At 39.2% G+C, this 64,316-nt stretch overlaps 2 protein-coding genes across 2 annotated transcripts; both read right to left on the bottom strand.

The window, feature by feature from the left end:
- Positions 1-38,399: 38,399 nt before the first annotated feature.
- arl4ab (ADP-ribosylation factor-like 4ab) lies at positions 38,400-43,568 on the bottom strand. The gene is made up of 2 exons (XM_069176545.1): positions 43,462-43,568; positions 38,400-42,280 (listed from the first exon to the last, which is right to left on the bottom strand). Exon 2 carries the CDS (start codon positions 42,201-42,203, stop codon positions 41,598-41,600), a length of 606 nt encoding a protein of 201 aa, XP_069032646.1. The 5' UTR covers positions 42,204-42,280; positions 43,462-43,568; the 3' UTR covers positions 38,400-41,597.
- Positions 43,569-45,567: 1,999 nt separating this feature from the next.
- Positions 45,568-61,602, bottom strand: scin (scinderin). The gene is made up of 16 exons (XM_069176759.1): positions 61,318-61,602; positions 56,522-56,676; positions 55,441-55,602; positions 55,184-55,333; positions 54,388-54,480; positions 52,773-52,905; positions 52,571-52,659; positions 51,622-51,837; positions 50,269-50,390; positions 49,637-49,727; positions 48,514-48,684; positions 48,242-48,419; positions 47,411-47,532; positions 46,815-46,892; positions 46,680-46,740; positions 45,568-46,068 (listed from the first exon to the last, which is right to left on the bottom strand). Exons 1-16 carry the CDS (start codon positions 61,508-61,510, stop codon positions 45,905-45,907), a joined length of 2,178 nt encoding a protein of 725 aa, XP_069032860.1. The 5' UTR covers positions 61,511-61,602; the 3' UTR covers positions 45,568-45,904.
- Positions 61,603-64,316: the final 2,714 nt, after the last annotated feature.

The following is a 64,316-nucleotide window of genomic DNA, read 5'->3' as shown; positions in this document are numbered from 1 at the left end:
GTGATTTGATGAGAGTGATTTGATGAGTGATTTGATGAGAGTGATTTGATGAGTGATTTGATTAGAGTGATTTGATGACTGATTTGATGAGACTGATTTGATGAGAGTGATTTGATGAGTGATTTGATGACTGATTTGATGACTGATTTGATTAGACTGATTTGATGAGTGATTTGATTACTGATTTGATGACTGATTTGATTAGAGTGATTTGACGAGTGATTTGATTACTGATTTGATGAGAGTGATTTGATGAGTGATTTGATTAGAGTGATTTGATGACTGATTTGATGACTGATTTGATGACTGATTTGATTAGACTGATTTGATGAGTGATTTGATTACTGATTTGATGACTGATTTGATTAGAGTGATTTGATGAGTGATTTGATGAGTGATTTGACGAGTGATTTGATTACTGATTTGATGAGAGTGATTTGATGAGTGATTTGATTAGAGTGATTTGATGACTGATTTGATGACTGATTTGAAGAGTGATTTGATGAGAGTGATTTGATGAGTGATTTCATTAGAGTGATTTGATGAGTGATTTGATGAGAGTGATTTGATGAGAGTGATTTGATGAGAGAGATTTGACGAGTGATTTGATGAGAGTGATTTAATGAGTGATTTGATGAGTGATTTGATGAGTGATTTAATGATTGATTTTTTGAGTGATTTGATGAGTGATTTGATTAGAGTGATTTGATGAGTGATTTGATTCGAGTGATTTGATGAGTGATTTGATGAGTGATTTGATGAGAGTGATTTAATGAGTGATTTGATGAGACTGATTTGATGAGAGTGATTTGATGAGTGATTTGATGAGTGATTTGATGACTGATTTGATGAGACTGATTTGATGAGTGATTTGATGAGAGTGATTTGATGAGTGATTTGATTAGAGTGATTTGATGACTGATTTGATGAGACTGATTTGATGAGAGTGATTTGATGAGTGATTTGATTAGAGTGATTTGATGAGTGATTTGATTCGAGTGATTTGATGAGTGATTTGATGAGAGTGATTTGATGAGTGATTTGATGAGAGTGATTTGATGAGTGATTTGATTAGAGTGATGTGATGACTGATTTGATGAGAGTGTTTTGATGAGTGATTTGATGAGTGTGATTTGATGAGTGATTTGATGAGACTGATTTGATGAGTGATTTGATGAGTGATTTGATTAGAGTGATTTGATGAGTGATTTGATGACTGATTTGATGACTGATTTGACGAGTGATTTGATGAGAGTGATTTGATGAGTGATTTGATGTGTGATTTGATGAGTAATTTGATGAGTGTGATTTGATGAGTGATTTGATGACTGATTTGATGACTGATTTGAAGAGTGATTTGATGAGAGTGATTTGATGAGAGTGATTTGATGAGTGATTTGATGAGAGTGATTTGATGAGTGATTTGATGAGTGTGATTTGATGAGTGATTTGATGACTGATTTGATGACTGACTTGATTAGACTGATTTGATGAGTGATTTGATGAGAGTGATTTGATTAGAGTGATTTGATGACTGATTTGATGAGACTGATTTGATGAGTGATTTGATGAGAGTGATTTGATGAGTGATTTGATTAGAGTGATTTGATGAGTGATTTGATTCGAGTGATTTAATGAGTGATTTGATGAGTGATTTGATGAGAGTGATTTAATGAGTGATTTGATAAGAGTGATTTGATGAGTGATTTGATGAGTGTGATTTGATGAGTGATTTGATGACTGATTTGACGACTGATTTGATGAGCCTGATTTGATGAGTGATTTGATTAGAGTGATTTGATGAGTGATTTGATTAGAGTGATTTGATGACTGATTTGATGAGACTGATTTGATGAGTGATTTGATGAGTGATTTGATGAGTGATTTGATGAGTGATTTGATGAGACTGATTTGATGAGTGATTTGATGAGAGTGATTTGATGTGTGATTTGATTAGAGTGATTTGATGACTGATTTGATGAGACTGATTTGATGAGTGATTTGATGAGAGTGATTTGATGAGTGATTTGATTAGAGTGATTTGATGAGACTGATTTGATGAGTGATTTGATAAGAGTGATTTGATGAGTGATTTGATTAGAGTGATTTGATGAGTGATTTGATTCGAGTGATTTGATGAGTGATTTGATTCGAGTGATTTGATGAGTGATTTGATGAGAGTGATTTGATGAGTGATTTGATTAGAGTGATTTGATGAGTGATTTGATGAGAGTGATTTGATGAGAGTGATTTGATGAGAGAGATTTGATGAGTGATTTGATGAGAGTGATTTAATGAGTGATTTGATGAGTGATTTGATGAGTGATTTGATGAGTGTTTTGATGAGAGTGATTTGATGAGCGATTTGATGACTGATTTGATTAGACTGATTTGATGAGAGTGATTTGATTAGAGTGATTTGATGACTGATTTGATGAGACTGATTTGATGAGTGATTTGATGAGAGTGATTTGATGAGTGATTTGATGAGTGATTTGATGAGTGATTTGATTAGAGTGATTTGATGAGTGATTTGATGAGTGTGATTTGATGAGTGATTTGATGAGTGATTTAATGACTGATTTGATGAGACTGATTTGATGAGTGATTTGATTAGAGTGATTTGATGAGTGATTTGATTAGAGTGATTTGATGAGTGATTTGATGAGAGTGATTTGATGAGTGATTTGAGTAGAGTGATTTGATGAGTGATTTGATTCGAGTGATTTGATGAGTGATTTGATGAGAGTGATTTAATGAGTGATTTGATGAGTGATTTGACGAGTGATTTGATGAGAGTGATTTGATGAGTGATTTGATGAGTGATTTGATGAGTGATTTGATGAGAGTGATTTGATGAGTGATTTGATGAGAGTGATTTGATGAGTGATTTGATGAGTGTGATTTGATGAGTGATTTGATGACTGATTTGATGAGACTGATTTGATGAGTGATTTGATTAGAGTGATTTGATGACTGATTTGATGAGACTGATTTGATGAGTGATTTGATGAGTGATTTTATGAGTGATTTGATTCGAGTGATTTGATGAGTGATTTGATGAGAGTGATTTGATGAGTGATTTGATGAGTGTGATTTGATGAGTGATTTGATGACTGATTTGCTGAGTGATTTGATGAGAGTGATTTGATGAGTGATTTGATGAGAGTGATTTGATGAGTGATTTGATGAGTGTGATTTGATGAGTGATTTGATGACTGATTTGAAGACTGATTTGATTAGACTGATTTGATGAGTGATTTGATGAGAGTGATTTGATGACTGATTTGATGAGACTGATTTGATGAGTGATTTGATGAGAGTGATTTGATGAGTGATTTGATTAGAGTGATTTGATGAGTGATTTGATGAGAGTGATTTGATGAGTGATTTGATGAGAGTGATTTGATGAGTGATTTGATTAGAGTGATTTGATGAGTGATTTGATGAGAGTGATTTGATGAGAGTGATTTGATGAGAGAGATTTGATGAGTGATTTGATGAGAGTGATTTAATGAGTGATATGATGAGTGATTTGATAAGTGATTTGATGAGAGTGATTTGATGAGTGATTTGATGAGTGATTTGAAGAGTGATTTGATGAGTGTGATTTGATGAGACTGATTTGATGACTGATTTGATGACTGATTTGATGAGTGATTTGATTAGAGTGATTTGATGAGTGATTTGATGAGAGTGATTTGATGAGTGATTTGATGAGAGTGATTTGATGAGTGATTTGATTAGAGTGATTTGATGAGTGATTTGATGAGAGTGATTTGATGAGTGATTTGATGAGACTGATTTGATGAGTGATTTGATGAGTGATTTGATTAGAGTGATTTGATTAGAGTGATTTGATGACTGATTTGATGACTGATTTGACGAGTGATTTGATTAGAGTGATTTGATGAGTGATTTGATGACTGATTTGATGACTGATTTGATGAGTGATTTGATGAGAGTGATTTGATGAGTGATTTGATGAGTGATTTGATGAGAGTGATTTGATGAGTGATTTGATGAGTGATTTGATGAGAGTGATTTGATGAGTGATTTGATGTGTGATTTGATGAGTAATTTGATGAGTGTGATTTGATGAGTGATTTGATGAGTGATTTGATGAGACTGATTTGATGAGTGATTTGATAAGAGTGATTTGATGAGTGATTTGATTAGAGTGATTTGATGAGTGATTTGATTCGAGTGATTTGATGAGTGATTTGATGAGAGTGATTTGATGAGTGATTTGATGAGAGTGATTTGATGAGTGATTTGATTAGAGTGATTTGATGAGTGATTTGATGAGAGTGATTTGATGAGAGTGATTTGATGAGAGAGATTTGATGAGTGATTTGATGAGAGTGATTTAATGAGTGATTTGATGAGTGATTTGATGAGACTGATTTGATGAGTGATTTGATGAGAGTGATTTGATGAGTGATTTGATTAGAGTGATTTGATGACTGATTTGATGAGACTGATTTGATGAGTGATTTGATAAGAGTGATTTGATGAGTGATTTGATTAGAGTGATTTGATGAGTGATTTGATTCGAGTGATTTGATGAGTGATTTGATGAGAGTGATTTGATGAGTGATTTGATGAGAGTGATTTGATGAGTGATTTGATTAGAGTGATTTGATGACTGATTTGATGAGACTGATTTGATGAGAGTGATTTGATGAGTGATTTGATGACTGATTTGATGACTGATTTGATTAGACTGATTTGATGAGTGATTTGATTACTGATTTGATGCCTGATTTGATTAGAGTGATTTCATGAGTGATTTGATGAGTGATTTGACGAGTGCTTTGATTACTGATTTGATGAGAGTGATTTGATGAGTGATTTGATTAGAGTGACTTGATGACTGATTTGATGACTGATTTGAAGAGTGATTTGATGAGAGTGATTTGATGAGTGATTTGATGAGTGATTTGATGAGTGATTTAATGAGTGATTTGATGAGTGATTTGATGAGTGATTTGATGAGTGATTTGATGAGTGATTTGATGAGAGTGATTTGATGAGCGATTTGATGACTGATTTTATTAGACTGATTTGATGAGAGTGATTTGATTAGAGTGATTTGATGACTGATTTGATGACACTGATTTGATGAGTGATTTGATGAGATTGATTTGATGAGTGATTTGATTAGAGTGATTTGATGAGTGATTTGATGAGTGATTTGATGAGTGATTTGATGAGAGTGATTTAATGAGTGATTTGATGAGACTGATTTGATGAGAGTGATTTGATGAGTGATTTGATGAGTGATTTGATGACTGATTTGATGAGACTGATTTGATGAGTGATTTGATGAGAGTGATTTGATGAGTGATTTGATTAGAGTGATTTGATGACTGATTTGATGAGACTGATTTGATGAGAGTGATTTGATAAGAGTGATTTGATGAGTGATTTGATTCGAGTGATTTGATGAGTGATTTGATTCGAGTGATTTGATGAGTGATTTGATGAGAGTGATTTGATGAGAGTGATTTGATGAGTGATTTGAAGAGTGATTTGATGAGAGTGATTTGATGAGAGTGATTTGATGAGTGATTTGATGAGTGATTTGATGACTGATTTGATGACTGATTTGAAGAGTGATTTGATGAGAGTGATTTGATGAGAGTGATTTGATGAGTGATTTGATGAGTGTGATTTGATGAGTGATTTGATGACTGATTTGATGACTGACTTGATTAGACTGATTTGATGAGTGATTTGATGAGAGTGATTTGATTAGAGTGATTTGATGACTGATTTGATGAGACTGATTTGATGAGTGATTTGATGAGAGTGATTTGATGAGTGATTTGATTAGAGTGATTTGATGAGTGATTTGATTCGAGTGATTTAATGAGTGATTTGATGAGTGATTTGATGAGAGTGATTTAATGAGTGATTTGATTAGAGTGATTTGATGAGTGATTTGATGAGTGTGATTTGATGAGTGATTTGATGACTGATTTGACGACTGATTTGATGAGCCTGATTTGATGAGTGATTTGATTAGAGTGATTTGATGAGTGATTTGATTAGAGTGATTTGATGACTGATTTGATGAGACTGATTTGATGAGTGATTTGATGAGTGATTTGAGGAGTGATTTGATTAGACTGATTTGATGAGTGATTTGATGAGAGTGATTTGATGTGTGATTTGATTAGAGTGATTTGATGACTGATTTGATGAGACTGATTTGATGAGTGATTTGATGAGAGTGATTTGATGAGTGATTTGATTAGAGTGATTTGATGAGACTGATTTGATGAGTGATTTGAGGAGAGTGATTTGATGTGTGATTTGATTAGAGTGATTTGATGACTGATTTGATGAGACTGATTTGATGAGTGATTTGATGAGAGTGATTTGATGAGTGATTTGATTAGAGTGATTTGATGAGACTGATTTGATGAGTGATTTGATAAGAGTGATTTGATGAGTGATTTGATTAGACTGCTTTGATGAGTGATTTGATTACTGATTTGATGACTGATTTGATTAGAGTGATTTGATGACTGATTTGATGACTGATTTGATGAGTGATTTGATGAGAGTGATTTGATGAGTGATTTGATTAGAGTGATTTGATGACTGATTTGATGAGACTGATTTGATGAGTGGTTTGATGAGAGTGATTTGATGAGTGATTTGATTAGAGTGATTTGATGAGACTGATTTGATGAGTGATTTGATAAGAGTGATTTGATGAGTGATTTGATTAGAGTGATTTGATGAGTGATTTGATTCGAGTGATTTGATGAGTGATTTGATGAGAGTGATTTGATGAGTGATTTGATGAGAGTGATTTGATTAGAGTGATTTGATGACTGATTTGATGAGACTGATTTGATGAGAGTGATTTGATGAGTGATTTGATGACTGATTTGAAGACTGATTTGATTAGACTGATTTGATGAGTGATTTGATTACTGATTTGATGACTGATTTGATTAGAGTGATTTGATGAGTGATTTGATGAGTGATTTGACGAGTGATTTGATTACTGATTTGATGAGAGTGATTTGATGAGTGATTTGATTAGAGTGATTTGATGACTGATTTGATGACTGATTTGAAGAGTGATTTGATGAGAGTGATTTGATGAGTGATTTCATTAGAGTGATTTGATGAGTGATTTGATGAGAGTGATTTGATGACTGATTTGATGAGACTGATTTGATGAGTGATTTGATGAGAGTGATTTGATGAGTGATTTGATTAGAGTGATTTGATGAGTGATTTGATTCGAGTGATTTGATGAGTGATTTGATGAGTGATTTGATGAGAGTGATTTAATGAGTGATTTGATGAGACTGATTTGATGAGAGTGATTTGATGAGTGATTTGATGAGTGATTTGATGACTGATTTGATGAGACTGATTTGATGAGTGATTTGATGAGAGTGATTTGATGAGTGATTTGATTAGAGTGATTTGATGACTGATTTGATGAGACTGATTTGATGAGAGTGATTTGATAAGAGTGATTTGATGAGTGATTTGATTAGAGTGATTTGATGAGTGATTTGATTCGAGTGATTTGATGAGTGATTTGATGAGAGTGATTTGATGAGTGATTTGATGAGAGTGATGTGATGACTGATTTGATGAGAGTGTTTTGATGAGTGATTTGATGAGTGTGATTTGATGAGTGATTTGATGAGACTGATTTGATGAGTGATTTGATGAGTGATTTGATTAGAGTGATTTGATGAGTGATTTGATGACTGATTTGATGACTGATTTGACGAGTGATTTGATGAGTGATTTGATGAGTGATTTGATGTGTGATTTGATGAGTAATTTGATGAGTGTGATTTGATGAGTGATTTGATGACTGATTTGATGACTGATTTGAAGAGTGATTTGATGAGAGTGATTTGATGAGAGTGATTTGATGAGTGATTTGATGAGAGTGATTTGATGAGTGATTTGATGAGTGTGATTTGATGAGTGATTTGATGACTGATTTGATGACTGACTTGATTAGACTGATTTGATGAGTGATTTGATGAGAGTGATTTGATTAGAGTGATTTGATGACTGATTTGATGAGACTGATTTGATGAGTGATTTGATGAGAGTGATTTGATGAGTGATTTGATTAGAGTGATTTGATGAGTGATTTGATTCGAGTGATTTAATGAGTGATTTGATGAGTGATTTGATGAGAGTGATTTAATGAGTGATTTGATAAGAGTGATTTGATGAGTGATTTGATGAGTGTGATTTGATGAGTGATTTGATGACTGATTTGACGACTGATTTGATGAGCCTGATTTGATGAGTGATTTGATTAGAGTGATTTGATGAGTGATTTGATTAGAGTGATTTGATGACTGATTTGATGAGACTGATTTGATGAGTGATTTGATGAGTGATTTGATGAGTGATTTGATGAGTGATTTGATGAGACTGATTTGATGAGTGATTTGATGAGAGTGATTTGATGTGTGATTTGATTAGAGTGATTTGATGACTGATTTGATGAGACTGATTTGATGAGTGATTTGATGAGAGTGATTTGATGAGTGATTTGATTAGAGTGATTTGATGAGACTGATTTGATGAGTGATTTGATAAGAGTGATTTGATGAGTGATTTGATTAGAGTGATTTGATGAGTGATTTGATTCGAGTGATTTGATGAGTGATTTGATTCGAGTGATTTGATGAGTGATTTGATGAGTGATTTGATGAGTGATTTGATTAGAGTGATTTGATGAGTGATTTGATGAGAGTGATTTGATGAGAGTGATTTGATGAGAGAGATTTGATGAGTGATTTGATGAGAGTGATTTAATGAGTGATTTGATGAGTGATTTGATGAGTGATTTGAGGAGTGATTTGATGAGAGTGATTTGATGAGTGATTTGATGAGAGTGATTTGAGGAGTGATTTGATGAGACTGATTTGATGAGACTGATTTGATGAGTGATTTGATGAGAGTGATTTGATGAGTGATTTGATTAGAGTGATTTGATGAGACTGATTTGATGAGTGATTTGATAAGAGTGATTTGATGAGTGATTTGATTAGAGTGATTTGATGAGTGATTTGATTCGAGTGATTTGATGAGTGATTTGATGAGTGATTTGATGAGTTATTTGATGAGAGTGATTTGATGAGTGATTTGATTAGAGTGATTTGATGACTGATTTGATGAGACTGATTTGATGAGAGTGATTTGATGAGTGATTTGATGACTGATTTGATGACTGATTTGATTAGACTGATTTGATGAGTGATTTGATTACTGATTTGATGACTGATTTGATGAGTGATTTGATGAGAGTGATTTGACGAGTGATTTGATTACTGATTTGATGACTGATTTGATTAGACTGATTTTATGAGAGTGATTTGATGAGTGATTTGATTAGAGTGATTTGATGACTGATTTGATTAGACTGATTTGATGAGTGATTTGATTACTGATTTGATGACTGATTTGATTAGAATGATTTGACGAGTGATTTGATGAGTGATTTGACGAGTGATTTGATTACTGATTTGATGACTGATTTGATTAGACTGATTTGATTAGACTGATTTGATGAGAGTGATTTTATGAGTGATTTGATTAGAGTGATTTGATGACTGATTTGATGACTGATTTGAAGAGTGATTTGATGAGAGTGATTTGATGAGTGATTTCATTAGAGTGATTTGATGAGTGATTTGATGAGAGTGATTTGATGAGAGTGATTTGATGAGAGAGATTTGACGAGTGATTTGATGAGAGTGATTTAATGAGTGATTTGATGAGTGATTTGATGAGTGATTTGATGAGTGATTTGATGAGAGTGATTTGATGAGCGATTTGATGACTGATTTGATTAGACTGATTTGATGAGAGTGATTTGATTAGAGTGATTTGATGACTGATTTGATGAGACTGATTTGATGAGTGATTTGATGAGAGTGATTTGATGAGTGATTTGATGAGTGATTTGATGAGTGATTTGATTAGAGTGATTTGATGAGTGATTTGATGAGTGTGATTTGATGAGTGATTTGATGAGTGATTTAATGACTGATTTGATGAGACTGATTTGATGAGTGATTTGATTAGAGTGATTTGATGAGTGATTTGATTAGAGTGATTTGATGAGTGATTTGATGAGACTGATTTGATGAGTGATTTGATGAGTGATTTGACGAGTGATTTGATGAGAGTGATTTGATGAGAGTGATTTAATGAGTGATTTGATGAGTGATTTGATGAGTGATTTGATGAGTGATTTGATGACTGATTTGATGAGACTGATTTGATGAGTGATTTGATGAGAGTGATTTGATGAGTGATTTGATTAGAGTGATTTGATGAGTGATTTGATTAGAGTGATTTGATGAGTGATTTGATGAGACTGATTTGATGAGTGATTTGATGAGTGATTTGATGAGTGATTTGATGAGTGATTTGATGAGAGTGATTTAATGAGTGATTTGATGAGTGATTTGACGAGTGATTTGATGAGAGTGATTTGATGAGTGATTTGATTAGAGTGATTTGATGACTGATTTGATGAGTGATTTGATGAGTGATTTGATGAGAGTGATTTGATGAGTGATTTGAGTAGAGTGATTTGATGAGTGATTTGATTCGAGTGATTTGATGAGTGATTTGATGAGAGTGATTTAATGAGTGATTTGATGAGTGATTTGACGAGTGATTTGATGAGAGTGATTTGATGAGTGATTTGATGAGTGATTTGATGAGTGATTTGATGAGAGTGATTTGATGAGTGATTTGATGAGAGTGATTTGATGAGTGATTTGATGAGTGTGATTTGATGAGTGATTTGATGACTGATTTGATGAGACTGATTTGATGAGTGATTTGATTAGAGTGATTTGATGACTGATTTGATGAGACTGATTTGATGAGTGATTTGATGAGTGATTTTATGAGTGATTTGATTCGAGTGATTTGATGAGTGATTTGATGAGAGTGATTTGATGAGTGATTTGATGAGTGTGATTTGATGAGTGATTTGATGACTGATTTGATGACTGATTTGATGAGACTGATTTGATGAGTGATTTGATGAGAGTGATTTGATGAGTGATTTGATGAGAGTGATTTGATGAGTGATTTGATGAGTGTGATTTGATGAGTGATTTGATGACTGATTTGAAGACTGATTTGATTAGACTGATTTGATGAGTGATTTGATGAGAGTGATTTGATGACTGATTTGATGAGACTGATTTGATGAGTGATTTGATGAGAGTGATTTGATGAGTGATTTGATTAGAGTGATTTGATGAGTGATTTGATGAGAGTGATTTGATGAGAGTGATTTGATGAGAGAGATTTGATGAGAGTGATTTGATGAGAGTGATTTGATGAGAGAGATTTGATGAGTGATTTGATGAGAGTGATTTAATGAGTGATTTGATGAGTGATTTGATAAGTGATTTGATGAGAGTGATTTGATGAGTGATTTGATGAGTGATTTGATGAGTGATTTGACGAGTGATTTGATGAGAGTGATTTGATGAGTGATTTGATGAGTGATTTGATGAGTGTGATTTGATGAGTGATTTGATGACTGATTTGATGACTGATTTGATGAGACTGATTTGATGAGTGATTTGATGAGAGTGATTTGATGAGTGATTTGATTAGAGTGATTTGATGACTGATTTGATGAGACTGATTTGATGAGTGATTTGATTAGAGTGATTTGATGAGTGATTTGATGAGAGTGATTTGATGAGTGATTTGATGAGAGTGATTTGATGAGTGATTTGATTAGAGTGATTTGATGAGTGATTTGATGAGAGTGATTTGATGAGTGATTTGATGAGACTGATTTGATGAGTGATTTGATGAGTGATTTGATTAGAGTGATTTGATGAGTGATTTGATGACTGATTTGATGACTGATTTGATGAGTGATTTGATTAGAGTGATTTGATGAGTGATTTGATGACTGATTTGATGAGTGATTTGATGAGAGTGATTTGATGAGTGATTTGATGAGTGATTTGATGAGAGTGATTTGATGAGTGATTTGATGTGTGATTTGATGAGTAATTTGATGAGTGTGATTTGATGAGTGATTTGATGAGTGATTTGATGAGAGTGATTTGATGAGTGATTTGATGAGAGTGATTTGATGAGTGATTTGATGAGAGTGATTTGATGAGAGTGATTTGATGAGTGATTTGATGAGAGTGATTTGATGAGTGATTTGATGAGTGTGATTTGATGAGTGATTTGATGACTGATTTGATGACTGATTTGATGAGACTGATTTGATGAGTGATTTGATGAGAGTGATTTGATGAGTGATTTGATTCAAGTGATTTGATGAGTGATTTGATGAGAGTGATTTAATGAGTGATTTGATAAGTGATTTGATGAGTGATTTGACGAGTTATTTGATGAGAGTGATTTGATGAGTGATTTGATAAGTGATTTGATGAGTGATTTGATGAGTGTGATTTGATGACTGATTTGATGACTGATTTGATGACTGATTTGATGAGACTGATTTGATGAGTGATTTGATGAGAGTGATTTGATGAGTGATTTGATGAGAGTGATTTGATGAGTGATTTGATTAGAGTGATTTGATGAGTGATTTGATGAGTGATTTGACGAGTGATTTGATTCGAGTGATTTGATGAGTGATTTGATGAGAGTGATTTGATGAGTGATTTGATGAGTGTGATTTGATGAGTGATTTGATGACTGATTTGATGACTGATTTGATGAGACTGATTTGATGAGTGATTTGATGAGAGTGATTTGATGAGTGATTTGATGAGAGTGATTTGATGAATGATTTGATGAGTGTGATTTGATGAGTGATTTGATGACTGATTTGAAGACTGATTTGATTAGACTGATTTGATGAGTGATTTGATGAGAGTGATTTGATGAGTGATTTGATTAGAGTGATTTGATGACTGATTTGATGAGACTGATTTGATGAGTGATTTGATGAGAGTGATTTGATGAGTGATTTGATTAGAGTGATTTGATGAGTGATTTGATTCGAGTGATTTGATGAGTGATTTGATGAGAGTGATTTGATGAGTGATTTGATTAGAGTGATTTGATGAGTGATTTGATGAGAGTGATTTGATGAGAGTGATTTGATGAGAGAGATTTGATGAGTGATTTGATGAGAGTGATTTAATGAGTGATTTGATGAGTGATTTGAGAAGTGATTTGATGAGACTGATTTGATGAGAGTGATTTGATGAGTGATTTGATGACTGATTTGATGACTGATTTGATTAGACTGATTTGATGAGTGATTTGATGACTGATTTGATGACTGATTTGATTAGACTGATTTGATGAGTGATTTGATTACTGATTTGATGACTGATTTGATGAGTGATTTGATGAGAGTGATTTGACGAGTGATTTGATTACTGATTTGATGACTGATTTGATTAGACTGATTTTATGAGAGTGATTTGATGAGTGATTTGATTAGAGTGATTTGATGACTGATTTGATTAGACTGATTTGATGAGTGATTTGATTACTGATTTGATGACTGATTTGATTAGAATGATTTGACGAGTGATTTGATGAGTGATTTGACGAGTGATTTGATTACTGATTTGATGACTGATTTGATTAGACTGATTTGATTAGACTGATTTGATGAGAGTGATTTTATGAGTGATTTGATTAGAGTGATTTGATGACTGATTTGATGACTGATTTGAAGAGTGATTTGATGAGAGTGATTTGATGAGTGATTTCATTAGAGTGATTTGATGAGTGATTTGATGAGAGTGATTTGATGAGAGTGATTTGATGAGAGAGATTTGACGAGTGATTTGATGAGAGTGATTTAATGAGTGATTTGATGAGTGATTTGATGAGTGATTTGATGAGTGATTTGATGAGAGTGATTTGATGAGCGATTTGATGACTGATTTGATTAGACTGATTTGATGAGAGTGATTTGATTAGAGTGATTTGATGACTGATTTGATGAGACTGATTTGATGAGTGATTTGATGAGAGTGATTTGATGAGTGATTTGATGAGTGATTTGATGAGTGATTTGATTAGAGTGATTTGATGAGTGATTTGATGAGTGTGATTTGATGAGTGATTTGATGAGTGATTTAATGACTGATTTGATGAGACTGATTTGATGAGTGATTTGATTAGAGTGATTTGATGAGTGATTTGATTAGAGTGATTTGATGAGTGATTTGATGAGACTGATTTGATGAGTGATTTGATGAGTGATTTGACGAGTGATTTGATGAGAGTGATTTGATGAGAGTGATTTAATGAGTGATTTGATGAGTGATTTGATGAGTGATTTGATGAGTGATTTGATGACTGATTTGATGAGACTGATTTGATGAGTGATTTGATGAGAGTGATTTGATGAGTGATTTGATTAGAGTGATTTGATGAGTGATTTGATTAGAGTGATTTGATGAGTGATTTGATGAGACTGATTTGATGAGTGATTTGATGAGTGATTTGATGAGTGATTTGATGAGTGATTTGATGAGAGTGATTTAATGAGTGATTTGATGAGTGATTTGACGAGTGATTTGATGAGAGTGATTTGATGAGTGATTTGATTAGAGTGATTTGATGACTGATTTGATGAGTGATTTGATGAGTGATTTGATGAGAGTGATTTGATGAGTGATTTGAGTAGAGTGATTTGATGAGTGATTTGATTCGAGTGATTTGATGAGTGATTTGATGAGAGTGATTTAATGAGTGATTTGATGAGTGATTTGACGAGTGATTTGATGAGAGTGATTTGATGAGTGATTTGATGAGTGATTTGATGAGTGATTTGATGAGAGTGATTTGATGAGTGATTTGATGAGAGTGATTTGATGAGTGATTTGATGAGTGTGATTTGATGAGTGATTTGATGACTGATTTGATGAGACTGATTTGATGAGTGATTTGATTAGAGTGATTTGATGACTGATTTGATGAGACTGATTTGATGAGTGATTTGATGAGTGATTTTATGAGTGATTTGATTCGAGTGATTTGATGAGTGATTTGATGAGAGTGATTTGATGAGTGATTTGATGAGTGTGATTTGATGAGTGATTTGATGACTGATTTGATGACTGATTTGATGAGACTGATTTGATGAGTGATTTGATGAGAGTGATTTGATGAGTGATTTGATGAGAGTGATTTGATGAGTGATTTGATGAGTGTGATTTGATGAGTGATTTGATGACTGATTTGAAGACTGATTTGATTAGACTGATTTGATGAGTGATTTGATGAGAGTGATTTGATGACTGATTTGATGAGACTGATTTGATGAGTGATTTGATGAGAGTGATTTGATGAGTGATTTGATTAGAGTGATTTGATGAGTGATTTGATGAGAGTGATTTGATGAGAGTGATTTGATGAGAGAGATTTGATGAGAGTGATTTGATGAGAGTGATTTGATGAGAGAGATTTGATGAGTGATTTGATGAGAGTGATTTAATGAGTGATTTGATGAGTGATTTGATAAGTGATTTGATGAGAGTGATTTGATGAGTGATTTGATGAGTGATTTGATGAGTGATTTGACGAGTGATTTGATGAGAGTGATTTGATGAGTGATTTGATGAGTGATTTGATGAGTGTGATTTGATGAGTGATTTGATGACTGATTTGATGACTGATTTGATGAGACTGATTTGATGAGTGATTTGATGAGAGTGATTTGATGAGTGATTTGATTAGAGTGATTTGATGACTGATTTGATGAGACTGATTTGATGAGTGATTTGATTAGAGTGATTTGATGAGTGATTTGATGAGAGTGATTTGATGAGTGATTTGATGAGAGTGATTTGATGAGTGATTTGATTAGAGTGATTTGATGAGTGATTTGATGAGAGTGATTTGATGAGTGATTTGATGAGACTGATTTGATGAGTGATTTGATGAGTGATTTGATTAGAGTGATTTGATGAGTGATTTGATGACTGATTTGATGACTGATTTGATGAGTGATTTGATTAGAGTGATTTGATGAGTGATTTGATGACTGATTTGATGAGTGATTTGATGAGAGTGATTTGATGAGTGATTTGATGAGTGATTTGATGAGAGTGATTTGATGAGTGATTTGATGTGTGATTTGATGAGTAATTTGATGAGTGTGATTTGATGAGTGATTTGATGAGTGATTTGATGAGAGTGATTTGATGAGTGATTTGATGAGAGTGATTTGATGAGTGATTTGATGAGAGTGATTTGATGAGAGTGATTTGATGAGTGATTTGATGAGAGTGATTTGATGAGTGATTTGATGAGTGTGATTTGATGAGTGATTTGATGACTGATTTGATGACTGATTTGATGAGACTGATTTGATGAGTGATTTGATGAGAGTGATTTGATGAGTGATTTGATTCAAGTGATTTGATGAGTGATTTGATGAGAGTGATTTAATGAGTGATTTGATAAGTGATTTGATGAGTGATTTGACGAGTTATTTGATGAGAGTGATTTGATGAGTGATTTGATAAGTGATTTGATGAGTGATTTGATGAGTGTGATTTGATGACTGATTTGATGACTGATTTGATGACTGATTTGATGAGACTGATTTGATGAGTGATTTGATGAGAGTGATTTGATGAGTGATTTGATGAGAGTGATTTGATGAGTGATTTGATTAGAGTGATTTGATGAGTGATTTGATGAGTGATTTGACGAGTGATTTGATTCGAGTGATTTGATGAGTGATTTGATGAGAGTGATTTGATGAGTGATTTGATGAGTGTGATTTGATGAGTGATTTGATGACTGATTTGATGACTGATTTGATGAGACTGATTTGATGAGTGATTTGATGAGAGTGATTTGATGAGTGATTTGATGAGAGTGATTTGATGAATGATTTGATGAGTGTGATTTGATGAGTGATTTGATGACTGATTTGAAGACTGATTTGATTAGACTGATTTGATGAGTGATTTGATGAGAGTGATTTGATGAGTGATTTGATTAGAGTGATTTGATGACTGATTTGATGAGACTGATTTGATGAGTGATTTGATGAGAGTGATTTGATGAGTGATTTGATTAGAGTGATTTGATGAGTGATTTGATTCGAGTGATTTGATGAGTGATTTGATGAGAGTGATTTGATGAGTGATTTGATTAGAGTGATTTGATGAGTGATTTGATGAGAGTGATTTGATGAGAGTGATTTGATGAGAGAGATTTGATGAGTGATTTGATGAGAGTGATTTAATGAGTGATTTGATGAGTGATTTGAGAAGTGATTTGATGAGAGTGATTTGATGAGTGATTTGATGAGTGATTTGATGAGAGTGATTTGATGAGTGATTTGATGAGAGTGATTTGATGAGTGATTTGATGAGTGTGATTTGATGAGTGATTTGATGACTGATTTGATGAGTGATTTGATGAGACTGATTTGATGAGTGATTTGATGAGAGTGATTTGATGAGTGATTTGATTAGAGTGATTTGATGAGTGATTTGATGAGAGTGATTTGATGAGTGATTTGATTAGAGTGATTTGATGAGTGATTTGATGAGAGTGATTTGATGAGTGATTTGATTCGAGTGATTTGATGAGTGATTTGATGAGAGTGATTTGATGAGTGATTTGATTAGAGTGATTTGATGAGTGATTTGATGAGAGTGATTTGATGAGAGTGATTTGATGAGAGAGATTTGAAGAGTGATTTGATGAGAGTGATTTAATGAGTGATTTGATGAGTGATTTGATGAGTGATTTGATGAGTGATTTGATGAGTGATTTGATAACCCTAAACAGGGAGGTGTGACGATTGCTGCTCTGATTCTCTTAACGAGACCACATTTCCTCTGTTGTATTTGCATTAAGGAGGAAGCTGAAGTTAAAAAGATTGAAAGCAGGGATAAACTACTGGCTCTGAACAAAGTTTAAACATCCAGCTGCTAACATCTCTAAAGTTCACTAACGAGCACTTTGTATCTTTGTTTAAGTCAACAGTTCAATTCCTCAGCTCCTAGTATAATTATGTTGGTGTTATGGTACAAAACCTAAATATTGAAATCACAATTTTACCTTACAGTATTCATTATCTTCACAAAATCAGACATTTTAAGTCTTGTGGACGAGAAAACATTTTGTGATTGTGATATAAAAAGATAATTAGTTCAACAATCTGCTCCTCTGGATCTCCGCAGAGAATGTTCAGTGTTTTGGTTCAGATTACCACTAAGGCCGATACTGGCATCACATGTCAGTGCAGGCAGTAGCTGAAGGTTTACACGCATCAGAGTGAAGCTGAACTCATCTCCCGCTGTCTGTTGCGTTCCAGCAGCCACATGCTCTCCTGCAGGCAGCGATCGGAGGGTCTGACCTGATTTACACTCCACTGGTGTCTTCTGCATGACCTTCACAGGCAGCTTCTGCTAACAGAGCGAGCCGTGCCGACTGCCATCATCACAGCCTGCTTGGGACCAGCAGGGGAGGCTGGTACGAGCTCAACCGTTCTGACAGCGGAGGATTTTTTAATTCTGCAGATCTCAGTGTTTCTTCTCACCTCCCTTAACCTTGTGCTACATTAGCATGTTTGCTTCATGCTGACAACCTCTGTCTCTGGTTCCCTCTCCAGTGCAGACAAACACGCTGCAGTCTGCCCCTGGCAGTGGTATTTGGCTGCAGCTGTGCTTCAAACTGGATGGTTGTATAACAAACTCCCCCAGAGACTTTGTCTCGTTGTGTTGTGTCTGCTTTTGTCCCGGCTGAACAGGAAGGCAGCTGCTAATGCGATATTGAGACACATGTGGTAAACACAGGCTGAATAAACAGAAAGTAAAGATGTCAGCAGGCCAGTCATTGTTCTAAAAAAATTAAATCTATATAAAACGTATGAGACATGATGGAGATTTTCTGTTCAGTGTAGAATAACTAAGCAATTACATTGCCCTGAAATTCACTGTGAATAATTACCATCTCCAGAGGATGTTTCCAAATAACTTCTCCTGTTGTGACACCATCCCGCTTGAAGGCCACAGTTTTACAATCACATGGCATTTTCATGAAAAGTTTCAGTTTATCACGCTGTTAGGCTGTAAATAGATGTCATCACAGTTTGGCTTAGCGTAGTGTGACTAAACCTGAATGACTAAAAGAGGAAATCCATATAATATTATAACGTGGCGTTTCTCTTTAAATGTTCCCAAACATATTCAGAGCAGTTTCTTTAAACAGGTTTTGTGATGTTACTGTGACAGTATGTGAAGCTGTACCATCAGTTCCAGTCGGAAACACCCAGCTCAAACCTGTTGGTCTTCAGAGGAGCACAATGAAGACACAGATCAACTTGTTTCTGTTCCTCACAGCTCCACAGATATGTAAACTGTGGTGTAGAGCAACTTAAATTCTGTGGTCATATTATCTGTTCGATAAGCATTCTGACAGAATTGTGGGCGATATGAGTGAGTTTGGACATCTTATTACAGTATGAAAAGAATATTTGTTTGTTTTGCCCATACTCAGAGGATAACAAGATAACATGTGACATTGATATTATGCTACAGTTTTTCACATATATAAATGATTATAAATGCCAAGATGCTGCTGGTTGAACCAACTTCTATTCAGAAGAACTTTAAACCAAATGACAACCAATGCTTTATGTATTGTGACTAAAACATTGTAATTGTAAGCAATTTCTGAAGATACAGGTTATGTATGTATGTAAAAGGTGGAGGGATTGCAATCTATGTGAACGAGAGGTGGTGCAATCTCGACCATGTGTGTGTGAAGGAACGTTTCTGTAGCCCGGACATTGAACTTCTAGCCGTGGGGATGCGTCCTTATTATTTGCCGAGGGAGTTCATGTCCACCATTGTTATCGCTGTGTACGTTCCTCCATCAGCTGACGTAGAGGCAGCAGTGGACGCCATCCACTCCACTGTGTCTAAACTGCAGACTCAGCATCCCGGTGCATTTTTGGCAGTTACTGGAGACTTTAACCAGTCTGGATAAAGTACTGCCAACTTTGCACCAGTATGCGAACTGCCCCACCCGGAACAATAAAACTCTGGACTTACTGTATGCTAATGCCATGGATGCATACAGTGCTACTGCCCTTCCCCCCCTTGGTAGGTCGTATCACAACCTGGTCCTGCTGACACCAAAATATGTTCCTCTGGTACAGAGGCAGCCTGTAACCACCAGGACTGAGGAGGTGGACACAGGAGGCTAAAGACGCCCTGCAGGACTGCTTTGAGTCCACGGACTGGGATGTGCTGTGTGGACCACATGGGGAGGACATCAACAGCAGGACGGACTGTATCACAGAATACATCAAATTCTGTGAATACACCACCGTCCCATCCCGGACTGTACACTGCTTCCCCAACAACAAGCCGTGGATCACCAGGGACCTGAAGGTGCTTCTTAATAAGAAGAAAGCAGCTTTCAGGTCTGGGAACAGGGAGGAGCTCAGGAGAGTTCAGCACAACCTGAAGGAGAAGATGAGAGAGTGCAAGGACTCCTACAGGAGGAAGCTGGAGGCCAAACTCCAGCAGAACAACGTGAGGGAGGTGTGGAGATTGAAGGAGATTACTGGGTTCAAGGGGAGAGAGAGACAACCAGGGGGAACCTGGAGAGGAACAACCAGGGGGAACCTGGAGAGGAACAACCAGGGGGAACCTGGAGAGGAACAACCAGGGGGAACCTGGAGAGGAACAACCAGGGGGAACCTGGAGAGGAACAACCAGGGGGAACCTGGAGAGGAACAACCAGGCGGAACCTGGAGAGGAACAATGAGCTAAACTGTTTCTTCAACAGGTTTAGTTCACCACCCTCATCTGTCTCCTCCACACCTTACACCTCCCAAACACCTCTGCTGCCTCCTCCCCTCCCCCCTCTGACCCCCTGGTGAGCTGCATAGAGCCCTCAATCTCAAAGGGCTCTTCCTCCATCGACACCATGACCCCCCTCCTCCCCCCACCTCCCTCTCTGTGACGACTGGCCAGGTTAGGAGACAGCTGGAGAGACTCCACCAGCGCAAGGCTGCAGGACCTGACAGCATCAGCCCCGGGGTCCTGAAGACCTGCGCCGTCCAGCTGGCTGAGGTCCTACAACACCTCTTCAACCTGAGCCTGAAGCAGGAGGAGGTCCCGGTGCTGTGGAAGACGTCCTGCCTGGTTCCAGTCCCTAAGAAGACGACTCCATCCGGCCTCAACGACTACCGACCAGTTGCCCTCACATCTCATGTGATGAAGGTGCTGGAGAGGCTGGTCTTGGCCCACCTCAGACCGCTGGTGAAATCTTCTCTGGACCCTCTGCAATTTGCGTACCAGCCTCATGTGGGAGTGGACGATGACATCATCTACCTGCTGCAACGAGCTCAGTCTCACCTGGATGGAACCAGTGACTCTGTGAGAATCACTTTCTTTGATTTCTCCAGTACATTTAACACCATCCAACCACTGCTGCTGAGTGAGAAGCTGCAGGTGGAGAGGGGTGGAGGGGGGGACACGTCCACCGTCTCCTGGATCAGACTACCTGACAGGCAGACCACAGTTTGTCCGTCTGGGCAGTGTGCTGTCTGATACGGTGGTCAGTGGTACTGGAGCTCCTCAGGGAACTGTTCTGTCTCCTTCCTGTTCACCTTCTACACCACTGACTTCCAGTACAACTCAGAGTCCTGCCATCTGCAGAAGTTCTCTGATGACTCTGCAGTGGTCGGGTGTATAAGGGATGGACAGGAGGATGAGTACAGGACAGTAGTGGAGGACTTTGTGGAGTGGGCGGGAAGAAATCATTTGCTCCTGAACGTGGCCAAGACCAGAGAGATGGTGGTCGACTTCAGGAGGAAGACGACGGCTCCACAACCGCTGAGAGTTCTGGGAGAGGAGGTGGACATGGTGGAGGAGTACAAGTACCTGGTGTCTCCATGACAACAGACTGAACTGGAAGACCAACATCAACGCTGTCTACAAGAAGGGGATGAGTCGACTCTTTTTCTTGAGGAAACTTCGATCCTTCAATGTGTGCAGCAAGATGTTGGAGATGTTCTACCATCTGTTGTGGCCAGTGAACTGTACTTCTAGTAGTCTGCTGGGGGAGCAGCATTGGAGCTGGAGACACCAACAGACTTAACAAACTGGTTAAGAAGGCCGGCTCCATCATCGGCTACAAACTGGACAGCCTGGAAAAGGTGGTGAAGAGGAGGACGCTGAACAAACTATTATCCATATTGGATAATCCTGACCACCCTCTCCACCACCTGCTGCAGGGACAGAGGAGGACGTTCTCCAAAAGACTCCTCCAGCTCCGCTGTCACAAGGACAGATACAGGAGATCATTCCTGATACAGGAGATCATTCCAGATACAGGAGATCATTCCAGATACAGGAGATCATTCCTGATACAGGAGATCATTCCTGATACAGGAGATCATTCCAGATACAGGAGATCATTCCAGATACAGGAGATCATTCCAGATACAGGAGATCATTCCTGATACAGGAGATCATTCCTGATACAGGAGATCATTCCTGCCCACTACAATAAGACTGTACAATAACTCACCTCTGGTAAAATCCATCACACAACAATAACACCGTTAGTTGTCTGTTTTCTTGTTTGTTTAAATCTTTGCATTATTGTTTAGTTATTTTTAATTTAATTTAATTTAATTATTCTATTTTATTGTATATACTGTGCATTTTTATATTTAATATTTTACTGTTGTTTTATTGCTTTCCTGTACCTATAATGCTGCTGTAGCAAAAACATTTCCCCTTGTGGGATTAATAAAGTAAGTATCTATCTATCTATCTATCTATCTATCTATCTATCTATCTATCTATCTATCTATCTATCTATCTATCTATCTATCTATCTATCTATCTATCTATCTATCTATCTATCTATCTATCTATCTATCTATCTATCTATCTATCTATCTATCTATCTATCTAGCTATCTATCTATCTATCTATCTATGTTTGTTTTTAATACAGAAATAGGTTTTGGTTCATGATTATGACACTAAATTTCAAGAATGTCCTTGAAATGGTTGTGGTTTTGAGCCGGATAAAGCAGGACTTGAGATATTCACACAACTGAACGTGCTTCTGTTCCTCACTCCCCCACAGTTATCCAGGACTGTGTAACAACAGCTCTACTGGCCCAGCGACCCCGAGGCTTCATGCTGCTAACAGTTGCAGTGTGTTTGGTATCATTGTCATGTTGGAAAATTGATCTGCTGTCAAACTTGTCAAAACTGTGAGTCATCTTTTCATTCAGTCATTTAGGTACAAACTTGAAATCTTTTTTTCATCTATACAGTGGATCTCATCTCCTGTAAACCTTCTGTTGTCATGCAGCCACACATCAACACACTCCCAACTCCATGGATGCAGACATTGTTTTAATGCTGGCCAGGTCCACACCAAACATACCAGAGGGACCCAAACAATCTTTATTTTGGTTTCTCATTTTGGTGCTGCCACTATCCACCGGACTTCTTTTCATGCTCTTCAATCTTTCATCTTGACGTTTTTTTTGCCCTTTTGGAAGAAAAGGTTTTCTTCTCTGAGACGGTCCATAGCGGTTGACTTCATGTCCCTCATAGTGTCTGAGCATCACTGATAGATACTGTAACTCGTATGTCAACTCAGAAGCACTAACAGTCTTTTCAATGCTACACTGCATAAATAGCAAATTGTACATTCTTCGAGGACGTCCACTGAATACGTTGTTATGTTAGTTTGGCTCTTTCTGGACTGTACACCCAAACCACTGCTGCAAAGTGTTTCATTGTATGTTTAGTTGCTGCTGATGCTCTCGTACTAAGTCTCACAGTCTGTCCCTCAGTTCTTACTTCTTCAGACAGTTCCTGACCACATGACACAACCGAGGACAAAATGGAGAAAACCATGATGCTCACGGGAACCCGGTTAATGCAGTTTGCCTTAATCGGTAACGACATGTATGATCCTTTCTGTTGCACTCAATTTGTACTTTGAGGCCCATATTTTGTAAAAACAGTTTGTTTTTAATTATACATGAGATCAAATAACCTACACTTTCATTTTCATATAATACGCTGATGGCAGGATGATACTATTTTTAATTATTTAACATTTTAGTGATGTTTCACAGGACTGTGCCCAGTTGTATATCATAATTATCCAGCAGCATCAACACAGTTGAGTGTAACATGACCCCTGTGTCTCTGTGTAAAGAACAAGGACAGCATTTCAGTGTGTTTCCTCCAGACTGATTGGTTTCCTGTCTTTACAGCAGCCTTTCCTTTCATTCAAACTCTTTTATTGTTGGTGAGCAGCCAGGCCGTTATGTTCCTGTGTCCATCCGGTCAGCTCCTCTCGGACCAGCTGTGGAGACAAACAACAGGCCTTCTGCAGAAATTAAACTCAACAGATTAATAACAAGTAACTGAGGCCACATGGAGTTGTTTAGAAAGAGTGCAAAAGTGTGTATTTAATTTAAACTCCTCAAATCACTCAGTTTTTCTGCCCATTGAAACAGATCCTCAAACAAAATTTAGCAGACAGACAATGAGCTGCAGGAGGAGACAGTTTATTAAACTGTATAATAACTGGGCCACGATAAAAGATGTAGACACAAACACTAAACTACATCCACCATACCTTAGAGGGTCACCATGGTAACATTTGCTTATCAAAAAAGGATTAAAGTTCAAAGGATAACCAAAGTTACTCCAGAACAGGGAAGAGAAACTTTTAACACGGAGCCTTTCCTCTAATACGGCAACGCATCACAATAATTACCTTTAGCCACACATTAGTATTCGTATTAGTATTATAATGCTACTGATATGTCAGAGCTATGTACTGCTAGATTAGAATCACAGCAGGAAACTTAAGAGTCTCTTCACTGAAAATTATTTTTAAAGGAATATGCTTAACAAAAACATTCCAATTCTTGAACAACCTCCATATTCTGCAGACATTTCACCCATTGATCATGTTTGGATGCTCTGGACCGGCATATATGACAGCGTGTTTCAATTGCTGCTAATATCGCACAACGAAACAATGTAGACCGATACAAAGCAACAGGCCCAATCAAAGCACTCAGTAATAGATTCATGAGATTCCTGTGACAGACAAAACCTGTTTTCAGTCTTTCCACTAGCTGCACACACAGGTCGCTATTGAACACACAGATATGAGATTGAATGACTGAAACTTCTCAGTGTGTTTCCCAAAATTAGGAAATGTTGATTCTTTATTATCCAGAAATTATGTACAAATTTATCAAATATGTATTTGATGGTTTGACTTGAAGTTGGTCTTAAAATGACCATTTTCTGTTGTGTTTGGTATTTTTGTTGTTAAAGAGTGTCCAGGAGAAGTTGTGTAGTTTACCGACTCATTGCTGGTCATGTATTTATTATTTTTCAGATCTCACTTTGGCCTAATGATGGAGATACAGACACATGTTGTATTTATGGGTAAAAGTGACCTCTGAGGTCACCTTCTTCTCCGATTCAAAACATCAGCCCTGAACGAAAACAGACTTATGGAGAGAGACAAATGAATTGAAAATTATACTTCTGCTCAGAACAAACGGTTGGCTCCCGCTGTGACTGTGACGTATCACGTGATCAGAAGTGGCAGGGCTCAGGTCCATCTGGATTCACTCAGGTACTGAATATACTGACCCGAGACCCAACCCGATCAGACAGTAGAATGTGGAGCCAGTCCTACCCAGGACCTGGGGGGGTTCTTCGTCTCAGGACCGAGTTGACCTGTGAAGTCCTTCAATGGCATCTCTCTCAGATGAAGACATGATCCCAGATCCCAGTCTTCATTAGAAATGTTGCTGACTCAGGTGTCATCCTGAGGTTTGGGCTGAACATGTCTGAGGGAGGAGCCACAGACGACAGAGGTGATAGACCTGAAGAGAGGTCTGTCACAGGCTGGAGGGTTCAACTGTCATACTGGCTCTCATTTCAGCAGGACCTCCTCTCTCACACTCGTTACACTCAGCTCCCAGGACAGAGTGCTCAGGGCCAGGGAGTAAAAATAACTCAGCCGTTGCATCTGTGAGCATGTGTTTGGGCAGAATATGTTCATCTGATTATTTCAGGGCTTTTGCATTCATTCTTTGAATAACTTGTAAGAGGATTTTCCCGTCTCAAGTTGGGCATTTGATGTTGTAATACCAAGAAAACACGTTGTTTTACGTAACACGGGCACTAATCCTCTGCTGCCTGTTTCATCAGACATCACCTCAGAAATATCAGCCAGTCAGGAGACACAAGGCAGAGAAACAAGCAGGTTTTATTGCTGTGGCTAGACATGGCAGTTATGTCATTATGCAGTTTGTGGTGAAGAGTGGAGTTGATTTAAGCACGCAAAGGTGATTTCACTTTGAGAACACTTGGCTGTAAAAACCTCCCTCAAACCCAGTTTCCCCTCAGCTGAGATATGATCCCTGTCATCACGATCATTCTGTCAATATGAGCAACAAAACACTAACAATTTAACTGTGACTTCAACTGAGTTAGCCTAATATACAACCACTACAGGGTCCAAAGCTTTATCAACACTGAAACCTTCTCCTCATACTGAAAAGATGTGAGTCACACTGGACACAACACTCCTTCAACCAATGAACTTCTAGACATAAAATCAGAGTATATCTCTGACACATGTTGGACTCATACGTACATATTCTCTATAAATGATTCAGATTTAAGGTCTTATGTTGCCTAAAATCAAAATGTTGTCCTAGTTAAACACTGACTCAGGGGAAACATTCATTATATCACAAAAGAATTGTCCGTAAGATGTTCAATCATTCAGTGCAGTTCAGAAAACAAAATAACATGTTGACATGGAACAGGAAGACTGTTATCACAGTTTAATGTTTGATGAGCACATCAGCAGATGTTTGTATTTTACAGTCACTGGAGAAAGTCTTGGAACATCCAGAGTTTGAAAAGCACACACCTTTCCACATAAAGGCCCATCAGGTCATGCTGCATGACAAAAAACAATTCAGAAGTCTTTGTAGACTTTGACAACACTGTGGTGAGACGTAGTTCAGGGTGAGGGTGAAAGATTGGACACAGACAAACACTCAACCTCCGCATGAACAAAACACATAACTATATATATACACTTATATTTATATAACATAACCAACCAACGGCAAAGCTTCAGAGTTTAGTTTTTTATAACTGACACTGTCTGTGATTTAAAAGACTTTCACTGTGGGATCTGTCTTTTAATTACAAATTGTTAATGAACTGACCCTGATCTCTGGCCCAGCTCACGAGATGATGGCTAACATTCGAAATTCAGGTTGTAGGTCATCGTTTATCACGACATTACTTACTGAGTACATGATAGAGTTTATCCTGGTTGAGGATTATTATGTTTGCGTGGATCATAAGTGAGTCGGTCTAATATGTATTCTTTTAAAAAAAAAATAAGTAAAAGAAAAGTCAGAAAAGGGTTACACAATAAGGATCAGGCTGCTGTAGACTCCTCTGTGGTGGTTCGTGCAGTGTGACGGGTGTATCTGTGCTTCCCCATCTGGTGGTGCCCTCGGTGGCTTTGGCTCCTCATTATCTTTCCTTAACAGACAGTCAGAGACAGCAGGCCTCTCCACAAGTGTTTTAATTACCATATTCAGGCTACATATTAGTGTTCACATCGGTCATTTTTCTGTAACATTCGAGGTGTGGAGCCTGTAGTTAATGGCGTGTTCATCAGAATGACAGAATTATGATGAAATTTAAAGAACAGGGATGAGAAAATGATTGGCTCAAAAGCACAGGCAGAGATATCATTGGGCAAATATGGTGACGACGGAATTATGAATGAGGGATTTGACAGCGTGGGAAACTCAATTCAATTCTATTCAATTCAATTTTATTTATATAGCGCCAAATCAGAAGTGACAGAGAAGATAGCAGGATTAATTCACAGAGGTGGAAATAAACCATGAAGCGAGGTTAGAGCTCTTCCTTATGCACGTATAAACTTCATTTGACAACATATCAAATGTTGAAACCATCTTTAAAATGTGTGTGTGGGGGTGGGGGGGGATTTACAGATATATCCGTGTATTTAAGCACTTTAGAAAAACTAGGGGAATTCAGCTCTGAGCCTGTCAGTGTGTCAGTATTTGTTGCTGGTAGCTCCGCCCCTTCCCTCCACCCCCTCCTGTTACAGTGCTCCCAGTGCTAACAAAAGCAGCAGAGTCATTTTTTTCTCTATAGACTATATGAATAATTTCACTCTGCCTTAGTAGCTGCAGTATGACCGGCCGCGAGTTCAGAAATGTGTCAGCCACAGAGTGAAGTAAAAAGGCCATCTGTCCTAATTATCATGCCACACTTCACTGTTGCTGAGCAGACTGGTGCTGGAGGACCAGCCAGTGGTACACGACAGGAACCACGCTGAAGATTAGAAAGCATTCGAAGCACAATGTCGTCTTCAACCTCTTATCTTTTGCTGAAATATTCAGGCCGGAGAAGGGACAGCGATAAATACAGATTATGTGAGGTTAGATGAAAACACATGAGGAGGATCTGCACCGTGGACAAAGATGGTGATGAATTCAGGCATGTGTGCAGAACATGGGGCCAAGTTATGTAACATTTTGGAAGGAGTGCAGATGCATTTACAGATGACAGCTGGAATTTTATTGGGCTTCTTCTAATTAGACTCTGCCTCAGTGACTGTGCTTTGAAATATAAGAGGTGGAGTGACATTCACCGAGCAGAGCAGTCAAATGAAAAAAGACAGCGTAGTGTGTCCGCACCCAATGTATCAATGGAGGCTGTTCAACCTGGACTGCAAGATAACATGTTTGATTTCTTCAATAAGAAACAAACTAACAGTTACAGGATATTTACTCTATGATCTTCAAAATGCGTCCAGTGTTTTGCAGCTCTGAAAGGCACTTCTACACACCTAAGATTGTAGTTTGACTCTTCTTGAGCAGACTGCTCCAGTTCTTTCAGGTCTAATGGGAAAAGGTTAAAATCTTTTCCCCCAGATGTTCAGCTGGACTAAAATCAGGAAACACAGCAGCTGCTTCAGGATGCTCCAATACTTTATTACCATCCATCTTTGGTGCTTTTAGGGTGTTTTCACACTTTAAACAAACCAAACTCAGCCCCCTGGCAGTCAGTGCTGCAATTGTTACGTGTTTGTTTTTCACAATGCAAGCCATGAGATATTTCTACAGCAAGCAGAGAAGGATAAAATACAATTACAAAAGGCAAAGCTAACCTGGAGCCCTTTGTGTTCACAGTACACAGGTGAACTGCAATGAGGACTGGAAAGTGATTTAAGAGTTTGGTTTGCTTCAGAGGGGTCAAAGTTCGGTTGAAGTGTTGACGTATGTGTAAAAAAGGCTGACTTATCAGTTTGTTTGTGAGGCTGAAAGGGTCACCGTGTGAAAACACCCTTAGATGTATGTTTTGAGTCATCATCCTGCTGGAGGAGCCTGGTCCTGTGACTCAGACCGGGCGCCTCTGATACGAGGCAGGATGTTTCACTCCAGAAGGCCTCACTGATAATCTGTTTTCATCACACAGAGTCAAGGCTGTACAGCAGCCCTCTAACACACCTTACAGCCAAGGAAGGACCCGAATGCATGGCAGGCTGGTTGAAGAAAACAAAGACTCACAATTACTCACTTTGTGCACACAACACAATGAAAAGGTTTACTGTCCTGGCGGATAAATACAGGAAAGGGGAAAAGTGCAAAGTCCATGCAGGAGATCAGAAACTCACAACATACACACTAAAAGCTCTAATCGGTCCTGATCCAAACACAAAGATTTACACGAAGTAAACTGCACTCATGCTCTTCTGTTTTTACACTCAAAGGTCCAGGGATTTCCTCCATGGAGTCAGTATCATTCAGAAAGGGACATGTAATAAGACCAAACACTTGGACCTTCATCTTGGAGGTCATCTGGTAGTAGTTCTTTTTCACTATTTGAACTTTCCATTTGTTCAATCTGCGCCAACTGTCGTCTTTGTCCATCGCGGTTGGCTTTGGTCCCGTGGACCTTAAACATCCTAATAATGAGCAGAGGGACGTCAGACTGGGTGGAGATGAGCTTGTAGCCTTGAACTTGACTGTGCATGGTGAATATTTTCTTCATTATCTCTTCAAACAGCTCTTGTCTTTGCTGTCTCGTGTCCATGTTCAGAGTGGTCACACCACGATACAAACAGCACACTGAGAGTTCTTCTTCGTTTAAACAGGCGGAAATCTTGATTTGTAAAACTGAGGACGCCATTACCATCGCGTAAGGGTTGTCAATCCCTTTGTCCAGGCTCATTTAACATATCTTTGTAGAGTACACATTAATTAAGTGCTGTGCATGACAGAAGAACGTTTTTCAGGACCTGCTGCTCAGTTCTGTCTACAGAGTGGTTGTTAACTTAACGGGTGGAGAAGATGTGAGTTTCCGCTCCCAGCGCTCCTCTTTCACCTCACTGGATTAGGTTGTGTCTTCCACTGTCACATGATGTTTGGCTTCCTCAGAAAGGTTGAAACTCCACGAGAAAGTCAGTCTTGATATTTATGTTCACTGTGTGTCTGTATCATCTGACTCACCAATGAGAGGCACTGAATAAAACTAAATAAACCACCTGATTGAATATAAGCGGAGCTCAGTTGGGAGTATTTTAAACGGCACACCATAAAATAGAAACTTGTTGATACACAAAAAATATGATTTGACTTTGACAGTGTCTTTGTCAAGCAGGACACGTGTAGGTAATTCTATGGAAGCTCACTCTGGCCAAGAAAATAAATAGAAGCAGATTCAGAGAAATAAAAATGGAAATGAAATGATATCCAGTCCCACCATTACAAAGCTAAGGAATGTTCTGCAGGAAACCTAAATCACAACCATATTCATGAACAATGGCTGTTAGTTGATTCATCATAACAAGCCTCTGATGAGCAGATCAAATCATCTGAAAGCTGCTTCAATGGGAAGATGAAGCTCAGGGAAATCTGACCTTTTGTACAAAAGTGTTAACATGGTCAATGCCAATAATTTGCTTTGATTTGATTGCTTACATAAAAATAGTTTAGAATTGTAAATATGTCTTTCTCATTTTATACATCTAAACTGATGTTTTTAAACATTTCTAATTCTAAAACTTAGTTATTTACAGGTCTATGTGAAAATTAAATTAATTAGTCCTCTGACTTTTGGACCTCATTGTACGCTGACCCTATAATGAGAGAGTATTTTTGTTTAAAACTTTTAAAATGAGCTTCCATACATTTTAAAGTGTTACATAATTTCATATATTTCACTAGATACAAAGCAAACAAATAGATTTAGGTTTTTCCACTAAAGCATCTTCTTATAAAAGGGTTAAAATTGTATTTTTGTTTGTACATGTATACTTATTGATTTACTGTGTGTTGGGGCTCAATGTTAATTCCTTAAGTACAAGTACACTAGATACAGTATTTTTTTGAATTAATCTTTACTGTACACTGTGTACTGTGTGTTTCACTCCAGGTACATACAGAGGCAGTTTCCACCTGTACTTTTTCTGGCCATTTGTTTTCAGATCAGGGCCAGGTCACATATGTCCGGATTGATGCAGCCAAATGGAAACAGCCTCACAGACGCTGCACCAACATGAACAAACAAAGCAGATCCAAACACAGTGTAGAGAGTTCATGAGAAGTGTGAGGCACATTGCCCCTCAGAGTCTTTACAGACAGCTGTTGTCTCACTAATGGCTCATTAAAAAGACTTTAAAATTATTAATTACAGGGAGAATATTTTCGAAGTTTAAGGATTTAGGACTTGAATTTTGTAAATGTGGTGTGATTGCTGGCACACAGCTGACTCGTGACCTTTTTATTACATCACAGAACAAGGTGGTGTGTAACCCAGCTTCCTGACTGCTAGGACTGTCATAGATCTTCTCATGACTTCAGTTTCATGATGTCCTGACCTGAAAAATGAATCGTGAATTTCTGACTCTGGCTTTAACGGAACGATTCTCCTTCCACAGCGTCTAAATCAGGAGACTGGAACAGATACAATTAACAGGCAGGACATTAGAGGTTTTTTGTAAAACCTCAGAATACCTTTGATTCAAGCTGAAAGAGATAATGGTTGGCTGTGTTTATGCAGAGATAAAAACAGCAACAGTGGAGGCTCACAAAGGTCAGGATTATGTAACCGGTCGGAGTGAAGGCTGCTCTGTGCTCTGCTCTGTTTGGAGTTATCAGCGTCACTTCATGATAGGGAGGGTCTGTGGATGAATTTGTAAACAAACAGTGCTGGGAGGAAGTCATGTTGCTACCACTGATAAGTAGTATATCTAGGTTTTAACTAATACTAATATACAGGCTATACAAGCCACAGGTAAATATGTTTCTAGCATTTTCTGTTGTTACAGACACTGTGAATGATTAAAGACAAGTGTTAATTTAAGAGTTATTATATGTGAATTTACAACAACCTGTACAGCTGTATGAAACTCTTGGTGCCCTTAACAGCTCTTTGAAAGAATGTTTCATTACTTCTGAAAAGTAATGAAATCAAAAGTAATTTTGTCATGTACACCTACAGCCTTCGGCCTGTCATAGAGTGAAGCAAAGAAAGCGTGGAAAAAAATAAACTATCGCTTCTTCGACAAAGATTAATCTGAAATGGCCACAAAAGATTTAGTGCCCTCAATAATGTAATGTCTTTCTGTAATGTTTACTTCCTTCTTGAGTTATGTGATGTATCTGTATCTTTGCATGTAGAGGAGGGAAGTGGGATCAGATCACAAGTGGTCACTTGAGACACAGCTGAAGACGAGTGTGAGCACAGAGATACTTTACGTTGTCCACGTTGTTTACGTTGACAAGTGTTAATTTAAGAGTTATTATATGTGAATTTGAAACATTATCTTATTCAAGTTATATTCAAGTTATATTTTAATAACTTCTTCTACTTCTGTATAAGTATTGATAAGACTTTACGTTGTCCACCTGTGATGGATCCTCCATGATGTCCAAGTGGGAACAGGCCTGTTTCTCAATTACCAGGTCAGAGTGAGATCTAAAAAATTCCAGCAAAACATTGACCCTTTTTCTCCCACTTAATGAAACAATCCCTTTTAGATGAACAGCCTTTTCATTCAACTACAACTCCACCAAATTAGATGCAACAGCAATGAAGCACAACAATTCTACATCCATTATGGTGATGGTGGTAGTCATCAGCCTCTTCAGTGAGTGGGCCACACACGGTAACCTTAAAAATGGCTCCGGTTGTCTTACAGCCAGACCTCGGTACAGGGACCAGGGCGGAAGGGGTTAACATTCATAGATATTATTACTCTAACTTGACTTCCTGGATCGTATGTCATTTTCTTAGAGCCACTTCTGAATACTCCAGTCTTTGTATTTTTAGCCCTGGTAGCAGCTTCTTGGGATGCTAACTGTGTTAGCTGCTCGATTCACGACCTCAACATCCCAACAACCACTGCATGAATTACTGTTAACATCTGAACAAACATTCATGCTCCTCAGAGATTGAACCCCACTGGCTCTGGGGATCCACTGATTTTGTCATTTCAACCACATTATTGTCGTTCACAGTGAACACAAAAAGGGAATTTAAGGGATTTGTCTGTTGTTTTCCACCTTTTACTAATGTCCAGATGTTGGCACATGAAATTTGAAACATTATCTTATTCAAGTTATATTTTAATAACTTCTTCTACTTCTGTATAAGTATTGATAAGAAATGAAATACAATCATGTAAAGGTTTATAAGACAGTCAAAAACTCCTCAGTGGTTTGAAACACAGACTGGAAAGTTGTCAATGTGGCAACTGTCCTGTATTTGTTACAGTTAAGAAGTCAACATTAGAGATATGGCATTTACACTGCAAAGTAACTGCAGTGTGATGCCTCTAAAGTCTAAACACAGCTATCTGGAGTTAACTTGCAACCAATGGGCCAGATGACATCCTAAGTGGAGCTAAGCTTTTTTTGACTTGAGTGCTGCATTGTTTTTCTGAAGCCTTCTGCATTAACCTCCCTCTAATGAAGGAGAGGGCTGCGAGCTGAAGTCTTGTTTTTTAAGACTTTGGTCTTAAGGCTACAATATCAAATGAACACTAATATTTTGCCATTTTTAGCAGCATCTTTAACAGTATCTGTTATAATAATGTAGTGTTTCTTGGGGGGGCTCAATGATGGTTCAGGCACAAACAAAATAACAACAACATCCACGGCAGAAATTTTGTTGCCTGTTGTACCTCCTTATTTCCTGTATGTTTCTTCACTTACTTCATCCAATAAAGACAAAACTGACTTAGAATATAATTTAAAAAAACATCATTGGGTCGTCAAAATGAAAACGCTTCACTCTCTGGGGAATAGGAATGTGCTGAGTAAACGTCTTCTGAAAATGAAAAGTTATCTTTAAATTAACTTTGGATGGACAGACCAATCAACCTTCTTTCCAGTATATCATTAGAAGACAACTGTTGTGCCTTCTGTTCACTTTTTGAGGTCTGGGTTGGATTGGATTGGAGATGAGGGTGGGGTCACGGTGGCAGACAGCCAGGCTCTTCTCAGGAAACCGAGGCAGGGAAGGAGTGGTTCCTCTTCCCTTATCAGCACATCCTGTCCTCTGTTCTCTAACTGCACTGTTTACACCCTTCACAGCTTGTGCTGGCCGGAGATCTGATTAGCAATTCACAAAGTCGTTAATCAGCTTGAGCGAACCCCACAACACCCCTCCGACCCCACCCTCCCTCCCCGACCCCCCTGCTTAATCTACACTCTTCAGTCTTTTTGAAATGGATGGTTGTACTGTGAAAGTCCATCTCCTCATCTGTAAGACAGACTGGACAAATGCATGTGTGGATACACATACAGGTGTCAGTCACTGGTGTCTCTAAACATGAGGAGGTTCGTAGTCTCACTGGGCAATCCGGTGATTTGAGACCGCAGGTTTAGATAAAAGTCCTATTAGCCTGTTTGATACCTGATTCAGTCAGTTTTGTTCATACATTTGGAGTGACCCAAAACCAATAATTAAACTTCTGTTTGTCATTTTCCTGTTTACTATCAAACCCTGTAATATTCTCACAGCGCCAGGCTTCATATTGGATCATGTCCTGGCATTAAATGAAGGTTATGAATGTAAATATAGGCCCGACACCCTCATCCTGCCTCTGACCCCCAAGATGGTCTAAATAGGTTACACCTGTGGACTATGACTTTTCATCATATTACCAACAGGGTGTTACATCTCAGCTGGTTCTTCACTAATCTGCTGTAAGTACGTTGCAGGATCAGCAGGGAACACATGCAGTTGCAGGAAGTCTGTTCTGGTGGGGATGTTTGGGAACAGTGAACCCCTGAAGCCCCTGCCACCACTGTGCTAAAACATATTGGTCACTCGCTCTCCAGCCGAGGGCCATGGGAACAGGGAGAGGCTTAACCTGGCACGCCACCCAGCTCTGTGTAATGGAAAATATACAGGGCCGCTGGGCAGGCAGCCACCCTGTGGAGGAAGGATGCTGCAGATGCAGGAAGGACAGCCGACCAACGGGGCTCTCAGTTCAGCCCTAACGAGAGTTTCTACTCTCCCATGTTTCATTTTACAGTTTCTACTCAACCTATATTGCACTATGCCAATGAAAAATATATTAATAAATTAACTCTTGATGTAGTTTTTATTGTGTGCAGTGCACCAACAATAGCAGGAACACTAAAAAGTGTCATAAATAACTCTCTTTTTGAGGTTGTTGGACTCCACTGAGCATGCTGGGAAGCCAGTCTGCCCACATATTTCAGAATCTCTGAAACAGCAACAGTGTGTGCCAGTTTCTCACCTTTATTATCCCTCAGCTGTAAATGTGCGTACCAACCTCCTGTCCCACCACGGACCTCAATCAGGAGAACTCAGTGTGAAGAAACCGGACCACCGCGGCCCTCCATCATCTGCTCCCTCCATGTGTGTGTGTCTGTTGTTGCTCCACAGAGACCAGAACCAGCAGTCTGCCACAAAACATGTGAGAGCGACTGTTTTCTACATCATCACTGATACCAAACATTCACAATTTCAGCAGTTTAATGTGTCATGGTCTGCGGTAACCATGGATACCTGATTCAACAATAAATCATTCAGATGGTCTTGTATTCAGTATGTGTTGTACAGAGCCTGTGCTGCAGAAATAACAAAATAAAATGCAGCTCATGAACAACTTATACTGACACAGAAGTGGATGACATGCATCGAAATGTTTGTGTTTAGACAGAGATTTGCTGCTTTTAAAATAGTGTCTTTTTCATTTTTAACGCCCTTTACAAACAATATTTTCTACCATGTCAACACCATTGTAGGTTCAATATTACCAATAGTGTTGCCAGGTGTACAATATGTATTTTTATTCATATGATAATTCAACCTTTGCGAGATGCATGATCAGTATTTCTACCACTTTGACAAGTCATACTTTTAAAGTACTATTTTTCCATCATGGTGAAAGACACTGGTGGTGCAGATTTGGAACCACATATTTTCTATACATTAGTTAATTATTAATGAATGAATGCATTTTTAGTCTTGGTTTTGTAATGAAACCTATATACTTACGTCATCAAAGTAATGTGACATATTACATTTTAACAATACTACTTATTACATTCTAACAAATGCCTTAAACTGGACAATAAAGCTGAAAGGTCCTAAAATGATAAATATAAAGTCAGCAGTGTGAACCTCTCAACAGTACTCAACACTGATTACTGTCAAACCTTAATTTAAAGTTATTCAATATAACTCTTCACAGTTAAAGATTGGAATGTTCAGATGTTAAAGTACAACCACCAAAACAAAACACAAGTGCGTAGATGAGGACAGAAAACAGTTCCCAGAACTTGACTCTTTGCTCTGTGGTTTCCACACTGCTTCCTGAATGCCTCTTTTTAAATCTGCAGCACGGGGATCCCACAGTGCACGGTGCTCCCCCCTTCCTGTTCTCCCTGTACACCTCAGACTTCAGCCACAACGCTGACTGCTGCCACATCCAGATGTTCTCTGATGATACAGCCATCGTTGGACAGGTATCAGAAGGGAACGATCTGAAGTACAAGGAGGTCATCGCTGACTGGTCGGCCAACACGAGTGTCCTCTTCAAGAAGGGCCAGAGTCGACTCCATCTGCTGAGAAGACTGAGGTCCTTCGGAGGCTGCAGGATTCTGCTGAGGACATTCTACGACTCTGTTGTGGCGTCGTCCATCTTTTATGTAGCGGCCTGCCGGAGCTGTGCAGGGACAGAGAGGGACAGGAGGAGAATAAACAAGCTGGTCAAAAGGACCAGCTCTGTCCTGGACAGTCCTCTGGACTCCATAGAGGAGGTGGGTGAGAGGAGGATGTTTCCCAAGCTGACATGGATCATGGACAACACCTCTCACCCTCCATGAGACTGTAGGAGCTTTAAGCAGCTCCTTCAGTTCAGACCGCTGCACCCTCAGAGCAGGAAAGAGCACTGCTGCAGGTCGTTTGTCCCGACAACAGTCAGACTGTTCAACACCACAATAAAATAATGTGGCACTGGTCATCTTATTCCACAGCACCTGTCACTTTACATTCATCATTCCAAACTGTATTTATTTATATTTATTTTATTTGTTTTTGTGTATTTAGTCTGTGTGTGTGTGTATTTTTATTCATTGCTCTTATTTTATTTTTTTTCTAAAATAATAATTTTTGATCTACCTTATTTCCTATAGCTCATAAGTATTTTGTAAATTTGTTCATATTGTGTGCACTTTTTTTGTCTTCTCTATGCTGCTGTGACGAGTAAATTTCCCCACTGCGGGATTAATAAAGTCAAATCTAAATCTAAATCTAAATCTAAATCTAAATCCCTCTTCAGCATGGCCGCCTGCTTTCTTAGAGCGGTGCAGAAGGATTTGATTGGCAGTCGAGAGGCGGTGCAACTTCAAAGCAGAAAACGAGGCTCAGGATCTGAGTGCCAAATGAATGGACCCTTCAGACGTAGACAGAAGAGACTCAAAGCAACAGAAGGAATGTTATAGTTTACACATATTGAGATGTAAACCCTTGGGAATCACCAACATTTTCATAAGTAACTTTAATTTAATAAGAGTTTTTCTCAGTAACTGTATCTGATTACCTTTATTTAGTTTTTTGGTCACGTGTCTCCATGACATGTAACTAGTTTTGAGCATCAAAGTTTATTGTTGACTTTTGGGAAGAGCATATGTGACATAATAATACGCTTAGAGGCCTACGTACAAGCTTTTTGGAGCCCCGATCTGTGAACAGTTAGTCAGTTACACACCGAGTGAAGAAGAAACCTGGAGCGAGACTGAAGTCACTGTCCTTTTGTAGCTTTATTCCAAGTGAACATAGGAATCGAATACATAAATATGAACACAGTGAAATCTGGAAACAGTTTTCAATACACCAACCACTTCATTAGGTACACCCATCCAACTGATCATGAGAGCAAATGTCTAATCAGCCAATCCTGGGGTGAAAACTTTGAGCTCTTATTTTGGCAGGATGATCTACTGAAGTTGAAACCAATCATCAGATGGGGGAAAAGGACATCGAATGTAACATGATTGTTGCTGCTGGATGAGCTGGTTTGAACCTGCTGATCTACTGGGATTATCATGCACCACCTTCTGTCGGGTTAACAGAGAATAGTCTGAAAAAATACTTCTAATGAGCCGTATCTCAACAAGGCAAAAGGGCCTTGTTGATGTCAGATGTCAGAGGAGAATGGCCAGCCTGGTTCAGGCTGATAGAAAGGAAACAGAAACACAAGTAACCAATCAGTACAGCCGAAGTGTGCAGACGAGCATCTCTCTATCACTGTGAAGCAGGCGGCCTACAGCAGCAGGAGATGACACACGGTGGCACAGGAAACTCAGGCTACAGTGGGCACACCAAGCAAAACACATGTACAAACATGGACTGGCACATTCACATGGTCAGAATAGAATAATCTGGTGGGGGAGGGGGGGGTTCGCAGGCTCTGGGCCCCTTAAAACCAACTGAGCATCATTTAAAAGCTCCTCTCATCTCAGACTGACAATGAGTTCACTGTACTGCCACCAGATCTCAGCCCAGTGAAGGTTCTGCTGTCACGCCAACATGGATCTACATGCCTGGAGAAGGTTTCTGGGAGCTGGTTGAATGTATTTCATGAAGACTTAAAGGGAAACGTTGACATTTTTCAACCTGGGCTCTGTTTACCCATCATTTGGGTCGAAGTGATTCCTGGGAGCCGGTTTTTAAATTGGTCCAGTGTTCAAAAAGAGCTATTCAGGCGAAATCCGTAAAATGAACTACAATGTAAGTCAGTTGGACTTTGTCAATAGACGTCCATTCAACACGCTTCTTATCGAGAGAGAATTCAGTGACATCGGAGACCGTCAGCGGCCAAAAAATATAAACTTTTAGTGGACGTACTTTGATGAGGAGAAACTGCCTCCAAGTATTACATTGCTGCCCGTTTTGCGGCTTCAAGCTTAAGCACGCTTGCTAAACACTAAACCACTTACAACATTTGTTTGTCCCCATTACGTTCAAAATAATAAAACAGAGTCCAGGTTGAAAAATGCCAAAGACTCCCTTTAAGGCACTTCTGTAGGTAAAGGGGGGTTAAAACCGCCACATGCAAAGTGGACTTAAAGAAGCGTGTGTATGTGCATTTACACACACACCACACTTAAAGTTTGTCTTTCCACAGTTGTGAGGAAACTCATATAATGCAGTCCCAAACCTTAACCGTAACCATAACAACTGTGTAGCCCAAACCTGACCTAAACAGAAAACAGAAAAGTCTTAACCCCAATTTGCACTTTAAAGTTGTGAGGACCAGCAGAAATGTTCTCACGAGTGTTTGTCCTCAAGTGTTTTTTTTAAACCAAAATCAGTCTGCACAACTATAGAAAGACATACACATACATACACACACACACACACACACACACACACACACACACACACACACACACGTAGAGTAAAACACTTGGTTTCTTCTTGTGAGGCCAAAGTTCCCGTCTTTCAGAGTCCATGTAAAGGTCAGGAACAGGACCATTAAAGTGCATTCAGATTCTGGCTAAGATAATGTCTCTGAGAACGGACGCTGGACGGGCAGCCGAGGAACGTTCCTGCTGAGCCAACGGGGCCTGTCAATCATCAGGATTACACCAGACACATCTACAGGGTGATGACATCACAGAGCCAATACTCTCACCTTCCACAGCCACGTGGAGACGACCTGGACCGATGCCAGAACCCACTTCACTGATAAACTGTTGTTTTCTTTTCTGGTGTATCCACTTCCCCTGAATTTGGCCTCATATGCTGACGCCAAGCAGCCTTTCATCACAGTTAATAATGTGTCACAAGTCAGGAATGAATAAGAACTCAGAGTACAACTGAGGAAGAATGGATGATCTAAATCTGGCTGACAAAAAACTATCATGAAATTAAATTGACAGACAAATTAGAGATTTCTAGCTACCAAGAACTATTAGTGAGCTCATGTTACGCATTAAGGAGACTATTGTTAGATAAAGAGCAGGGTCAGTGAACCAATGTTAGCTCACCAGATAATGTTACAGAAACTAAGTTGTATCTGAGTCAAACAACTTTAAAATCCTTCCCAGCAATAAAAGTGTTCTAAAGTCGGAGATCAACCTCAACACTGTTTTGGTATCGACCAACATTTAGCTCACCAGTTAGCCTTGTTAGATGTTCTTACGTTGTTTGTCATTTACTGAGCAGCATTGACAGAGATATTCGTTAATATACTGGTCAATATTTTGAGCCCTTTTTCTCTGATTGATTGAATTATTGATTGAAACAAAGGAGCCGATCAGGTTTGGAGAAACCAGCAGCCTCGTAGTCACAACACTGGTGTCGCAGTCTGGTCTTTGTGGCTGCTGTTAGAGAACAAACCGTTTCCCTCGTTCTTTTTGTTAATATATAATAAGTATGTAGATGAACATTTTCTGTGTGCATCAACATAAGGCCACGGGAAGGAAGGAAGGAAAACCCTCCAACAAAGGGGCTCTGTAGCCATTTTGAAAAGTGAATCCTGTATTTAGTGAGTCAATGTTGATCTTCATATAAACTTCTGGAGCTTTGGTAGAATAAAAATATAAAGATTGATTGTTGTCGAACAAATGCAGCACATATTTCAACAAATAACAGAAGAATGAGCGGTCATTGTCTGTCTCTGAGAGTTCAGCGTGAACTTCATAGCTTATAATACTGTACTTCCTTCAGAAGGACCTGCTGCTGGTTGTTGGTGTCCTCGCCCAAAGGAAAGAAATCGGTCCCACTGTCCTCTGGGAGCCAAACACCGGCTGACCTGAACAAACAGTTCCACTGGAGGGATCCAACCCGGCCAATCGGACTTCAAAGGGCCGCCGACAGGACGGGATCATTGTGTCTCTGTCACAGCAAACACAATGAACCAGCAGACTGCACGCAGTTCACAGTGTTTCTCACGTAGCTCTGGATCCGCCTCATATTTGATACTCTCCACTGTTCATCTCTTCTTCTTTTGTTGCCGCAGCATCTTCCTCCTCTTCATAATCATGGCGTGCAGCTTCTCCAGGCCCTCCTGCAGCCCCTCACCGATGATGGCGCAGGCCGGCTGAAGGTGCCAGGCGGTGGCGGCGCTGAGCTCACCCAGAGCCAGCATGCTCTCCATCTCAGCCAGACTCAGGGAATTCCTCAGGTCCTGTTTGTTAGCCACCACCAGGACCGGCACGCCCTGGTTCTCTCCCAGCCGTGTGATCTTATGCAGCTCTGTCTTGGCCTCCTCAATCCGCTCGGCATCCACCGAGTCCACCACGAACACGATGCCGTCAGCGCAGCGGGTGTACGAGCGCCACAGAGGCCGCAGCTTCTCCTGACCCCCGACATCCCAGAAGTGGAAGGACGCCGTCCTCTGGCTCGCTCCGAGGGAAACTTTGATCTTCTCTGTGTTGAAGCCCTTCGTTGGGACAGTGTTCACAAACTCATTGAAGCGCAGGCGATACAGTACGGTGGTCTTGCCAGCACAGTCCAGTCCCAGAATGACAATGTGAAGAGCCTGGAAGGATGGCAGGCAGGGGAGGAGGGAGCGATGATCCGACAATCGGTTCCCCATCTTGGCATACAGAGCAGGGAAGCTTGTCACCAAATATTCCCAGAGCTGATTTTGTTCTCAGAGGACTGCAGCAGGAGCTGGGTGGAGGGGGAAAACACAGGATGCATAATGAGTCAAAGCACACAAACACACAGTAGTCCATTGCTTTACAAAAGCCCAACAAGTGAATAAATCTCATCTCTCCATTCAGACTACACATCCTCCCATTAACCTGGCTCTCAGAGACAAATGAGAAATAAAACAGCAGGGTGGATAGCAGCTCATTAGCACATGTAGCACCACGGCAGGAAACAGGGTTTTTATATGCCAATTGTCATTCAGTTTGTGAATCAGTCAGCAGCAGGATGAAGGATGAAGGGTTTGAATTTCACCAAAATCCAGATTCAACTGATCATCCAGCCTTCATAGCCAGCAGCAGATCAAAGCAGGGCTATTTAAACAACTGAGCAGCAACATGCACATATAGCTTTTACAAGAAAAAAAAAAAAAAAGGTGTTGCTCGGCAACATGGACTGACTTCCCATGCTGAGAGAGCGATGTTAAAAACCTGTCAATTAAAAAATCTTACGCTTCAGCAAACAAACACAATTCACCCAACATCATTCAGACTGTAACACATCACAGGGATGTTCTGATGAATTCGGCTCACATGTAGTCACCATTCAGCGATTCATCTGCAATAAAATCGCGTCTTTTCTAATTGGTTTCCAGCGGCCGCTCCCGCCCTGCTCACTGCGTGTAGGTGAAGGGGAAGTGTGACAGGTGATGTGTCAGACACAGTGGACATTTCATTGAAATTCACTGCTGCTGTATGCAGTATAACCTGGATTGCGCCCAACGAACATTTCGGGGTCCGTCTCTCGTCTGATCAGACACACTGATCAGGATGAATCTGGCTCTACACCTGAGGAAACTGATCGCCGAGTCAATTTGCGAATTTTTTTGGATGGAGTCTGGCGTGTTCCCTCGGTCCTATGTTAGACCACAACCGGCTCGACTTGAGTTTAAGATGCCAACAAGTGTTGAAAAATCGAAGTTTCGTCTTTCTTGTACCTCGTGCAGCTGACAGTCAGGCCAAGCAAATATACATATGCAGAAACATAACGTTGACGGTACATGATCGCGCACAGGAAAGATTACTGTATTAGTTTCATTTACGGGAAATTAATCTTAGCTCTTTGACGTCAAATGTTATTTATACAGCACTATGTATCCTACATTAAAGAGCACCAATCACAGCAGCAGTGTATGAACTTACCTTCACAAACAACGGTAATCCATTACAGACTGACAGGAGGTCCACAGGTTCAACATTGTCGGATGACGTTCAGCTCACAGCCTCGGAGTCACTGAAACACCCACCGAGAGGACTCCCTCTCCACACCGCAGCGGAGCCACGCCACGAAGAAGAAACAACACCACTTCCGCCAGCGCCTTTCAAAATAAAACCCCGCTGGGCCATCAAGCAACCGGTTTTCACAACAAAATAAAAGTAGCCTGTACCCTCAACTACCATTCTTACTGTATTATGTTACATATTGAGTACATTTTGACTTGTTTTTGTCGATTGGGTTTCATCAACATTTTCCCCAAAAGAGACCAAAGCCATGGTTTTGATGGCCTACAATTCATCATTTATGTGGTAAATCTGGAACATATATGAAGATACAATAGTATTTTGATGAGAAATTTTTTCAGACGCATGCTGCCTAACTTGATGCAGTTCCATTAGACTTTCTATCTATCTATCTATCTATCTATCTATCTATCTATCTATCTATCTATCTATCTATCTATCTATCTATCTATCTATCTATCTATCTATCTATCTGTCTGTCTGTCTGTCTGTCTGTCTGTCTGTCTGTCTGTCTGTCTGTCTATCTATCTATCTATCTATCTATCTATCTATCTATCTATCTATCTATCTATCTATCTGTCTGTCTGTCTGTCTATCTATATACATGAAACTGGACATGTACCTAAAAAGTCCTAAAACATTCATTTAAAGTAGGCTGTGTAAACCTAACAGCAGTACTCGGCACTGATTACTGACATCTTTTATCAAAAGTTTTTCAGTCTAACTTGAATTAATATTTGAATATTTTAATTTTAAATCACAACCACCAGAACAAATAATGTGTGTAGTAGGTGTGTAGATCCCAACTAACTGCAGTAAAAGAAGAATGTCACCATAACCTCAAACCAAATCTAAATGCAGGTCATTTTACTGCTGAATGATGATAAAACTATCAGTCGGGCCGGGTACTGTTCACAATGTCTTCATACTGGTTCTGGAATGACTCTTTATAAATACTTTTTATTTTATCCAACGACATCACCAGCCAGCTTCCTATAGTTGCTTAGGGCAATACACATTGATTCGATAGGCAGACAAGAGGCAGTGCAAATTCAAACAAGTGACCCAATTAAAAACAAATCATGAGCACATACTGCCAAATGAATGGAGCCAACGTACAAGCCTTTTATAATGGATGTAATCCCTTTGTAATTATCAACATTTTGAAGTGTAACTGTATTCATATATGTTGTGTCCCACATTTGTATCACAATGAAGACACCTAGTGGTGAAAACATTTACTGCTTTAGTGCTCTAATATTAAATACGAATATTAATCTGTGGACATCTCTATTCTACTGAGAGCACACTTGTAGTTGTGTTTCATTTTTCATCTTTGTTGGCCTTTAAAAATCTAAATTGTTTTACAAAATAAGAAAGAAATCCTGAATGAAAAAGTTCCACTTTCCTTTACTTCAGGATTTAATTGTTAGCTATATGCTAAGCTTAATTTAAAAAAAAATCCTTAGAAATCAGATTCAGAAAGTTATATTGATCCCCATGAGGAAAGTGTCTTTTGATACAACAACCCGTGAGTAACATCCCATTTTTTTTTACAAAGAAAGAAGCTACACAATAAAGGTGCAATATTTCTAACAGCAAACAAAAGACCAGCTGTTCCCAAACTTTGTCATTTGACAGCCAAAAGACCAAAAAATACCCTGATCTAAACAGAACATGTATTTCCAATAATGTTTCATATTAAGATTAACACAGTCAAACAGCATTTGAGAAACAAAACAAATTTTAAAAAATTGAGGAAGGTTATTTGATGTGGAGTTGAAAGCTGTTCAACGAGTGTCGACTGTCACCGCTTCTTTACCAGAAGAGTTCTGGTTGTCAAACCGGTTCTGTTCTGGAATCATGGAACTCAGTGACACTTTGCAAACCAGCCCACAGTGACGAAATATTTGTAGCAGGACCATTGGGTCACCATAAAAATGGAGGGGTTTTTTTTTTATTATTTTTTTTTACTTTTGGTCAAGGAAAAACAAGGTTTTAGCATCACATTGCAAATATTTTCTTTATTCCAACAAAATGACACGAGCCAATCATAGACACTGTAGACATAGACAGTAGGTGTGAGTGGTGTGTAATACATTTCTATTCATAGAGCTTTTCCATTGATTTCCCCTTTTAAATAAGACAGACTAACTGATGACATCATCATGCTTCAGGTTCTAATTTAGTTTTAAAAACATAAGTTCAGCAGAATGGACTCATCCTGTGTTGGCATGCTTCTGTGCTACTTGTGTGGTTATAGAACTACTCAGGAAAGAAATCCATCAAAAACAGTATATATTTCTTTTCCCAGGATAAAGTTTCAGTATGCGAATCATATAATCTAAACATTGAGAGACTTCATCCCCCTGGTGACTGAGTCCCGGTGAGTGGGGTTCCAGGCCAGGAACCAGCCGGTGAAGGTGGGGGGCTCGTGACCTTGTTTCACCACCACCATGGGAGTCAGCTTGTCCCGGCCGCTCGGGTCAGTCTCTATGTACTGTTTGGCTGCAGAGTAGACAGACAGAAACCACGTTCACGTGTTAGCAGCGCCCTCATGTGGTGGTAAGAGGCGGTGACTGCTCACACTGTTGTCCTACAGACCAGAGGGGTGAACTACGAAGCAGGTTTAACATACCCAGGCTTTCTTTGTCTGAGCTGCTCAACAGAGCGGAAACTCTCAGTCAGAGATAATCTGTACTACGACGGTGGTTATCAGCTTTCTCTGTTAACTCAGGGTTTTTGTTTTAGGCTCTGAGTGCGTTCACGTAAAAGAGGAGGTGTTTGCAGCGGCATATTTTATAAACGAACAACAAACTATAATCTTGTTTTATTCTGAAATCTAATTTTACTGCTCACCAACTATTAAGTGTCCATTATACAGTTAGTAGTGAATGGGTCAACAAAGAGGTTATATTTCAAATAAAAGCTTGTTGTGTCCACAGCCTTTTTATCAGTTATCAGACATGTTGGAATTAAACTGAAACACCATTCGGATTCTATCATGAAAGTGTTGTCAATGTTCATTTCACAGACTCTGTATCTGATTAACTTGTATCTCTAACAGAAGTACAATTGACCAAAAACTTTTGAGCAAAGTAAAACATCCCAAAGCTCACCGGATTTGACAGATTCAGTCCTCTCCACCTCGTTGGCATCCTGTCCGATCCAGACAAACACCTGAAGAAGAACACTGTGTGTGAGTGGTTGTTCACTTTGTGTAAAGTTGTCTAACATGTCCCACAGCTGTGTACCTGATCCCACACATCCAGCAGCATCACATCGTCTTCAGCCAGGTCGTCCTGTGTGAACTCTCCTGGAACTTCTTCAATCTGCACACAGCATGAACTCCACTCAGACAGTTCAGGGATCAGTGCACAGTAACATGTGTCAAAGGTTGAAGGAAGATTGCTCTGGAAGCCCAGTATTCATGTTTGAATGAAGTTCGGACCGGTGACTAGGCCATGCAGTGATGACAAGTTAACACGACTTCAGCATTTCCATTCAAAACACAAAGTGTCTCTCAGACTGGAGTCACACGAGCAATATAACAGTCACTGAAGTGCTGCGACAGTAATGGCAACTACCTGCCATTTACACAGGTGAGCTATCAAAATAGTGCATGCCAGTGGAAGTATAATTTAGATGAGACATTGATAATTGAGCTTCATTAAGTACATGAAGTTTATTAATGTATCAATGTACCAAATTTTCTAAATTCCCATTACTACATGGTGCAATTAGAAACAGCAAACTAGCAGCAGAGGATATCCCCCAAAAAAGGAACTTGCTTAAATAAAAAGATGAAAACAAGTTCATGAGGAGATAATAACATGGGTCAAATACTTACTATGAACCTGCCAGTCTTGTTGGAACATCCAAACAGTCGAGGAGGTTGAGTCAGGGTCCGACTCTCCAACCTCTCTGATGTCTGGTACTCCATCTTCCCCCCCAACGCAGCCCAGAAGTCAGCTGCAACACAAAACACAAACTGACACTTTAGAGACGTACCCGCACTGAAGTTTCCTCTGCAGCAGTATAGCTGCGTATTTAAAGAGCACCTCCAAAGAAATACATGTTTTTAACCTTGTTAACATTTTCATGTGTTTTTTAGGAGCTGGAAGACATGTCACGAGTGAAATTAGCAGTCCGTGCAGTGGCTGAGCAGTAACAGTGGGATGGGTGGACACAGAGCTGGGGACTATTTGGATATTCATACAACTGTGTGTGAAGGTGTAAAGTTACACCTAAGCCATTTTAAGGCATTAGTGTTGATTATTTTCTCAAAACCATTTTAAATATGTAATCTGCATGAACACAGATGAGTTTTAGGGGTTTAATCAATGCCAGGAGAGACTTCGCTTCACCGTGGTCAGCCATTTACAGCAAAAAATTAGAACATGCTGGAGGTAAATAAAATAAATACTCATGAAAAGTCAAAATTATGAGACTCAGTCTGGTCCGAATGCTGACTTTGACTTTACAATAGAAAAGGGCTCCGTTTGGCTGGAGATTTGGTGTTTCAGCCATAAAATCCCAAAAAGAAATACTGAAGAATATGTATGCATGCTGTGTGTGTACACAGAGTACATGCAAATACCTTAACGTGTGTAAATCTATGTGGGTACTGTAGGTATATACTGTACGTATGTACTGAAGGATATCAGACATGGACCAGGACCTGGTTCTTGTCCTTCAGCGATGTGTTTGCTGCTGCAGTTTAACTCTTTGCTCATGTACTCTGCTCCTTTCTCCTCTTCTTCACTGGCCCCTTTACCCATCCACAGAAAGCCCCGCCCATCAGCCGTATTCAGGAGGAAAGCGTCATTGGAGTTTAGACTGGCAGTCTGGGCATCGACCTGAAAAATACATGAACTTCAGCATCTTTACAGAAATACAGACGAAATGGACATCATTGTCATATTTTTTTTGTAAATACAGGAAGATGCTTACCTCAGCAATCCTTGTGATGGTGCCCAGATTCCGTCTAACCTGGAAAAGTCGTGTTGGAGGTGGAGGAGCGTGGCCTCCGAGGCGGGATGTACCACTCTTATATATGATGAGGGGTTTAGATTTAAAGAGACTCAGCAGATGTGGGGGTTCTTTGCCCTGACACACTCTGACCTGAAACCACAGGAGACAAACCAAAATAAGGACATCTCCCTACTAACATGATAGCAAGTCGAATACCGTATGTTGTGCCTCTACCAGTCGTCTCTTTGGAATTATAAAAAGCTCTACCTGCGATTTGAGCAGTTTTGAGATATTGAGCTTCAAAGATTTTGCTTTCCAATTAGCAAAACTGAAATGTGGAAGAAGTGTCTTTCATACATTTAAATGAGACACACCCAAAATGTGATGTAAAGATAAAAAAAATCAAAACCTATCATTTTTGTTCGGGTTTTTAGGAACAGGTCAAATGCAGATAAAACCTTCTAATCCTATAAACTTGGAAGTATCACCAGATCAATGACTGTGAAGGAACACAAATTGAATTCCAAAAATGTCTGCACAACTCAGCATTTTTTTTTAACAGACAGTTTGATCATCAGACTGCTCGACTTACAGTTGTTCTTTACCTGTCAGACTTCTTATTGGTGATGTGCTGCACCAACCGGTCAGCCTGGTCTTTATTGCTTGTTGTTCTCTATGCTGTTCTTTTCTCTCTCTGGTTCCCCACCAAATGCTTGCTCGTGGGATTTTCTGAATTGTGGTGTTTGTTTATATTCATGATGTAAGGTCTACACATTCCTATGTAAAGTGCTCTGATATGACTTATGTTGTAATTTGGTGGTAAATAAATAAAACTGAATTAAATTGATGTTCATGCAATTTTCCCAGTGAACTCAAAGCTATTATTACTATAATATGATACTAAAACTATGATTACACCAAAGTTGTGATAAACTAACATTTTTCTTGAAAGACTTCTCTCTAAATGCTATGAAGTTCACTAAACACGTCATAAGTGTGAAACACAAAACTGATTACTGTCAGTAGATAGACATTGAGATTTATGAGGGATTTCAGGCATCCAGTGAATGTGCTGTTCATTTTCACTTCATACTGGTTGTACCTGAACTGCAGTCCCTCCCAGTGAGCGGTCCAGTTCCACCGTCAGGAATGCCGAGGCTGTGAGCTCATCCACAGAGCAGCTGGCTCCCTGCCTGCAGGCGACAGTAACAACCACCCGCACGGAGTTGGTTAAAAGGATGATAACAACAAACCGAAAAGCTGCACGAATGAATATTTTGTTATATTTTCAATGGGTCAAATGAATGTGTGTAATTGAGAGACAAACTAACAGGGAAGAATTTCTATTACTTGACAGATTATTCTGACAGACTGTAAAAACTATTTTTGGCACTTTTTACTTTTTTTGGGTAGATGCAGTCGACCTAGACGGGAAATGTCATTGAGATATTTGGCTATCCAAGGTGGCCCCGTATTTTACGTTTTAAATTATCATTTGATTTGTTGCAATAAAAGTTATATATTGGTCGACCTTATTGACTGACATGAGAACAGAAAGAAAATCCTGTATTTTAAATGAAACATTCAAACATAACAGCTGATAATTCAAATGTTGGAACAATATGAAAATGTGACCAGCATCAATCAGGAAGCTCAGTGAAGAGCGATACAGAGTATCACAGAGGAAGTCACAGCTCATTGTTAAATATGCAAACACAGTGAACACAGTCATACCAGGTGTAGATAATCTGTCTCTTCCCGTAGGTGTAGAGGATGATGTAACAGTCTCCACCGTAGAACTGACCGTAGGTCTTTGGGTCCACAGGCACTCTGCCACTGCTCTCCACCCTCCAGATCTGTCACAAACAGAAGAACATGTCGGGTTCAGACACTACATAAACACAAATAAGCTGTTTAGTTTGTTGCTTGAATAAACAAAGTTGCTTTCTAACATTTATTGTCCTATTAATCAAAAAACAGTCTTCAGGCACTCTGAGATATTATCAAAAACAAAATGTCTATATCATCATAGATTATATTCCTAGTGATGATCACAATAGCCAAAGGTAAAACACAAGAGTTTTGATAGGTCTTTGCTTTACAGGTCCACAAATTCTTGGCATAAAGAATTTAATTATATAACTTTTTAGGAAAATTAACCCTAAACCTGTCTTTCCAACCAAAAACCATCAATAATAGAGAAAACATAAGCAGCAGTTTTGAGAGTGTGCACATTCATGCAGCAGCTACTTGTAAATGTTCTGTAAATACACCATAACTGTCACTGTTCATGGTTGTTTAGTTGTGTCTTTTTGCTGTATCAGTTTTTTTCCAGTTCATTTTAGTCTGTTCTCATTGTTGAGTTATGTCAGTGTCTTTTCCTCATCGTTTGCTCCTCTCTGTCTAAAGTCTTTCATGTTCACTTCCTGTTTTATTTGAATAAAACTCACTTTCTTGCGTCACTTCTGTTGTCTTAACTTCCTATCCTCTCGTCTGTCCACCTGTGTCTGACTGTCTTCCCCGTCCTGATTGTTTCCAGCTGCGTTCAATGATCCCCTGACCTCCAGTGTATAAAGTCTGTGTGCTCCCTGCATCCTTCGTTAGATCGTCATTGTTGTGTGACCACGGTGTCTGAGTTCGTCTAACCAGTTGTCTCCCTGCGATCCTTAAGTTTTGGTGTCTGGACCCTTGTATCCCCCCCTGGACTCTGCTTCTGTCTTTCCCACCAGTACCTCAGCTTGAGCTCCATACTTACTGGACCTTTTGGACCCTGGATTATGTTTATTGCGAGCATATGTTTTTTTTCCCTTTTCATGGATTTAGCTTTTGTTTTTGTATTCTATCATTAAAGGAGTTTATCTCACAAAAACACAAGTTTTGGTCATGCAATTAAGTCCATACTCTGATGACGTTACAATAACGCCTGAAGTGAATCCAACTGAAGAGCAACACTTTTATTGGAAGTTGGTACTGAGAAATGCATGATTCTACCTCAAGTATTTATTCAGCACGGCATCTTGAAGTGTAACTATGTCTGAAAGACTACAGTACAGTTTTATATAGACACGACATGCAGTGTTCAGTCACCTGTGTGTCTCCACTCCCATCATCCACCATGTTGTACTGAGCCGCCATGTGGTGGGACTGATGGAGTTTGGAGGCATCAAACTCCACCTGCTGGATCCTGGCGATCCTCTCGGTGACGAACACCTTCCCAAATCCTTCGCTCTGCTCTCTGTCCTTCCAGTCCATGAAGAACTGCTTGAACATGGGGGTCTCTCCTCCTTCTGGCAGCACCTGGATCTGCAGGATCAGCCGCAACACAATTAACACTTAAATTATTTCCACTTTTATAGAATGCTAAATTGTCTATATTTATTCAGCGCCTTTTTACCTTTCACACACACACACACACACACACACACACACACACACACACACACACACACACACACACCAATGGTGACAGAGCTGCCATTTAGTACATTACATAATAGTGCACTTACATTTAGTACACTACATGTTAGTACACTTCCCTGGTGTGTGAATTACGACAGGATAGTTTGGTCTCACATTGCACACGGTCGTTGTGCGCTTACCAAAACTGATGACCATAATTTTGAATTGATATCTGCTGGCTTTGTTTGCTCATTTGTAGGTGTAGTGAGGTGTTTGCAGCAACAGCTCCAGATTCCTTCGCTGCCATGGTGAGAAGTGTTCACAGTTTGATACTCAACTTCTTGACAGTTACATGTACACCATCTGAATACTCATAGTGAAATATTCACATATAATTTACAGTGTGAAAAAAAGTTTAAGTCTGAAAGTTGAGAGACAGCTGGTATTTTTCCTCAGAAGACAGGAGGAGGCAGGGATTGAACCTCCAACCGTTTGGTGGACAACCCGCTGGACCATCTGAGCCACAGCTGCCAGAGGGCACCATTTTGCAAGAGTTAAGTAATCATAAAAAATCCTATTAAAAGCATTTGACAAGAGTTTTTAGGATTTATCCCAGAAACCGAAAGTGAAGGTAAACCTGTGTGTTTGCTGGGTAGCCCATCTGTTTGATGAAGCCCTCAGCTGTTTTCATGGCTTCCTTTCTTTCACTGGGGTTGGCTTTATGCCCTGTAGGAGATAAATGAGATGAGCTTAATGTTGATTCCCCTCTGCCTGCCGAACAGACACAATAAGCCTTTGAAAGTAGATGCTGAACCTCTCAGGTGCGCCTGTCTGATTACCTTTCCACACAAATATCATCTTGTTTTTGCCATGATCCATGATGAAGCATTCATCTGACAGAAGGTCTCTCTGGAGGAATGGGTTTTCCTCCTTCACAACGGCCACTGTCATAGATCCCGAAGCATCAGATACCTGGTGAAATAAAACACACAAATCAGCTGTTAGCTCTCCCACAGAGAACAAATAGACCTCATTCAAGAACCATAAGAAGTATTGGAAAAACGTTTCGTTTTTAGTAAAGCCCCATTCCCCAAAAAGTTGGGACTCTGTGTAAAATGTAAATAAAAACTGAATGCAAAAGCTTTGCAAACCCATATTTAATTGCAGATAGACTAAAGACAACATATCAAACTGAGAAATGTTATTGTTTTACAAAAAATATCTTCTCATTTTGTATTTGATGGCAGCAACACTTCAAAAAAGTTGGGACAGGGGCATGTTTACCACTGTGTTGCATCATTTCTTCTTTAAACAACACCAGGAGACCAGTTTCTGGAGTTTTGAAAGTGAAATGTTGTCCCATTCTTGCCTGATGTCAAATTTCAGCTGCTCAAAAGTTCATTAATGGTTCCTTCCAGATGTGCAAGATACCCATTTCATATGCACTAATCCACGATTTCCAAAAAGAAGCTCAAATATTGATTCGTCAGACCACAGGACAGTTCTCCACTTCACCTCAGTCCATCTTCAATGATCTCGGTCCAGAGAAGGCGGCGGTGTTTCTGGATCATGTTTCTATCTGGTTTCTTCTTTGGAGAGTTTTAACCTGCATTTGTGGACGCAGCGATGAACTGTGTTCACAGACGATGGTTTTCAGAATAGTGAAAATAACAAATTTGTATCGTTGAAAAAAAGCAGCTCGACAGAGCTGATATTGTAAGAGCCAGAAAGCTCAGGATGGAGGACGTTTCTGTGGCTTCACCACTACCTAGCTGTGTGTGTCACCATTCAGAGTTTAAAGAAGCTTAAAGAAAGTGAGGATGTTTTGGTCAGTCCTCACTTTCTCACACTTTCAAATGGCTGTTTGAGGGTTAGACTTTGTTTTAGTGTTTAGATTATGGCAGCAGTCGGGGTTACACAACAGACCATAAATTAAAGTGGATATAGTTTCCTGGGCTAAAAAGTGAAGCCAATGTGGGAGTGCTTTTAAGTGCAATACCAATGACTTCAGAGAGAATCTAACTCCTTAAGTCAGTTCATTTTTTTGCACAAGTCATTATCGTGTAATTCATAAAATCTTCTCCTGATCAGTGTGGTGTTCTAAAAAGAATTCCATTATTAAACAAATGTTTGGCCTCCAACAGCAGTATATTTGAGGACTTGTCTGGTTTGACTGACAAAAAAAGCAAGATGGCAACGGCAGAAATACTAAACTCGAGCCTACACACAACAGTTTTACAAACCAACAGCTGACGCCACGGTTGGTTGCTGCTTGAGTTAGAAGCTGGTTGTGCTGGTCAAGGTTAGGGTAACGGTTTAGGGAGTGTGTGTGTGTGTGTGTGTGTGTGTGTGTGTGTGTGTGTGTGTGTGTGTGTGTGTGTGTGTGTGTGTGTGTGTGTGTGTGTATGTGTGTGTGTGTGTGTGTGTGTGTGTGTGTGAGAGAGAATATTGTACCATGTATAGTTTGGCCATTTTTCTGTTGGACATGTCTGCCTTCGTATCATCATCCTCATCTCCCTCCTGTAGCTCTGGCTTGACTCCAAGAACCTGTTTGTGAAAAATTCCAAGTCATTCATACATCTTGTTAATTCTGGTTTTACCAGTTGAACCACTACTGCACAGAAAAACACTGCAGCTTCCACTTCAATAAAGTATAAGAAGAGATATACGATGAGCATGTGTGATTATGAAAATATTTCCTAGCCTTTCTTTGGTCTGTATGGTCAACTAAGGTTTGTCAGTTATTTAAGGATAAATTAATTAACAACCATGACAAGTGCTCACCTACTGTAAATGGTAAAGCACAGACAGCTTCTTTTTTTTTTTACATTTCTGTCATGTTAATTAGTGAGTAAGACATCTTCATAACTAACAAGTGTGGCATGCAACACAGTGTTTATATTGCTCGCTGTTCAACCTGTCAAATTACACAGAAAATACCTTCCCCATTTAAACAGACAGGTTTTATGTTTAAAAGGTTGACTATTATTGCATTCACCATATTCTAAATCATTTGACCAAAAAAAAAATCTCAACTGAAGGTTTCCTTTCTACATTGTTGTAGATAAACGTTCGTGTTGCATCGTCTTCTGCAGTGGATTTACCAAAGCTAGTATACCTCGACTTCTTTTCTCAAACTAAACTCAATGTGATCAGAAAGACTGTGAAAGCTCTTCCAAACAACTTCTCTTGTCTTTTGGTCCAGATCCAGGCTGTGTGTTTTCTGTCAGACATACTGTGTAGGACTAACATCAGTTAAGTTGAACGGCTCCTTTCCTTCTTCTACGACCACCAGCTCAGCTCGGGCGTTCCTCTCGTTGTCACGGATACCTCGGGCCACCTGTGCTGCCTTCAGTCGTTCAAACTTGTTACACTTGGACCCACACCACTGGTAGATCTTCTGCAGACAGATGGACACAGGCAGACAGGAAACCACCGTCAACATGATCCGGTTTGGTCGAGCTCTCCCTGCAGACGTACTATTTACATGTAAGTGTTTGTCCTTACATCTCCGAGGTCGACGATGAAGCAGTCTCCACTGTTGAAGCTGGACCAGGTGAGGGGGACCTGGGTGGCTCTCACGACACGCCGACCCTTGATGTGAAGGAGCCTTTGTGCTGAAATGTCATTGGTGACCACATGGTGGAAACCAGAGGCCACACCTCCTGTCTGAAGGCAGAGAAAACATCATGCTGTCATGTATCTTCCATCCCGCTGTTTACTTTACTCTGACTTCTCCTTCTGTCACATGAGTCACTGTTCCCTTTGGCCAAGTATATTTCGACAGCAGAAGTTATGGAAAATCAGCTGTTTCACTCGTGATTCAAACTTTAGTTCAAGAACCTTACAGCTTCAACTCTGATGTCATGTATTTGAGCTGAACATATTTCAGATTGTGTGCTGATCAATAACATGCATTTGCTAAAAATGTGCAAAACAAACTTCAGAATCTGAAGTAGTGCACGTCTGTGTGGTTGTGTTTAGACTCAGAGGTACTTAAAGGCTAACATGCTCACAATGACAATGCTAACATGCTCATGCTCAGGAGTTACTGTTATTTACAGTCTTACTTTAGCATGCTAAACATTTGCTAATTAACACTTAAGTGTAAACACAGCTGTGGCCGAGTTTTTTGATTTACACTTAACTAAAGACAAAAAGTCAGCAGATCACCCAAGTTTACTCTGAGAGGGTCGCGAATGTCTCTGTGAGGGCTCAAAATAATGATCCCTGATCCCTTCCTCTTGCAACACCATTTGGCACAAGTGATGTATATATTAAAATCTGAGGGAGGGATTGGTACATCTCTGCTTCTATAGAGGATAACCTTTCAGATTTAAGACTAAACTGTTTTTTCATACTCCAGATAGAAGATGCCATATAATTTATTAAGCACAGTCCTCTCGAGGATTAACCAAAACTGATTCTCATATGTAGCTTCACAGCTTTTCCACCAGTGTCCCTCTCAGGACAAAAATGAAGGCTTAAAGATGAAACAGTTTACACTTTTGTAATATTGAGTGTGATAAAAAATTGCAGCCTCTCCGGGCTTTAGAATAATCATCCTGTAAGTAGATTTGATCCACACCTTGTAAGTGATCCCTCCCTTGAAGTAGCTGCTGAAGGCCGTTGACTCGAATCCCTGCAGCTCTCGGTACTGGACCGGCTTTCCTCCCAGGTGGTCGTCTAGCTGCACAGTGAAGATGGCTGCAGCAGTGCTCTCATCCTGGCTGCAGTCCTTTCCTTTAAAGAATGAAAATGACAGGTGTACATTTCTGCTGCATTTAAATGGGAATGTTTTTCCTAAAGGCAACAACAAAAGAAAACCTGTGTGTTCTGTCTGCAGTGTCAGACCAAATGCTTTATACACTGGCTTTGGTGGTGGGTACAGGTGAACTTTGATTATTGTTTGTAGAAATTGGAAAACTGAAAAATTGCTCGCTTTGTGACGCGTTTGACGTCAAACGCGTCACAAAGCGAGGGAATCTGCAGAGGAGAGCCCAGGCAGATAAACAGTGGGCTGATGTCTGAGTTTTTGGTCTTTATGTTTCTAGTTTATTGTAGAAAGACCTTAAAACAGGGTTTATCATCCAAAAACCTTCACCAATGATTTAAACAAAGAGAAATATTGTCGTCATGTATGCGTTATTATGCTATGATTTTACTGGTCTGGCCCACTTGAGATCAAAGTGGGCAGTATGTGGCCCCTTAACTAAAATGAGTTTGACACCCCTGGTTTAGATTGAAATGATTTGTATAATTGTAAATCTTTTACTTTTTTTTTTTAAGTCTTCAGTGCAACGACACTGATGGCTGGTGACAGTAGTGTCAGCAGGGAGCTGGGCTTTCTCACAGTCACTCTGCATCTACACAAACTACATGAAGTGTTGGTGTTTTTTCCCCTTGTGGTAAAGTGTAACAGGAAGAGGGCTTGTGAGATATTCATTTGCATGGATGATGGTAAATGATTTATGCTGGTGGGTTTTCAGAGAGACGATAAATGCAAGTAAACATCCTCCCACACTTTGATAACATGGGGAGAGGTTCAGTGAAGCAGGAAGATCTGCACATGTAACCTCACATACCACACATTAGTCATTTTGTGTAAATTGTATGTTTACACTGTTGGCTCAGTAGGAGCACACACATATGTGTGTGTGTGTGTGTGTGTGTGTGTGTGTGTGCGTGTGTGTGTGTGTGTGTTAGGTTTTAGGGATTGTTCGGGATTTAGTATGTCACCCAGACAGACAGATTTAGAAAATGTCAAACAGCAGAGGCCGTGATATTTTTGTAGTCAATGATAAGGAGCAAAACATTAGATCCTACTTTTCTCACATGCAACCTAAAGACATATTTTATGCAGTGTAAGTTCAGGAGAATGAGATCGCTTGCTGAACCAGACACCTGCTGAAAGGATTTTTATATCAACTGCTGCCACAGTAAGAAGAGCCAGCCAGGTGGACACTTTTCACTTTACACTGCAGAGTTGTTTAACAATTTGTGCCAGTGAAATCTGTGACCCATCAGATTCTGTGTCCTGTTCTGATAGTCTTACTCTAACCTTCGGGTTCATCACTGCAAGTGACACTTTTCTAAGTACACATATGGCCCAGTGTTAATATTAAACTGTTGATCATGCATCAAATCAAATGCATTGAAAACGATGAAATCGTGCATCATAAAAGTAATTTTCCTTTTTGTGAACAACAAACAGGAGGCCGATAAACAATATTTAACTCTAGTTTGCATTTTTTTTTTATGCCGACAGCTGCAGCTTTAAAGTGATTATAAGCTAACAATAATTATTTCTCCATTATTTCCCAACACACCTCTTCAGTATTTTCTCAAACATGCAGTGCACTCACATTTCATTTCTGGAACACTATCGGTCTCATAAAAGTGCTTTTCTCTCTACAGCTCTGAGAAACACAGATCAGTGCACACACACACACACCAGTCATTTAAAATTAATAACTACTTCCTCTTCACTTGAAGCAAATCAGCCCTTCAATCTGCCAAACACAAACGATGATCACAGTTAAAGACAGACTAACTCTCAGTGTAGAAAAGCTCGATGCTTCATGTCACTGTTTATATTAACGTTAAAGTTCAGAGCTACTGAAGAACTGCCTGTCAGCTCGCGCTCAGAAAACAAATGAATTAACAAATCAAACCTTTGGAATGGATTAATCATAAATATAGAAAACCTGAACACCCTCAAACATGCACTGATATTCTCAGTCATGTATAACCACACCTAAAGTTAAAGGGTTGATTCACCCAAATGGAGCAAGATATTTTTTCATGCAGATAGTTTTGATTTGATTTTCTGACAGTCAAATATTTGTCCTTTTACATTTACATTGATCACATCATTAAACAAAATGTAATCACTATTCATATCATTTCTTTGGTAGAAAAGATTGTTAAATACTCCAAACACAATACAATATAATACAGTTTCACTGTCAGTTTAAACTGAAATTAATTTTGCAATCGCTTTTGCTTTAGTAGTTTCAACTTGTTATGTAAACAGGTGTTGCTTTTTAGAAATGTTACTTTTAAACAAAGTGAACTATTTGAAACTATTTGCTTTGCTACAAATCACAACAGGTAAATAAAAGATAATTTACTTACTCTATTGTTTTTATTTATTTATTTGTAATTTGGGCGGAGTGACCAAAAATGAATGTCATTTTATTTGACTGACAGTTTTTTGTTTTACTTTTAATATAATATTCAACAAGCAAAAACCTGCATGTCTATAAAATACTTTCTCTTAAAACAGAGCTGAAAATTGCGCCACAACCCTGAAACTGGAGTTGCTGGAACTGTTTTGTTTTATGCCAAACATACCACGAGCTAATGAAGTCGTTTAGATAGACATCACGTAAAACTTGGCATCAGTAAAGTGTTTTTTTTACTTCATTACTTGTTCTGAGTCATGCGTTTGTCTCTGACTCCTTGTCACATGAATTTCAACATGGAGAAAGATAAACCATCCACACTGCTAATGGGCCCTCCTTCATTACCACTGAGCCATGTTGTTAACCATGTACACAATGGAAAATAACCATTCAAACTGGCTTCCCCAGATTTCCTTGTATGCATTTTCAAATATAAAATACCATGTATATCATGGCTTGGCTGAATACTTGATGGTTATTATTTATTGAGAGTTGTGCATCGATATTCCCAGTCTGTCAAGCCAATCAACATTTCCAATTGAACATTTAAACAGTTGCCAGGTTTTGCCTATTTCTGCATTATTTTTTTTTCATCCATTAGCTAAATGCAACAAATTCCCTTCTCTTTCCTGTGTGTTTGTGTCATGACCATGTTACAAAATGGGCTAACAACAGTCTGAGGGTGACAGAAATGATCCTGTAGATTCCCACAATGGAAAGAATTAACAGATTAAGAGTTGAAACTTCTATTCACAACCAAGAACAGCAAACAAGGTAGATCTGAAATGATGCATTTTATCTCTCAGCTGAATTTCAGTGTCAGGGACCGCAGTGAAAAGATAATTCTAGAGTGTCCAGGTGAATCCTGCCATTATTTGCATAAAACAATCTTCAACCACATGGAAATCAAGTTTTTTGAGTCTGCACCCCCTTCAATAGCTTTCAAAGTGGTTATTTGTGCCTGGCAGAAAATCAATAGAAGTGAGTTTCACATCCCTCAGTGCCATTAGTGGGTCTTTATCACGAGACCAAAACCTGCCTGGGTGATTTGGAGTCAAAAAATAGTCCTTCTCCGAGCACAATGTGGTCAAATCTGACCACACACACATGAAACACTCATCATTCAGTGTGACTTTTAATGGTTTTCATTATTTTTGGTGTAAAATGTGAATTAACATGCATATCACAGAAAGAAAGCACTCTGGCTGAGAAGCTGCAGGTCTGTCGGTTTTCTTCAGTGTCTGCACATCCATGGATCCATCTACTGCACACAGGCTTCTCCTAACAGCTCATTTAGTAACTTTAAATGGTAACATTTTGATAAGCTTCGCTCTCCTGACAGCTTTACGTTTTTTCTTCCGAAGGTTTTGTCTCCACCATCTGAGGTTGACTTCCTGTTAAAAGAGACTGTTTCCTTCCAGCTGCTGTTCATGTAGAAATTGTTGAATGGCTGTGTTCCTCTCTGTAATGTTGTACAGTTTTGCTGTAAGGACTTTACTGTTTGTTTGTTTATGTAAAATTATGAAAACAGTATTTATTTATTATTAACAAAAACAGTGCTTCATACTAAAAGGGTAATATATTCCAACTCTAACAACGTATGCATGTAATGGAAAGAGTCAAGGATTTATTCACATTTTGGCTTCGTTACCTTCCTCTAAGTTTCCACCACTGACAGGAACACAGTGTGTGCACAATTTTAACAAACACATCAGAGGCAAGACAGTTACTATATTAATATTCACACAGTATAAGCAGCTGGTAGGAGAGTTGTTAATCTGTTGTCATGTCACTCTGACTGACTGCAAGCCACAATGACTGATTAAGTGGTCAGACTGGAAAAGCTGATATGAAGCCTCTTGAGTTGACATAACTACCACTGTTGAAATTGAAATCTAAACACAGATAATACCTTCAATCATTAAGATATGACAGCATGGAGATGATCTCTTCTCAGTAACTTTATCAGTCTTCAGCTCTTTCTTGATAATGCCAAAGGAAGTTCCTGACTGATTAGAATCTGATTTATTGATATGATTTGATATTCATCCATCACCCTGAAGGACCACTCCGCACTGTAGTTCTTCTCAGTACTCTAAATATAATTACATCCAAATATAACCTATTTCTTTTACGTTGAGGTAGAGGGGAGAAAGCCCTCGCCCAGCGAAGAGGGAACCGACCTTTGCTCACTTACCCAGCCAGTAGTGCAGGTGGTAAAAGGAGCTGTCTTTCTGTTTGGCAGTGAAGAGAATCACATAAGCATCTCCGGTGTAAAAGTTCCCATGTAAGATCTCAGGCACGGGGACCAGCTCCATATTCTCAATCCTCCAAATCTGCAGGCCGCCTGTCTGACCAGCTTTGGTGAACTCTTTGTGCTGAAGGACCATGTTGCTGCTGCTGAGAGGCTGAGGGCTGAGTGAGGATCCTAGTAAGATGAGAGGAGGGTGGGATGGTGAGGAGCAGGAACACACTGCTACTCTGTTCCTCAACACTGACTGACTGAGTGTGCACCAATTTCCAGTTAATACTTACTCCAGCCTTTAAACACACACATGGGTGTGTCCACATGCTGCCAAGACACACAAGCATCCTCATAAATACACACATGAATCAAGCTACTCAGTGCACATGCACATATACACCCATTTTGTTTGTTTGTTTGTTTGTTTGTTTGTTTTTTGATAACCAAAGAAATGAACTAAATCAAAGCTGGCAGTAAAAACTAAACAATGAGCTAAAAGTGTCTAAAATGGACACAGACATCTCTTTAATTTCGGTGCGTTACATAATTGTAATACTGACCACTGGGGGAAGACTAACTGACAGCAGAATTTCAGCTGTGTTGTGGGAAAAAAAAATTATACTCACCTATATCTTTATACTCAAGTTTTGATTGAATATTAATTTTGAATGCTCAGTCAATAGGAGCATTGATTTTGTGTAATTGACAGTACAAAGTTCTGGATTATGTGCCAGGCATGATTCAGTCATGGGGCAGCAGGAAATCTAACTGCATGTTACGCATAAATTGCACAGGGGTCACACTGACTGATCAGAGCCATTGTGTCACCACACAGGAAGCAGCAGCTGGTGGGCAGAAGCGTGCATTCTGGATTATGGTGAATACGACTCATTAAAGACATTTGTGATTCATGAAAGACGTGTCATAGTGCATGTGTCTCATGATAGACTTGTGATGGTATGTGCCTTCCTGGGAGAAGTCCACACCAGAACAACGGGCCCCAAGCGGTCTATAAGGCAGTGCTCAACAGTTCCACCTCGGCTGCTCTCATGAGAACACTTGCTTTATTGATACCTTTGATTTTTAATAAACCTACATTGCATCAGACAACAAAGACTCTGTGATTGATTAAGAAGACTGTGATTGGTGTGAAGGGACCAATTCATTTAAAGCTCTACCCCACAGTGCTGCCCTTAAACTGTAAATATGGACAACACACAGTACAGTAAAGCCAGAATATCTCTGTCGCCCCCTGGTGGCCATTCTCAAATCAAAGAACACCGCATGCATACAGTATTTGTATGTTTTCCATCATATTAATGATAGTTTTGTGTTCATTTTTCTGTGTATTTTTAATTAATAATCTGATACCATAATAAAGGGTATATGTGGTTGCGACTGACAGCTGTGGTTGAAGGAGGCATTAACTCAACATCACACCTCAATCTTCCTGTCACTAATCTGTAGACTCTTGTCAAGTATTTTCATTTGTTTTGCATGGTGAGTGGAAGTGGCAGCGCATCTTCCATATATTCTGCAGCAGTAACAGCTGTGGAGTCTGTAGAATAACCTGTAGAATTACATCTTTAAATTAGTAAGAGCTTCTTAATTTCCTGTTTACTGTAACTTTAGCATCAAATGCCTAATTAACCCACAAATAATATTTTAATAATGTATTTCCTTTTATTTCACATTATTCCCTGTTACCCTGTTGTCTTTTGCTGTTATTAGCTGCTAAGTAATTGTTTTTGTCAAAAAAGAAACACAACAACACTGAAATACAAACATGATATAGATTACATTACATTTCATTTAGCTGACGCTTTTATCCAAAGCGACTTACAATAAGATAGATGTTTTCATGTCAGTAAAGACAGCCGCTACACAACATGAAGACTGGGAACTTTCCTTCCTCACCACAAACAATCATCGGTTTTGGTGAACCTACTACTTTTAGCCCTGAAAATAAAACCTTTAAACAACATGGTCTTTTTATATGGCTATGAACTACTGGCCTGGTAGCGCTCACAACTTCTGTTTTCTGCTGTGAACACAGTCTCTGTACTCAACCCGCATTAGCGTTTGCACAGCCACTCTGAAGGGCGGACCAATCAGCGACCAGGTTTGGTGGTTAACGGCGTTTCCTTCACTGTGATTGGATGGTTGGTGACAGTGACGAGGCAACTCTGTCACCGGGAAGAAACGCTGAACGCTCAGCACAGAATAGACGCTCAGCACCTCGTCACGCTGCTGGTTCATGAAAATCAACTTCAAAAACACGCTGTGATCAGGAAAGAAAACTTTGGTTGAAGTAGTGTGTCAGCTGAGCTGATTGGTTTAAATGAAATGAAATGACTCATTGTTTCCTTATCATCCCTGCACTGCTACACTGCTGGTACTGTACTGGTCAGGCTCGGTGTCCTGTTGGATACCATTAATAATGTCCGGACCCACTCCGCCTGCTCTGACCCAGAAACATGAAATCCAGGCAGACAATTCTTGAAGATGCCAAATAACTAACATGTGATGCTGCCTGCCAATAACAAGTCTGTGTCATGTGCATGGCTGTGCAAACTGGCCTCAATCATTCACAGGTGTTCTTTCAACCTTCTCCCCTCTTCTTTGATGCAGACCGGTCCATACAAGCTGCTTTATCTTTTGGTGCAGAGAAAGTTCTGATTCCCAGTGGTACTCCTGTGGGTTCACTGGTCAGAACCAGCTTCTATGTCTTGTGTAAATTGGCATTCACCTTTGGAACCAACATTACTCCTTCACCAGGTGCTTGTTTGGCTATACTAACTCATCTGCTGAATTCAACATCTTTATGAATAAGGGACTCCCTGATGGAAGCAACTGAAGGACCCTTACATATGTTGATGACATACTGATGCAAAGTCATGTGCTTGGGCTCTTGTGCTTATGGCTGCTGGACCAAAGATCTTTATTCTTGG

Source organism: Embiotoca jacksoni, unplaced genomic scaffold, assembly GCF_022577435.1.
Source record: "Embiotoca jacksoni isolate LCO1_2020_lvr unplaced genomic scaffold, fEmbJac1.0.p SCAF_7, whole genome shotgun sequence".
In the NCBI taxonomy this organism is placed as follows: domain Eukaryota; kingdom Metazoa; phylum Chordata; class Actinopteri; family Embiotocidae; genus Embiotoca; species Embiotoca jacksoni.
The sequence above is the reverse complement of the archived record's forward strand: the minus strand, read 5'-3'. Positions and strand labels throughout refer to the sequence as shown.

Coding starts and splice junctions, on each gene's coding strand:
- arl4ab (XM_069176545.1), bottom strand. CDS start 42,203: ATGGGGAACCGATTGTCGGATCATCGCTCCCTCCTCCCCTGCCTGCCA.
- scin (XM_069176759.1), bottom strand. CDS start 61,510: ATGGTCCTTCAGCACAAAGAGTTCACCAAAGCTGGTCAGACAGGCGGC. Junction 56,677..61,317: donor CCACCTGCACTACTGGCTGG/GTAAGTGAGCAA, acceptor CATTCTTTAAAG/GAAAGGACTGCAGCCAGGAT. Junction 46,741..46,814: donor TGCTGGATGTGTGGGATCAG/GTACACAGCTGT, acceptor GTTCTTCTTCAG/GTGTTTGTCTGGATCGGACA.